The 72,089-nt window shown below is 37.0% G+C and overlaps 1 protein-coding gene across 1 annotated transcript; it reads right to left on the reverse strand.

Annotated features, from left to right (window-relative positions):
• Positions 1-27,569: 27,569 nt before the first annotated feature.
• Positions 27,570-28,137, reverse strand: LOC119823665 (solute carrier family 22 member 27-like). The gene is given in 2 exon segments (XM_038343746.1): positions 27,570-27,845; positions 27,847-28,137. Coding segments are annotated over 2 exon segments (567 nt in total).
• Between the last annotated feature and the right edge of the window lie 43,952 nt (positions 28,138-72,089).

Raw genomic sequence — 72,089 nt, forward strand, 5'->3', positions numbered from 1 at the left:
ACAAATAATACAGAAAACCTGAGTTCACCATCACTCTCTTCTTAGTAGAAATGCAAGTGCTTAGTACATTGATGATTAAAGCAGTGTTCTCAGTGTTCTTTGGTTTCAAGGAAATTCCAACTCTAGGTGGCTAAGGAGAAAGAAGGACGATCAAAGATCTTCTGAGGTAATGCAATAAGCAACGTTATGACAGACAGAAGAAATTGTCATTTTGAATAACTTGTAAGAGAATCCCCCTGTGTTGGTGATATTTCTGGAAGGCAATAAAGGAAAATACATTTTCCACAAGATTTTCTATATGAATTACCCTTATTTTCAGTGTGGTAGTTTGCAAAGAGCTTGGGAGATGGATTCAGGCAGCCCCGGCTAACCTTGCAAAATATTTACTTTCATTCATTCTAGAGATGTTTATTGAATCAACATGATGGTAGCCATAGGGGATACAAGGATGAATAAAATGTGATTCATGACCTACAGCCTAGGAGTGCATGATCTAGGGAAGGACATAGTTTTATATCTGCAAAATTGCTTAATTTATCAACCATGTTGTGTACTGTTGGCTATGAAACTCCACCTTAATCAATAGTTCCAGAAAGACAAAATCATATAGATGAATTCTTCCTCTGTAAACTGGAAACTGTTGTCAATCTACACAGGTGATTTGGGATCTAAGTACAGTAGACTCAGCCAAAGAAGACAGTACAGGTGGAGAGCAAAGACTATAAATTTTATAGTGCATATTAAGCTACAGGATAGAAAAAGAGGAAGTCAGAAATGAAATGACATAAAGAGTCGTACAAACAGTGTGTGTCAGAATCTGCACGTGACTTTATATGACCACAGCTTAGTGTAAATGAAAGAGGGTAACACATCATCATATAATATTTAGCAAAATCAATATAAGAAGTGGGTAGAGGGATCTCCTTTAGCTCTGCATTAAAATGAACTGGAAGGCTATATTTCCCAACATCAACTTTATGATTTTTTCAAGAAATATTGGATCTTATTGCTGTGTAATATTGAGGAAAATCTTAGTAGCCTTATCCTCCTGAAATCTGTAGGCCCCGAAAGAGCCAAACAACTTACACTGGATCTTTTTCCCAATAGGAACGCGATCACATAGACAACTGAGAGTTCTACCTTGCGCATATTTCCAGAGACTTAATGTGACAAGTACACTTAGCATGTGCTTCTTCACCATAACAAGAATATTGGTGTTCCATCTGGGAGACCTGGGGAAGAAAGGTCTTGTCAACAGCAATGGATAGAGTGGTAGTTAACAGACCTAAAAAGAAAAGTTTACTAAAGGGAAAAATAAAGAGACAAAAAATGAGAGAACAAAACAGCAACTTCTAAAGAAACTTCTACTTTTTCCTGCTCTGCAGGGCTTCTCCAACTGCTAGAAAACCCAAAAAACATATTGATTCTGCTTCTCAGTCTGTAGAATATCCATGTAGACACAATATGAAAAACAATCACAAGCTAACACATAGGGAGAAATGGTCATATTGAATTTGTTTAGGAACTTTGTGTTTTTCGATGTAAACCGGGGTCAAGTCAGTATATGCCACAGACTTAATTACATCTTCTAAATGGATTGTATTAAGCAGTTCATAAGTGCATGGTACATCTGTATTTTATTCTTTTATCCCCTGCAGTGTTTAAGTTGACAGTTTATGCCCGACTTTTCCATATCTAAGTAGGAAATGTCCTCTTAATCATATCTACTGTTTTAACCTTTAGAAGGCAAATGTAATGATTATATATATATATATATATATATATATATATATATATATCCTTGTGTGGCAGAAATTCTCAGTGATCCGTTTGCAGAAATTATGCTTTGAAGTATTGTTTATATATCTAGTGATTTGAGGCCATATTTATGGAAGTCGTCCTGACTTTATGATTTTGAAATTCTATCTGTTTGAATTAAGAAAGTGGAACAGAACTTGCCAATATGTGTCTCAAAGTGTGATTCTCAGTTTACTGTTTTCGATAATTTTTCTATTTGGAGAGAATATTCATTGGTGGTGTGGTAGTGGTAGTAGTGGTGGTGCGTGTCGGGAGGGTGTTGGCGGTAGTGTGTGTGTGTGTGTGTGTGTGTGTGTGTGTGTGTGTCTATGAAGTTTATCATCACAAAATAATGGTTTTTAATGTTTATTTTACATAGAAACTTACAGAAGCTATATAAAATTTGTTGTTGCAAAATATATAAGGAATCATGAAAGACACAACCTTCCTACAGCGTCAGATTCCAAAGTTTTTTTGTGCCACTCCCCACCCCCCTGTGTTGTACATTGGAAGTACCTTGGAATGCATGGATCAGTAAAAGACACAGGGAATTTCAAGACAAATGAGAAAGCATGGTTTTATGTATAACAATAAGCCCATTGATGCTGTATTTCTTTAAATTTTGTTTTGTTTATCATATAGAGTATTTCAGCCTCTATCAGTTCAACTTCTTCATGTGTTTAGCATCTTATTGTTGCATTATCATCCCCATTTTTGAGTTTTTCATTCTACGGAGATTGTGTGTGACTAAGACAAGCAGAATAGCAATTCTATTTGGTGGTTAGTGTTGGCAAAGAAGACCCAACATGGAGGCATAGATGGAGTGAACATGAAGCTATTGGGTGATTCTGCCATCCTTGATTTGGGAACATACCTGTATTTATTAGATTCCTGACCTTATTTTCTCTTGAAGCTTTTAGTGTTTTGTGTGAATTTAACATGTTATAACTAGTTCTGATAAGACAGATTGTGCTGTACTTAACAATCATCTCTTTATATCTCTTTATCTATGTGTTTCCAATTCTTATTATTTGTGAATTCTTCATTTTACTGGACACTTTTGACCCTGTACTTGTTTTGCTTATAGAACTAAGTAGGTCAGAGAAAAAAATGAAACAAATATGTGAGCAAAGGATTTGCGAGTAAACCCCATTCTAACCCAAGGGCAAACTCTACCACTTACAAAGAGGAAGACAGACCAACAGATAGATAGAAACATACAAAATAGAGTTTATATGCATTTATAGGTTGAATATCATAAAATAATTTAAAGTGAATGTTACAGTTGGACATATGTTTGCATTTAAAATATATTAATACTTGCGTTTAATGAATTCAAAGTTGCTTAAAATGTTAAAAATGCAATGTTTAATCACATAAAGTACACGAAGTACAGAATAAATTATTTTACTGATAATGTGTTTTCACAAGGAGCAGAAGGGGCCTAAGAGAAAAAAAAGGAGGGAAAGGGGTGGAAGAAAGTGGTGAGAAGAGGAAACAATAACTTTTTCAACATAATAAGTCAATGCATAAAACACAATTTTAAATATGCAGCCCATTTTACTACTCAATACAACAGGGAAAGTTTTCAAAAACCTACGGAGTTATTAAAACATTCAGGTCTTCTATGCTTTCCAATTATTCTATAGTTTCTTCAAAATCTTTAATTCAACTTTGCTTTTTATTTGCCTTTATTTCTCATATGTAAAGTCCACAGTGAGCATGCCTGTCCACTTGTATTTTCCTATATGTCGATCATGATGCACAGTTCAGAAGTTTGACTTGAGGTGAGGAGAGCAGGACACTTTCTTCAGAATGAGTTTCCCTGGGTTACAGCATGCTATGAATCATAAAACTGCCATATAGTTTCTCATCATCTTAAAGGATACTAGCAACAGCAGTTGGCAAGGCTATATGGATTTTCAGTTTGACCAAATCAAATGAATGAGGTGGTATAATTTCCTCCAGACTATGCCTGTAGCCATTTTAGAACGTACACATGAGACAAAATGTGGGTATAGATAAACTTACCTATAAAATAAACCCATGGGTTGTTTCCAGTGGTAAAGAGGACCTGGGCCTTAAGTTGTTTCCAACAATAGTATTTTAGTTTAGTCCAGATATAGAACATGGTGTCTTAACTTAGGTCCACGAGTTTTAAAAAAGAAAACAGTCTCAGGACTTTGTGGCACATAATAACCCACCTTTGAGAAGGGGAACACACCAGATGAAGGGAAATGCAAATACAGTAATCCCACACTATATCAGAATAGGGTATAATAAGGGGTTCTTTATTTTAAGGGTGGACTCACAGATCATAATGGGGAACAAGAACAGACTCTAACATCCAGGCGTGGGAGGAGAGAGAGAGAGAGAGAGAGAGAGAGAGAGAGAGAGAGAGAGAGAGAGAGAGAGAGAGAGAGACAGAGAGAGAGAGAGAGAGACAGACAGAGAGAGAGAGAGAGAGAGAGAGAGAGAGAGAGAGAGAGAGAGAGAGAGGTGGGCATACACATTTGGGTACCAAAAGCCACACACAACCTGGTCCAGCTTTTTAAAGGCCATTAGCTGAAGGATATTTCCTATTACCTTCTCCTTCTGTCTAAATAAGAGAGTTCCAAACCCAATATGAAACTATATACAATGAGAACAGATATCAAGCATAAAAATTAAAATTATAACCAGCATAAAAAATATTAAGCAAGAAACATATTCTAAATGTTTCAGCAATTATTTTATCCTAAGGAGTCTTGTATTAGAAATGGCTCTGCTAAATCATAAGAGAAAAGTAACTATGACTATCTAGTCATCGAAGACCTGAGTAGGGAGATAATAGTACTTGAGTAGGCAAAAGTGCAATCAAGCTGTTTCCAAAATGTACAATAGATGACAGAGACAACTGGCAACTTGGGCAATCACCCAAAGTCTCATTTGCAATGTTGGAGAAACCCCTTTGGTTAAAGCCTAGAGTAACTGACACACCATTTTCAGAGGCAGGAAAAATTTCAAAACTGACTTACCCTGTCTTGGCAAGGTTTGTCAGTCTTTTTTTTCTTGTTTCCTGCTTGTCCAGTCTGGACACTGTGCATTTTGTCAGTTGTCAAGGCCTGGACAGTTCCTTGCCCAAAGGCCAGTTTTGTCAAGAAGAAAACAAGTTCCAAGAATAGTGTCCTCAGTGCTCAGCATTCTCTCAGGAATAGATTGGTGCTACCAGGAGCAATTGTGTTTCATATCAACAGTACCCTAACTTATTTAAATGTCATATTTTACAGTTCTTTGAAGTGGTTGAAGATTACCCATCTATGTGGAATACAATGTCTATATACCTAAAGAACCTGATTAGCCTTAACTATAAGTATGACAACCCTGGATGACTAATGACTTATATATAATACTTAATACCTGTATAACTTAAAGACTAAGACTTCCTATTAGATTATCAAACAATCTTTAAACAACTGTGCAACAAATGAAGATAATGACCTCAAAATGTAAGCAATGTATAAGTATCTTGGTCAGGAATAGAAATGAATAATGCAATATGATAAATATATTCTAAAGTTGTATTAATATACAAAATGTCTTAAACAAAGGTATGTATACAATGTGATGAAATAACTTTGCATAGGTGTACAAATATTGTAAATAAAAATAGGAGCATATTCAATATAACAAATATAATTTGAATTTGTAACAATATATAAGAATGTATACCAATGTAAATTTTCTATAAATAATAGCTCACAAGTATATACTCTATTCCTATTATTAGGTTGCTTCCAATAGCAATATTTTAGTTTAGGCCAGACATAGAACATGGCATCTTAACAGTCCACGAGTTTTAAAAGAGAAAACAACGTCAGGTCTTTGTGGTATGTAATACCCACCTTTGCAATGCCCATCAGAGTTCTTGCCCCTGACAGAACTCTTTATAGGGCAATTCCATTGATTGAGAATAAACCTCTTTCTTCATCTTTTCTTTCGAGATTAGCTTCATGCTGTGCCACAGACGCTTGCATTTTCATTTAACATATTTTGCATGTGGGAAAATTTATATATTTATTTATATAGAGAGGAAAACAGTGTTTCTTGTTAGATTCATGTCCTGTACCTTCTATCCTTCCAAGACTTCAGCACAGAGTCACGGTCATATAGAATATTTCATATGGCCGGGCGGTGGTGGCACACGCCTTTAATCCCAGCACTTGGGAGGCAGAGGCAGGCAGATCTCTGTGAGTTCAAGACCAGCCTGGTCTACAAGAGCTAGCTCCAGGACCGGCTCTAAAGCTGCAGAGAAACCCTGTCTCAAAAAACCAAAAAAAAAAAAAAAGAATATTTCATATGTCCATCCTGCTGATGTCACAATGATTGGCAAATGATTCAGCAAGGAGAGGTTATCTATGGAAAAAAACACAACATCCAGGTGCGAACTTCTAGTATTCTAGTGCCACAGGAAAAAATAATTGCTAAAATGCTAAGAGATCCTCGCTTTTCATATACCTTCCTCTTTTCTTTGTTAGTTTCCTTTGGTAATGGATGCTAAAGAAATGTTTTCCTTGAAGGTTCTTAGTCTATGTGTTTATCAGTTTTATATTACCTCATACTATATGACAGAAGCCTATAGTTGAAAATTAAATGAGTGACTTGTAGCTTGACTTTCTAAGTTTACAAAATGTAACTTGTCAGAGACGAATCTGCCTTCAGTGACCCTCAAGCCTGCTAATATCTGACTAACAAGCTAAGACTGTATAATAGTAATCTATACCACTTGGGTTAAGACTGTCCTGGGTGCAATGAAGCAAGAAGTATTAACATCTTTAAAACAAGGATCCCCACATCACAAAATATGCATACTGGAATTAAGGTGTATATCCTTGGAACTGGTAGTATTATAACTGCAGAGTTAAAGACAATTTTTTGTTCATCAACCCAAAGCAGCATGAGAGGAGAGTCTTTTGCAAAGAAAGGTTTATTTCTGTTGACCATGTCCATTGCTTTTCAGAAGATTTTTAGTTTCAGAGGTCCCATTTATTAATTGTTTCTCTCAGTGTCTGTGCTCCTGGGGTTATATTTAGGAAGTGGTCTCCTGTGCCACTGTGTTTAAGTGTACTTCCCACTTTCTCTTCTATGAGGTTCATTGTGGCTGGCTTTATGTTGAGGTCATTTATCCATTTATGTTGGACTTGAATTTTGTGCATGGTGATAGATATGATCTATTTTCATTCTTCTACATGTTGATATCTAGTTATGCCAGCACCATTTGTTAAGTGTGCTTCTTTTTTCCATTTGATACTTTTTGCTTCTTTGTCAAAAATCAGGTGTTCAAAGGTATATAGATTAATATCCTGGTCCTCGTCTTGGTTCCATTGGTCCTCTTGTCTCTTTTTATGCCAATACTAGGCTGTTTTCAGTACTGCAGCTCTGTAGTAGAGCTTGAAGTCAGGGATTGTGATGCCTCCAGAAGTTCTTTTATTATACAGGATTGTTTTAGCTATACTGAGTTTTTTGGCTTAAAAGCATAACATGCAAGTACTTGAATGATTTTCTTTGACACGACTGGGAGCAACCTGACAGTGCTATCTCATACAAACTTAGATGTCGGGGTGTAGTTAAGTGTTTTATACACTACACACTGGTTTTGAGCTCATCATTGCATGTGTAGAGCAAAGCGAAGGGAGGAGGCAAAGTTACACTGAGTGACTTTAGTGAGCCAGATATTAGTCCAATCTCTCAAAACTTAATTTCTCACCTAGAGAGCCTTGTGATCATCTTATGAGAAAGTGAGCTCAGCTGGTGAACAGACAGTTTTATTCAGAAGCTCCCATTGAAATCCTCAACTACTGCAGGCTTCATTTCATAAGTACAATATCCTGATGGTCAAAAACACATGTCCAGGAGCAGACAGCCTGGCTCGGATGGTCTTTAATTTCTGGCTGTATTCTTGGACAGATTATCCTTTGTCTGCAATTTGATGTCCTCTGTTATGAAATAGGAATGTTATCATGAGTCTATCTGATGCTCGAAATGAGTAGGCTTCTATAAAGTGCTAAAAGCAGTAGCAAGTTCAAGGAAAATTTTTCTATACCAGTCTTCCATTTCTTTTAGCAGTTAAGAAAGAAGGTTCTCAAAAAGGAATAGTAACTAGCCTGTGGTCATAGACAATGGATAGACCAAGATTCAGCATTATATCATTGAGTATTGGCTGTTTACCACTTAAAAAAGAAAAATATGCACATAAACTAAAACAAAACCAGCTATTTTTTTTTGTTTTTCCCTAATAGCTAAATTGGCTTTGAAATGGTGCCAACACCAAAGCTCTGAGTTCACTAAGCACACATTCAATTTAAGTGTATTAACACAATTAGCTTTCTATTGCTACTAATATTAAGACCATAATAAATGACTAAAAACACCCTATATTTACAGTATTTACATTTAAGGTACTCCAAATTAGAGAAACATCCTGCTGCCTCCAAGGGATGTGTGTATCCCTTGATTCTCTGTAAATATGGAGACATCACAAGTTCTCACTGATGAACACTCATGTTCCAGACACACTAAAGTCTGGCCTCTGCCTAGAATCTAGATCTAGACCCTAGATCATTACTTTATTGTTATCAGGTAATGCCAGCATATGTTCAGTGTGAAAGGTTCTGAGAAGCAAGATTTTATAAATCAAAATGTAATAGCCTGATAGTTAAAACTTCATTGACCAACTACATACATTATCTACACTAATTTTTATTACATATATCGGTCGATTAGGTATGGTATTGCATAATCTGTTCAATTTTAGAAATATTAAAAGGAGAATTAGAAAGATGAAGTAATTGCCCTATAGCTACCCATAGTAAGTGACAGCTGGCAATATAACCCATGAATAACATGTTGTAAAGCTCATGCTATAACCACTGTTTCACACCGCTCTGAGAAAGAAGCATTTTGCCTTCTTGAATACACTAGAGGCACTTAAAGGTGCATAGAAACATAACAATAGGAAGACACTAATGTGTAAAATAGAGGACCTGCATTCTTCATTTATTAATAGTTAACTATTTCAGAAAAGCATATACATATAAATGTATATGTATATATACATATGAATATAATGATTTCATCACACACACACACACACACACACACACACACACACACACACACACACATGCTTTGGAACCCCTCATTGAAACTGCATTTTAATTTGACAGCCGCATACTGGCTGCTGAGGCTGGAAACTACTTCTTTAATGTCTTCTATATCCTTAGACATGACTGAAAATATCTCCTTTTGTGTTCAAGCAAATAGAATTTTCACATAGAAAATATGAGTGTGCATAAACCTGTATTCTCAATATCGTTTGATTCTGAACCTTTACTTTTGACCTGTAAGGCTTGAAAAAGGTTTATAAGATTTAGAATCAGTAAAATCACAATTGGATTTGATACTTGGATTTTGAGCAAGCACAGTAAAGGCCAACTCTTAAAGTGGGCTTTGTCTTTGTCTTAACAAAGGCTTCTTCTCTCCCAGGTTTTCTGTGCCCACACCTCCGCTTTGCTCCCTGACCCTTGAGGTTCAGGTGTGTGTTGTTTTGCCTGCTCAGCTGAGGCTTGGATACGAACAAGTTGTTTCCAACTTTGGTTGCCTGCTGACTAACTAACGTGGGCTTGTTTTAGGTTTTCTGTTGTTGTCTGTGATATTCCTGATAAACAGAGAGGCACTAAGAGTGTTGTGAGTGGGAGACACGGCTGTTTGGTACATTCCCTGGAATCTACCAACACCGACTCAATGCCTCACTGGCTTGCAGCTGCTGCTTTGACAACCTGGCCCAATTTATATTTATTATTACACCAGGAACCTTCGGGTCAGGTACCCTGAGAATAAGACTCTAAGTTCATTAAACAGAGAGGCAAGAAGAAAGCAGGAGAACTGAGAGACAATGGTGTTAAAGGAGGGATTGGAGAGGATATGGGGGTTGTCAGATCATGTGACCAACCTGACCTTCTGTCTGAATGGAAAACCCTATGAATTACTGAAAAATTAACGGGAGAAGACAGCAATCATATTGTGTGTCATGAACTTAAACTACCAACTTAGAAATTGAGAGATAGCCTGAAAACATAGAATTTTCATATTCATTGGCTTGAGTTCATATTACTAAGCTATAATAATCAAAACAGCAAGAATTTGTTTTAAAAATAAACATACAACTAACCAAACAGATTGAAAAACCCTGAAATAATCCCATGCATTTCAGATCCACACATCTTTCAAAAGATGAAAAAAAAATACAGAAGAAGGGCTGTTATAGGAAAACTGGGAGTACTCTTGAGAAAGGGTGATGATGGGTTCTTGCTTTTATGCTACATTAATTTTAAATCTGCCAAAGTCATAAAGGTCATAAAGGTAGAATCTGTAAATGTAACACACACACACACACACACACACACACACACACGCACACACACACACACACCACTGTGGAGTAATCCTCTTGTACAATGTAAAGTTTTGTCACTCCAAACTATTTTAATAAAATGAAGATATAGGCAGGGTGATCAAATTGAGAATTCTGGGAACAGGAAGGGCAGAGTCAGAGAGTAGCTGACAATATGAGAATGATGTATGGAGAAAAGCTACTAAGCCACATACTGTCGTTATCATTACATATTTTTGTGCAGAACATATGCATAAGTATTCCAAAAGATTGTCTATGCCACGTCAGCTTAATATTAAGTACAAGAGTGGATGAAGATTTTAAAACTCTCTTTTTTTTCAAACAATGCAAAACCCAGGAAATATTAGTGGAAATCTGTGGCAGCCTGAATGGAAAATAGCTCCCCAGTGGCAAAGGTCCAAATGTCTCACAATGCTGGAGCAGGTCTTTACTCGCCAGTGGCAAAGGCATCTCACAATGCTGAAGCATGTCTCCAGTCAGCTTCAGAGAAGAATGATGAGCTCCTCAAAGACCTGGTTGTCTTCTTCTAGCTAAGGAGTGTTTCAGTGACTATTAATCGTCAACTTGACATAACCTGGCAACATCTGAGAGGAAAGCTTGGACTGAGAAATTGCTAGATCAGGTTGGCTCGTTGACCTGTCTGCGGGTTTTTTTTATTTTAATTGCTAATTGATGTTGAGAGGGCCCTGCCCTTTGTGGGCTATCTCATCCCTAGGCAGACAGTCCTGGGTTGTATACCAGGTTCCTGAATGAATATGTAACCTATAAGTCCAAGCTTAGGTAAGCAACTAAGATCGTGTTGAACATGTCGTCACAGCAACAGAAGATACATTTGAATGGGAAGAATATAGATATCTAGTTCACTAGAATATTGTTTAAAAAGCTTGATAAAATCAGCTAAAATTGTTTTAATTTGTGGAATCTGCATAGAGGCCATGTCTAACATGTGCAATCAGCACAGAGACTATGTCTAACATTAGAAAAGCCTGGGGAAGAGGGTTTAGTGGGCTGTCCCATGATTTTCACATAAAAAATAAATAAAAAATTTGCCATGCATATGTCTAAAATTTGCATTATTTTCAACATATCAAAACACAAAACCTAAGAAGCAATAATTTCAGTATGTGTGGCAAATTGATGAGACCCTGAGAGTAGGTATATTCTCGGTAATAAGTGGAGTTATAAATACACGGCAAGAAGAAGCCCAGAGAAATCTGACATGTACTATGATTGCTTAGCTATTTACCACCTGCCTCATTCCGCTGTCACTTTATCTTTGTAAACCTCAGGCTTCTTCAAATGAGTGGTCAGAACTCATCCCACTCTGAAAGAAAACATGCATGCCTGTCACTGTAGCTCTTCTCTCGGTGGCTCATCCAGCTCTGATTTGCAGTAGGCACATATTGAATGAAGGACTGATTTAAAAAAAAAAAAAAAGTAAATGAATGACTGCATCTCCCAAAGAGCAGACCCTAAAAGAATATCAATTTAATACCCATATGCAAAACAGAAAATCCTCTTTGAAATTGCCACTGACTGGGAAGAGGCACCTGATGATTAAGGACAAGGAAAGATGAAACTGGAAAAGTAATTTAGAATATGATAATATACAATAAATATTACTGTGGCTAAAGCAATTTGGGGCAGGAGTAATCTTTTGGGGATTCAATTGAACAGCGCAAAGATGCCGCCAGCATTATGAAAGTGAGTGTGGGCATCTTTTCATTAAATAAACTCCATCTGTACCAACTTTATCAGTCCCCCCAAACCATATGTCATTTCCTAAAAAGGCTTGAGGGAGAAAACAGGGTAATCAGACAGAGTGTGTCTTGCAGAGGATCACAGGATGTTCTTGAGTGGTCCTTAAACCCTGCATCTACTTGCTCTGGCTACACTTTCTCACTCAAGAAGGGAGCCAAGTTCTTTCCTCTAACTTATGTCTGCCTGGGGTTGGCTATTTATTGTCTTTCTGTTACACTTTTCTTCTTAGTATTGGTCTATAACTGCCTGGTTTAAACTTAGAATTCATGAATAAAATCACAGAGAGCTGGATCCAGCAGTCAAACTTTGTAAGTCTACCTTTCTATTTGCTAGGGGTTTCCCTACAAGATTAATAATTTTGTTTCTACTGGATACCTGCTACACATTTTAACTGAAAACACTGTTGGCTGTACATAGACACACACATATGAAGGTGTGGGCCAGTGAATTTAGTGCAGGTCCTGACTGGATATATGCACTTGAAGCTGCCACAGTCGACCCTCTGGCCCTCTCCATTCCAGGTTCCATCAGACCCCAATCATAGCAGTCAGCAAGCTGTACCCAAAACACAGATAATTGGTAACATGCTATGGGAGCATGTACTTTGTTAATTTCCTCTTTATTTTTTTATCTGTATAATAAAGCTACAGAACTCTTGCTTTTTCCCACGTACCATTCCTAACTGTTTTTTTAATGTTCAGGAGAGTAGTATTATTTTTTCTCCTTAAGTTTCTGATTGTTAGTATGGTGCAATTCCCTGAAATTCCCTGAGGGGTGCATGCACACTCCCAAAGGGTTTGTCTCTTGAACAAGGACCATGTTGTTTTGTAACTGAAGTATATTGTCCAGATAATTTTTAATAAGATTCTTTACTAATATTAAAGACAATATAACACCTCAAATTGATGGCGCAGTGGCACTAATGAGCAGTAATGATGGTGTTAATGTTGGGGAGCTGATGACGCCAGTGGAACTAATAAGTCAGCAAACAGAGTCTGGTGATTCTCTTTCAACAGAATGAGAAAAGTGTTTGAATGGAACTGTCAATTAGGCCAGTTCTCAACAAAAGGGAAGGGTGAGCTATGATTCAGAAACAGACATTCTCCTCTACCCCGTGGTAACTATGGAAGAGTAGTCACATCAGTCAGTCTGTTATGAATACAGTTTCACGTAGGATACTCAGTTCTTGCATGGCACAGTTACATGAGGCAAGGAGCATCTGGAATATTAGAAACAGTTCATTTAAGTTGGTCCATGTAGCAGCGAGTGACTCTGAGACGATCGTGCTTCCTTGACCAGCTATTTCAAGTCACACAGCTATTTTCTGTTTGGTAGATATTGAGTAACTTCATGAAAGTTTACTTATATTCAGTCGCTCTAACAGGGTCTAACAGAAACCCGAGTCACAATGTGTACTATTATAAACCGTAAATTACTTTTCTATCTTATGTCTATCAATGCTAAGGTAGTATGTGGGGAAGACTGAGCATAATAATGAGATAAAAGGATTTTAGTTATTTCTCTGCTTTTCATTTTGGTATTTTCTATCTTAGAATAATTTTCATGAGATAAAACAAATGATAATGAACAAGACTTCATCAAGTGATATCTTTGCTTTGCACATAACTATTTAGAATTTCAAATTGAAAATGTGCCTTGCTCTTTCCAATGATTTTCTATTACTTTGCAGGCAAATGCCATAATTTACCAAAACCTATTTTAAAAGACCTTTCCAATACTTGACACTAGGAAACACCCTGGATACATTTTCTCTTATTTTTGAAGCTTGATTAAAGCCAAACTTGAGAATTTATGAAATTCTCACTATACCTTTGTATAATGGTAAGGTTCTCTGGAGTCTCCCCCACAAAAGTATGTGCTGTGCTCAAACATTCCGTAACCCTTTATTATCAAATATTAAGCATGTTAAACAACATATACAAAGAACTGAATAAGTTGAGAAATAACTGGAAAGAAGACAAAGACAAGAAGGGTAAGCATCCTGATTGAGAATGCCACGTTCCCCGCTGAAATTTCCTGTCAGCCCGGACAGGCTAATGTTTCACTCAGTGGGAGTACATTTTAGAAAGTCCCCATTTCTTCTTCTGACTGTTAATCTTGAGGATTTTATACATGTATACAAGAATACATGATTATATTCCCTCTCCATTCATCTGCTCAAATTCCCTCCAGATTTCCCTGCAAAATTAACCACTGAAAACTTCACATATAATGCTGAAATATATACGTATACTTACATTAATAATAAATATTAAGTATATATACTCATATAAAATGCATTTATATTTAATAGGATATATACATACACACCTGTAAAAGATATATATGTACATATGCATAGTCTATCAGTATAGTTAGTCCAATATGTGTATGGGAGTGGAAATACCTACTGGAATAATAGAAATCTACCCGTGGCTATAAACTCAAAAAACAATTATTGCCTCTCCAGCCCCCAGCTGCCCAGTTCCCACTTCCAGCAGCTAACAACTGCAAGCACCTCTTCTGAAAGGGATAGAATCTGGAGATCAGCTTTTCCATTTATGCAGGGATATTTGCTGGTGACATCTTCTTCAGGTAACCACAACTGCTGTGGGTTCATGAGTGTGATATTTATTTCAAGTCAGAAAGTTTGCATGTCACTAGTTTGTCTCTACCGTTTGCCTCTTATATTATTTCTGCTTCCACTTCCATGATGTCCCATGCATTTTGGAGGTAGGAAGATTGGGCGTTGAGCAAAATATGCTATTGCAGACTTAATCTTCAGTCTCTTATTCTTGGGAGAAATGTTTCTTCTTCTTCTTCTTCTTCTTCTTCTTCTTCTTCTTCTTCTTCTTCTCTTCTTTCTTCTTTCTTCTTCTTCGTTCTTCTTCTTCTTCTTCTTCTTCTTCTTCTTCTCTTCTCCTCCTCTCTTCCTCCTCCTCCTCCTCCTTCCTCCTCCTCCCTCCTCCTCCTCCCCCCTCCTCCTCCCCCCCCCCCCTCCTCCCTCCCCCCCCTCCTCCCCCCCCCCCTCCCCCCTCCCCCTCCCCCTCCCTCCCCTTCCCCCTCCCCCTCCCCCCCCCTCCTCCTCCTCCCTCTTCCTCCTCCTCCTCCTCCTTCTTCCTCCTCCTCCTCCTTCCTCCTCCTCCTCCCCCCTCCCCCCTCCCCCTCCCCCCCCTCCTCCCCCCTCCTCCTCCCTCCTCCTCCTCTTCCTTCTCCTCCTCCTCCTCCTCCTCCTCCTCCTCCTCCTCCTCCTCCTCCTCCTCCTCCTCTTCTTCTTCTTCTTCTTCTTCTTCTTCTTCTTCTTCTTCTTCTTCTTCCTCCTCCTCCTCCTCCTTTCTTCTTTTTTTTAAGTTTATAATACAATTACATAATTCCTCCCTTTAAAGTTTAGATGGAAACTTTTCCATATACTGTTCCTTGCCTTGTTTCAAATTCATGGCTGTTTAAAAAATTATTGCAGGCACATATTAATATATGTACATATATTTCTAAATTTAGCCTTCTTATCCTGTATATATGAAATTACTCGTATGTTTGTTTTCAGAGCTGACCATTGGTATAGGATAACTACTTAGTGTGTTCTCTGTGGAAGATGATTTCTCTCACTAGCAACATTTGTAGTTTGCCTACAATTCATTGTGTATGGTTGAGGCCTCCTGGGCTTTCCCCCATCATTTGCATGACTATTGTTGTCATACTTGTTCTGCTCACATTTAGACAGTTCTATTGATGAGATTTTATGAGTTTAGCTTCTGAGATGACTGGGAAACAAAATATCACAGCAAACTCTCTAATCCTCGGATTGCTACAATCGTTCCACCCCCTCTTCCACAATGTTACTTGTGCTTTAGATGTAAGTGTCTCATAGACACATTTTAATCATGTATATGTGTTTGGGGGATACAGGCACATGCAGTTTAACTGGACAGAGTCTAGAGGCTTTCAAACTCTACATAGATAAAATTATGGGTGGTTGTGAGACACCAGAGAAAGGTGCTAGGAAATGAACAGTATGACTCTTAACCATAGAGTCATCTCTCAGTCCAGAAGTGTCCTTTGTCATTTAACACAGAATGTTCATTTCTTATAATAGTTTTTCCTTTTAGAAAACTTGTAATGTTACATTCTGACCATTACCTCATTGAAATATTAGCAAAACTTTCTTTAAATTTAAATTTTTATTCTTTAACAGTTTGATTCATGCTTGTAATGAGTATACTCATTTCACCCTCTACCCTATCTTACCCTGTGTTATTTTCTGTTCTTCCTAATGAGCCCCTGATATGGTTATGTAGGGTGTGTGTGTGTGTGTATGTGTGCAGTAGTGTCTGTGTGTATATGATTGAGTGTGTCTCTGTGTGTGCCTGTGTGTCTGTCTGCATATATATGTATATATACGTGTGTGTGTGTTCATGTAAGTGCATGTGTGTGTATTTCTGTGTGTGTCCATGTGTGTCCGTGTGTGTCCGTGTGTGTGTGTGTGTGTGTCCGTGTGTGTGTGTGTATGTGTGTGTCTGTATTCAGTGTATATGTGACCTATTCAGTATGGCTTACATGATCATGAATGGGAGATTATTTCCTGGAGCACAGGCAACACATCAGTGGTCACATAACTAACGACACTCCTTCCCTAGCAACCATTACCTCTCAACAATCCCTCTGGGTGAGCTGTAGTAGCATGAAAGCTCCCCTTCAAAGGTAAAATATTAACAGGCTCAGTATTCTGAAGACCTTTTGTAGATATCCTCAGATAGAGTGAGTTCATGATTACAACTGGCATGTTATATCTATAGAATGTCTTTCTGTAATATATCCCCTCTCTTCCATTCTTCTATTTTTTTCTGTTTTACTATCTGTTTGTTCTATGAGCCTTGGAGGAAGAGTATAGATCATATATTTATGAATAAACCCTACATCATTTCATATTCTTTGCACTTGGATTAATTATGAGTCCTTATTAGTCCAGTACCCTTGATAAACTAAGACACTTCTATGATGAAGATGAGAGTAGCACTAATCTATGAATGTGAAAAATGAATGTTTAGATGACAATCTAAATACTAGTCCACTTAAACTGTTAATCAAGCAGAAAAGAAATCTATAATCATGAGACAAAATGTTTACCAGTTATATATCTTATAGAATATTAGTGTCTAGAATATATAAAGGATTAAAAAAGACAAAATCAAGAAAACTGTCAAAATTCAAAAACAGGCTCTGGAACTGAACATAGAGCTCTCAAAAGATGAAGCACATATGGCTATGAAAGTTTTGTCTCTACAAATTTATTTTTATTAACATGTCTGTCTTGGTGGGTGTTATATGTCTATTCTGTGGGTGTGGTTGCCTGCAGAAGTCTGAAGTGGGTTTTGGACCTTCTGCAGCAGGAGTCATAGGCAGTTATGAGACACCTGACATGGGGGCTGGAAACTGTACTTAGGTCATCTGGATAATTAGGATGCTCTCTTAACCTCTGAGCCATCACCCAAGGCCTCCAAAATAATATTTTCAAGTGTTCAATATCTTCAGCTCTCTATGAAATGCAAATCAGGCAACTTTGAGATTTCATCTTACTCCAGTTAAAATGACAGCAATTTCTAGTGAGTAGCAGGGAAAGAGAAGTCCTGTTGGTGGGAATATAAACTGATTAAGCTACTGTGGAAATCAGTGAGAAGGTTCCTTAAAAATCTATAAGAGAAACAGGAAGCATCTGACTGATATATCATACTGAGGCATACATCACGAAAGCTTTATATTCTGTTAATGCGATATCTGTAAGTTCAAGTTCACTAATGCTCTGTTCACTGTACCCAAGAAATGTAAATAGCCAGATGTCCATCGGCAGGTGAATTTCTTTATGTGATACTTACACGCAGTGGAATTTTATCCAGTTATAGGGTAACATAGAATCATATAATTTTTAAAATTGGACAGAACTGGAAAATACCATACGGAGTTAAGTTAACCCAGGCCTGGAAAGACAAATGTTGCATGTTCTTCCTCTTATGGAAAGCCTAGCTATGAATTTATAGTGTAGTTTGATATTGTGTTGAACCTCTAGTACATGTAGAATACAGAACAATATAAAAGGATCATTGGTGGAGAAAGCTCAAAAGAAAGGCCTTAGCCGGGCGGTGGTGGCGCAGGCCTTTAATCCCAGCACTCGGGAGGCAGAGGCAGGTGGATCTCTGGGAGTTCGAGACCAGCCTGGTCTACAAGAGCTAGTTCCAGGATAGGCTTCAAAGCTACAGAGAAACCCTGTCTCGAAAAACCAAAGAAAAAGAAAAAAAAGAAAAAAAGAAAAAAAGAAAGGCCTTCACGTAGGTGACATGAAAGCAGAAAGGGGAAGTCTGGTGAGGTTTAAGTAGGTAGGATGTAGTAAGGCAGCATAGAAGAGATGGTGGGAGGATGGACAGCCACCACTAAGCATTTATGAAAAAGTCTCATGGAAACCTATTATTCTATAAACTTATTGGTAATGTGTTTTTAAAAGAATTTGGATGGAGGTCCAAACACTGTAGGGGAGTTCTCCTTTCACAACCAATGGGTTACTAAGCACAAACTTCTCATGCCAGGTATGTGCTACATTTCTATGAATTCTTGGTCATAGAAGCTTCAGAGGCACATGCACAAAACTGACCAGACAAATAAAAAGCCATCCAAACAAAAACCATCTATTGACACTGATCTTGCTTGCCTATCATATCTTGACAGTGTGACCATTTTGTTGACGACGACACACATTTGGTCACAAAAGAGAAATCAAACTGGATTGCAGCTAGAAGCTCTACTTCCTCTTAGTTAGCTTTCATTAAGCCAGAATGTACTGGGCAGGCTCTGGGGGCAGGTGGTGAGAGGAGGGAGAACAGTTTCCCACAGCTGTGTGCACTGGGAGAGACAATAATCGTCAGTCTTGCAACAGGTATTAATTGGTGCACTAGTGACTGACTGGATTGAGGCCATTTCCACTGGAGGAAATTTATGGTGGTACTTACCTGGCATCACAAATCTGGTCAGAATCTTATGTATCTGGGTAGATCCTAAGCTTTTGAAGGTTATTTGCTATCACAAGTTTGAAAAGTTGTCCTGTAATCAAAGCACCTTGCAAATTAGTCGAATGTGTCATGCCTTTTTCCAGTTTTACGAGCAAGCAATCACTTTTTTCGAAGCCCTGGATCCCTTTTGTGAAAGGCAATCATCTGGGAAGACAGCATTCCTGCTTCTTGTCTCTGCTAAAGGATCTAAATGTAACTCTAGCATTGCCAATTATGAAGTGTAAATGTTTGATCCCACGTACTGGCTTTTTCAAACCTGGAAGTAATTGTGTTCACACCTCTCATTCGTTAACTTCACTCTAAAATTCTCCATCACATTTCGATAGGCTAGCTGTAAGCCTAAAATTCTCCATCACATTTCGATAGGCTAGCTGTAAGCCTAAAATTCTCCATCACATTTCGATAGGCTAGCTGTATTCTCAACAAGGAGTCACTCTGACTTAGGGTTGTGGTCCCTGGTAGTCTACTCATGAAACAGCATCATGCCAGACAACCATGTGCATATGGGCTGCACCAAATATGTGCAGAGAGTCAATGTCAAAACAAATGAATAAATAAGCAGAGTTTATGAAGTTGGGAAGGAGATGGGGTAGGGGATCTAGGAGAAGACAAAGAGAAGTAGTGGTGGGATCAGATTGATCAATGTATCTCATATAAACATGTGAAACTTTCAAATGATAAAAGATTCTGTAGATTCACATAATTATTAATTACAATTCATTAATATTATTTACTATATAGTCAGTGTCTCCTTTTTCTGACTAAATAATGTATATATGCATATATGGTATAGCTTTATTTTTAAAGCTCTTATTTAAATGGCCTTATGCATACAGATAAAAAATTATCACCATTTGTGTCAGCAGAATTGAGATTAAACTTTGGTACAGTTGCTTCTCTATTTCAGTAGCCTAGAATATACTCTTTAACTGTTTAAATTTTATTATGACATTGTTGATCTTTTTATGGTTTTATTCTTACAGGGATTTGGCATGCTAATAATTAATACTTAGGTATCAAACTTGAGTGAGAGTAGACAAGTAGTCAGAAAAATAGCAAAGATACAACATAGAAATTATTAAAGAAGGAAATATGAGCGAAGATGCAGTAATAAGATGCAAATAATTTCTCAATAAGACTAGTCATGTAAGAAGTGGAGAAACAGGCTAAGACAGACACTAGTCAGATGTGTCCATATGATTTATGTCTCAATGGACAAGTCATAGGTACATTTAAGAATCAGATCACCAAGGAAATTTAAAAATGAGGCTGGGGCCAGTATTCAATTGATAGAATTCCTCTAATACTTATTTCCCCTCATGTATTCAAACCCTGGTGGGTAATCACAGCAAACAGCATTGTGGAAATAATAAAGGACCCAGGCATGCTGGGATGTCATGAAAGCAGTGGGTCACAGCAGAAAGAAAGACTGCTATTTTGAAAATTCTTGAATCATGAGAATGAGACAGCAGAGTTGGCAGTTTGGTCTATGTGTTTGTGTGTGTGTGCACGCAAGCGTGCTGTATAACATGATCATTTGGCAATCATACCAACCACATTTTATTTTATCATCAAACAATTTCTTCAAGAAACGCTGGTCAATAGCTTTTATTAGCAATGAAAATATGGAATATAGTTTCTTTGTCACTATGTTTAATCCAGCCTAGGATTTATAAAATATATAGAGTCCTACTGATGGTCATTTTGCCTTTTTATAAGATGAAAGTTTGCAAAAGAACTTTATGTTTGGGAATTTGGGTTTCTCTAAAATATGATCACAGCATGTTGCTTAAAATGCATTTTAGATAAAGAGATGGCTTCTCAGAGGAAGCACAATTTTAGAAAATGATTGTTGAAAATAGAAACAGCTGGAAGCAATCCCTATGGTCAACTTCAAAAGCCAATGTTACATTGAAAGAAAGAACCTTGAATTTCCTATGATTGATAAAGTCCTATTGTAGAACAGAAGTGTGACCAGTGAATGATGCTGACAGGCCCTAGGGACGTCAGAGTTGAGAAAACCTGGATGAACTATTTTTTTTCTTCCTTTCCTTTTTATCCACCTTGCCAATGAATAGTCTGCATTGATTTACTTTATGCAAGTCATCTAAATAATGCCGATTCTTTCTTTCAACATGAGTGGGGTGATTTCTATAAACTCAAATCAAGTAAAGGTCAAACTATAAACTTTAGACTTCAAAGAAATCAAATGCATAAATTTATATGTAGATAGTAGTAGAATTTTAATACAATACTAAGCCATGAAGTAGATATCTTTACCTTCTGTTTACCTGAGGCCTGTAAAAGTTGGACAACTTGACCAAAGTATCAGGAGTCACAGAACTTTGATTTTTTAATTGAAAATAAATGTATTTTATTGGATAAATAAAAACACAGAAACCATACTTTATTAATGGAGTTCTATGTGCTATTTGATATATGTTTGTATCTTGTGATGTGGGCTAACTATATTTTCTCAAATGGTTAGAAGAAGTTCCTTATAGTACACTATTCAAAATTTCTTCTACAAAAATGTTAAACAGGTCATTTTATTCAAAATTTGAGATTTTGGACACAAAATTGTAGATGGCTGTTAAGTTTGCTTGAGGGTTGCCATATATTGCTTTTATGCTGTGTAATCATTACTGTAAAATATTTTGAGAAAATTTATGTTTGTAATGAAATTATGAATTTAAGTGTACTTGATTTGGTTGTGTTAATGATATTTAGATAGTAATGGCCATTGCTTAGGAATTTTACACAATAAATAAGTTGCTTAAAATAGTTCCTAAAAAGATAGAGGAATTATTTTTTGATACATATTAATAGCCTTGTTAATATTTAACATGGAATCATTTTGTACAAATACATAGCAATATAAGGTTTTAAAATCAAATGTCTTCCTAGTAAATAGACTAGTTGAAAATGAATGGATCAAGACCAGCAACAATTAATGAAGATTTAAACCTAACTGATAGATAGATAATACCAAGTCTGGTGAGGGTGACAAACATTCAGTCTTCTTCCTTAGTCTCTTTAAATTTCACCTAAATTTAAGAACTCCATCACCAAAACTCATCATGAAGACCTACCTTTATAGTGAAGTCAACACGAGATATAATTTTTTCTTTCTTTTTTTTTTTTTTCATTTAAACACTGCCTGGCCCATTTGTTTCAGCCTCTTATTATCTAATTTTCTTTCATGGAAAAATGCTTCATTTAACTCATAAAGTTAACCTTCATGTGTTCTTTGTCATAATTTGACTTATTCAATAAATATCATTTAGTATGTTCTCTCTATGACAAACATGATAAAAGTTTAGTAAAGTATATTACCAGTAAAAGAAAAACATGAACAATGTTATCAGAATTCTGAATTATGGTCTGGAATAACAGAGGAATAAGATGAGCCAGCTCTTCATTGGATACCTCAACATGTTTCAGACAGACACTTCATTGAGAGTGAAACATTTATCTCAAAGAATTGTAAATGGCTAGAAAAAAATTGGATAATTTAGAAGGTTTTGGGATGAGTTTATAGATTATGCATATTAGGTACTATAGTCTGAGTAAGACCGAATTGAATGGCATAAATATTTGTTTCTTCTTCTAATAATAACTTATCAGTCTAGATCTATCATAATAAACCCATAATTATTAGGGACACACAAACCATCCAATAATCCATATAACTCTCCTACAAATCTGAAACCATACCTCCTATATCTTGAATCAAGGAAGCTATTCCAGTGTATCCAGAAAATGTAGGTCATGGATCTCACCTAGAGTAGGAACAAAGATACAGAGTAGGGTTTGTAGACATATGTTTATTATCTCTCTCTCTTTCTCTTTCTCTTTCTGTCTGTCTTTGTCTCTCTTCCATAATAAAACAAATATAGTATAGTAAATGCATTATGAAAATTAAATGTACAGGGACTGATTTATTTTAAGAAATAGTCTGATTTTATTTCAGATATATCAAAGTTTTTCTTGTTTTGTGAGACCTGGTTTCTCAGCATAGACCTGGTTGTCCTGAAACTCACTTCATAGACCATGCTGGACTCAGTGACATGCCTGACTCTGTTGTTCTGTTGCTGAAATTGAAGATGTGTGCCACCAACACCTGGCTAAATGTTTTTTTTTTCTTTTTTACCTCCTCCCCTCCTCCCATTTCCCCTCCCCTCCCCCCCTCTTCCCTTCCCCCTCACTCTCCAGTCCAAGGAGCAGTCAGGGTTCCCTGCCCTGTGGAAAGTCCAAGTTCCTCCCTCATCCATCCAGTTCTAGGAAGGTGAGGATCCAAACAGAATAGGTTCCCACAAAGCCAGTATATACAGTAGAATCAAAGTAAAGGGTGAAAACAGAAAGCGATATTAACAATGAGTCACGATTTCCGGTCTGTGTATCTGGCTCTGTATAGAGTCTTTCCTTAGCCAGGCCTGATATAAACAGCTAGACATGTAACTTTCCCCATAACAAATAATGTTCCTTTCATTACATGTAAGGAAGATGATAAAGAACTCAAGAGATCAGTGAAGAGAAGAAACAGACATGGTAGCATGAACACAGTAATGTACCAATGCAAACTATCACATAGCATTTGGGGGAATGTGGAATTATGAAGCAAGAAGTAAATACAGTTGGCTACTCTCATCTCCATTCTATTACAGAGTACAGTCTCACAGCCATGTTCATCTCAGCTTCAATGAGGAGCAGTGTCTGTATAGAGCAAGCAAGAAAAATAAGTGCCTCCGTTGTCAAACTTCTCACTCATTGGCCTCCTGCTTAGCTTATTCATATTGGTTCGCTGAAGTGGTAATTGATGAGCATGCTGTAATAAATGCGGTATTATCTTGTATCCAACAATACCACATTATTGTTCCTGATCTAAAGGTTCTTAAACCAATGTAGCGATTTAACCAAGTAATGCCCCCAATAGGTTTAGACATTTGAACACTGATGTGGGATTCCTCTCTGTATGCTGTGAATATTATTGGTTAATAAAGGAACTGCTTTGGGCCTATAGCAGAGTTATAGGGGAACAGAGCTAGGTGGGGAAAGCTAAACAGAACGCTGGGAGAAAGGAGGGGGAGTCAGAGAGAAGCCATGGAGCCCCGCTGCCAGAGATAGATGCTGAAACTTTGCCAGTAAGCCACTGCCACGTGGTGATACACATATTAATAGAAATGGGTTAAATTAATATGTTAGAGCTATCCATAAGAAGTTAGAGCTAATGGGTCAAGCAGTAATTTAAAGAATAGTTTTGTGTGATTATTTCATTTCTGGGCAGTCAGGACGAACAAGCAGCCTCATTATGGTTCCAAGTTCATGGTGTTGCCTGGGAAGGTCTAAGAGGTAGGTCCTTTTGGAGTAAGAATGTGGCTGGGTCAGTCTCGAGAGTTAACATCCTTGTTCTACTTCCAGTTTGCTTTCTTTGATTTGCTAGCAGTTTGGGAACATGAGCTATCTATCAGTTTCTTCCTATTGCTACTATGTTTTTAACTTGTTGCAATGTTTTCTTCACATGGTGGATTTTTACCCTTCTTAGAATCAGAATCCCAAGATAAGAATATAAACAAATATAAAAGTATTCTATGATTTTTGGGGGGAGTCATGGGGTTTTAACACAGCAAAAGAAAAGCAGCTAATACAAATAGAATTAAGGATTCTACCCACCAATTAAAGGGAGAGAAGTAAATAATGATGGAAGGAAGGAAGAAAGGAAGGATAGAAATGTATTCGGTGATAGGCCAAAGGATATTCTAAAAACACAATTAAGTTATATGATTACACATTGATATTTAGTTTTTCTTTTTAAAGTTTATTTTTGAAAACATTATATATGAATATAATAGGTTTTGATCAAATTCATCCTCGGCTCCCTTCCCTCCAACTTTTCCACCTTCCCCCAAATTCATGTGGTGTTTTTTTAAACTCATGAAATCCACATAGCACTACCAATTAATGCAGGGACAAGTCCTTGGTCATAGGCAGGTTTATCAGGTATCAGTTCCTTGAAGAAAACTGACTCTCCTTTCAGTAGCCATCAATTACAGTAGCCATCTCTTGGATGGAGAGGGATGTCATGAGACACAAGACCCTCCCGAGTCCGTGCTGGAATTTTGGCTTTCTTAATCATTTGTATAGATCTTGTGTACCCATGACTGTCATAGGTTCATGTGCGATGATGCTGTCATGTCTGTACAACACTGCTTCTTACAAGTCTTACTTCTAAAGCTTACAAATTTTCTACCCTCTCTCTTTAGCTTTGTGTGGTACAGTGGTCTGAAAGAAAATGCCCATAAAGGGAGGGACACTATTAGGAGGTATGGCCTTGTTGAAATAGGTGTGGTCTATTTGGAGGAAGTTTGTCACTGTGGAGTTTGGACTTTGAGGTCTCCTATATTCAAGTTTGTTGGAATTTATCAGAGGAATTTAGCTTTTATAGAAGACATTGATTCGGAAACCACATAAGTAAATCCTATCAGCAACTTTACTTTTCTATCCAGACTAAAAGTAAACTAAAGGCCAAAACATCATATCTCTAAGCTTCCATTCTTTTAGGTGATCATATGAGTACAGGTACTTATAAAATGAGAAAAATTCTTCCCAAATGAAAATAAGCCAAGAATAAGGCTTAAGGAAAGCAATTCTCTGAAAATTAAGTAAGGATCAAATGGCCCTTTTATCATGCAAATGCATTCCTGCTGGAGCAGTGGGGCATCACTTCATAAATCATCCTGTGCCTTTGAGCAGACTTAATACAGTTCCGAGTGTGATGCTGGTGTATTTAATTGAGCACTAAGGAAGTGGAACTGCTTGCCGGGCTTAGTGTGCACTTAAACATTGAACTTCTTCCAGTAGAGCTATTACGTTCTGCTGCCACATAGATCTGCCTAATGTTTGACTAAAAGTCCCTCCCATTAGAGACTAAGTAAGCTGCTTGTGGGAGGGGAGGTGATTAGCAATCATTATATTAAAGTGACTCAATAGAAATAAAGATAGTTACCATTTATTGATTATCCAATATTCTCCAAGTTGTTTGAGTCCATTATCTATATAATTTCTTCACAGCAATAGCAGATTTGATATGCTTATCTTTTTCTTCAAATGTTGAAGTCTACGCTTTGGAAATTATCTTACCTTCAGTAAGATTAAGATGATAAGAATAAGATTCAAATATAGGTATTTTGACATCAAATCAAATATGTAAATAATTTCTCTGCTCAGAATCAAAAAGAATGCTTCATTATCAGAGATAAGAGGGCTATAATGACTTTTATTTGACAAATTAAAAAAAGTGCTAAATAAGGCTATATAGAATTCTTACTTGGTTATATGAGCTTCAAAATAAAATTGTTATTCATTATTTAAGTATACACCATGTTCAAGAGTACATATGATAATTATTAAAATGCAAAACATTAACATTTATGTTTTAGAGTTCAGAAATTTGCATTTCTTTTACCCAGAAGTTGGTGTTTTTATAACCAACATAGAGATAAATTGTTCTATATTTGCGAAGGGATTTTTTTCACAATAAAAATAATTACAAAGGCTCAGGTGAAAAGAACACTGACTGTTCTTGCAGAGGAGAGGATGTGGGTTCATGCCCCAGTACTCACATGCCAGTTCATAACTTTCTCTAACACCAATTGCAGGAAATCTGACACTATCATATAGACATACATGCAGAGAAAACCAATGCATTGAAAATAAAAATCTTTTACGGTGAATAAAATTTTAATGAGTTTTCATTGAGTAAAGAAAATACAACTTGTAATGCTGAACCTCAAATTTACATTTATGTAAATACTCCTAGTAATTAACAGAAAAGCAAGGAATGTACCACAAGACTTGAGACATATGAATGAATATTGCTTCCAATCAAAATTACTTGTTTGGCATTTACACAGCACTGTTCCATGAAGAGCAGAGTACAAACCTGCTCCAGAATTCTATGCCTCCAGCATTCCTACTTGGGAAATTACTATCTGGTCTGAGAGTATTAAGAGGGACCTTTCAGATTTTGTTCACTAAGAGCAGGGATGCCCTAGGCAGAATTCCTATCATCAGGAAACCTGAAAACCAATGTTGAAGATGATGTGGGGAGGGAGGAACATTTATCCACTGCTAGTAAGGGTACATATTAGTACCACCAATATGAAAGTTGGTGGCAAGTTTCTTCAAAAGATTAAAATTAAAAGTATCATATGACCCAATCATGTAACTCTTGGGCATATACCCAAAGGACTACATACTGTGCCAAAGAGACACTGCTCTTCATTTTATTGTTGCAATATTTGTGATAGCAAGGACAAAGAACCAGCCTAATTGTCCATCAAAAGATAAATCAATAATGAAATGTGATGCATGCACACAATGGATATTCTTCAGCTGTAAAGAAATCATGAGATTTGCCGGAAAAGAGTGGATCCAAAAAGTATATTAAGTGAGGTCACCCAATCCCAGAAAGAACAAACTGCACTTTCTCCCATATATAGGGATTATAGCCTATAATGCATATGTGTAAATAGCTGTAAATGTGGGTAAAGCCTGTCTGTTAAGCAGCCATATGGAATATTTCCTACTAACGTACCACTCAAGAATGAAAATTTAGCTATTGAATCCAGTGACTGAGATTCACAAACCAGGTGCCACTCAGTCACAATAGTGAGGGAGGTGCTTTGGTCATACACCCAGCCATCCACACAGGGCTCTATGTCTGTCTCTGTCACATTGGTGACAGTGCCATTCTGATGAGGGAGATGCCACTGTGGTTGCCCAAAAAAGATGACACTTGTCTGGCCTCAGATTGGGGTTCAAAGGAATGGAGACCCTTCGGAGGTCTTTTTTGCTCAGGATCCCACTTTCATTATCAGAGACAGTGTCATTGTCAAGGAAATGGACCCAGCATCGATGACTGGGTATAGCTGCTGTGAAGTTCTCCAGTATAGAATGGGGAGCCACGGTGATATTGCCGATCAAAATGAAAATCATCTGAAGGATCTGAAATTGCCCCAGGCTGCCAACTTGATCCAGGAGATCTCTTGCCACAAAGAAAGTAAACTCCATGTGTAATTACAACACTAAACCAACAAATAATTAAAGTGCCAAATCATTGTGACATGACGTTCAGAAGAAAAAATGGGTTTCAAAGATGGTATATGCTTTCTGCACAACCAGGAGAAGTCAAGTTCAAATCCCCAGGACTCATTTAATAACCAGGTATTTGGGGCGGGGGGGCCTGTCTGTAATCTTTGTATTTGGAAGGGGAAGACAAAAGGATCTTGATACACACACGTCAGCTAGTTAACAGACTCAGTGACACACCATGTCTAAACAACAACAACAACAAAAATGCCATTGTGGGAAGCAGTTGAGAAGCACAGGCACATCTGAGATCCACTTCTGGCCCTAGATAAATGTACCCACATGTGTACACACACATACATTACACACACATGAACATTTACACTTGTGTACAGACATAAAGAACAATAGAATTGAATTTATTCCTCATGTATTATGTGAATACAAGCTTCTAGATCTCAAGGATTCATTTATTCCTCAGGATACAATTAAAATTGAAGTTAACATTAATGTTATGAAATCATAGCCACAGAAATTGAGTGATGTCCACAAACCTGTCACAAGTAGAGGCCAAAGCAGGCAAGCTTCACTATCAGAGGTTGGACATATCACTTTCCACAGATTGATCAAATGCCTTACTTGTTCTCTTTTGAGATTAGAAGGGAAAAGATAAGAAATAATTTAGTGCTATAAATTATTTTAGAATTTAGGGTCATACTTCTAGGTTATATTTCAAGAACAAAGTCATCATAGAAATTGTTTTAAAATATGCATTACTACTTAGGGAATAAGGTGGTTCCTAATATTAATTGGAATTTCATATTAATAGCTATGAAGAGATGCCAGATATATTTTTAAAAAATGACAGAGGAAATGCAATAGAAACATCATCCTCATACTCATTGATAAATAGTGCTAGGACAACTAGCTCTCTACATGAAGAAAACTGAAACTTGAACCACATTTCTTACCTTGTACAAAATTCATTGCAAATAGAGCAATACTTAATGAAAACCATGAGAATACTAGATTAAAATTCAGATAAGATACTTCGCCCATATAGTTTATAAGTTTGGGAGAAAATATTAAAGTTCTGGCAACAAAAACTTAATTGACAAGATTACATCAAGCCAAGAAGTTTAAGAAGTGAAAAAGGAATGATTAGTATAGTAAAAAGATCAACATAAAAGCATCAAAGAAATTCTCGTTAGGCCATATATCTGACAAGGACTGATATAGAAAACATATAAGAAACTTAAAAAACTTAACAATAAGGAAAAAAGTTAAGTAGCTCATCCAAACTAACTAAAAATGAACCAACATGTGAATAGTCGTTTTTCAGAGGAAACAGCAGGAATGCAGAACAAACAGGAAAAAAAATATAGTCAGTGTCATTGTCCATTAGGGAAATGCACTGAGATATTTTCTCAGCCCATTTAGAGCGAGTCTTGCCAAGGAGAGAAATAACAAAGGCAGATGATTGGAGAGGAGAGCTCTTACATGTTGCTGACTGCAGTACAAACTCTACACTGGGTCCAGAAGCTACAGAGACGACATAGCTGAAAAACAGACCAAAGAAATGACCTCTACACTCTACTCCTGGGTACCAGTGGTGAAAAAAAAAAATATAGTCAGCATATCAAAGGGACAGGTGCAACCCTGTGTTTAATTGTAAACCTTTGGAAAATAGCCAAGTTCTAAATGACCTAAGCCTAGATTACATAGCATGAGATGAACAAAAAGAAAGCGATATGGAAACACAATTGGACACATTACTACAGTATAGATAAAGAATATGTGTGTACCCAAACAGACTAGGTTTCCACAAAGCCAGTACATGGAGTAGAATCAAAACCCAGTGCCATTGTCCTTGGCTTCTCAGTCAGCCCTCCATGTAAGCCCCGTTCAGAGAGTCCGGTTTGATCACATGCTCCATCAATCCCAGTCCAGATGGTCTTGGTGAGTTCCCATTAGATGGACCCCACCGTCACAGTGGGTGGGTGCCCCCCTCGCGGCCATGACTTCCTTGCTCATGTTCTCCCTCCTTCTGCTCCTCGTTTGGCCCTTGGGAGCTCAGTCCAGTGCTCCACTGTGGGTCTCTGTCTCTATTTTCATCCATTGCCAGATGAAGGTTCTATGGTGGCAGGGAACCCTGACTGCTCTTTGGACTGCAGAGGGAGGGGAAGAGGGAGTGGGAGGAGGGGAAGGGAAATGGGAGGAGGTGAGGAGGTGAAAATTTGTAATAATAATAATAATAATAATAATAATAAAATAAAAATAAAAATAGAATTTAATAAAAGGAATGTGTGTGTGTGATACTATGTTATAGATAAAGAAATCCCATAATTTTCAGCCAAATGGAAGGGTCCAGAGGACAGTATGCTAAGTGATGTAATGCAGGTAGACACACATTTTCTGAATCTATTTTTCTTACATGTGGAGGCTAAAATGGCCCACATAAATATGAAACAGTGATTTTTAGACTTTCAGCCTAGCAATATGGGAGTTTAATGATAAGTGCCAAGATAGACAGGCACAATGCAAAATATATATTCAATAAGAAAAGACTGATTCAAAATTTATGAAACCTTTTATTTAAGGTCCATATTAAAAATGTCTACAGACTAAAAACTAAATGAATACTTTTGTAATGCTTTGATATGTTCTAATAAAGCATCTGAAATCATAATAAAAAACAATCTCTGGGAACAAATAATTCATATGTATAACTAAACTTAAAAATAGAATACTGGGACTGACTTGAAATTTCAAGAGCAATAAACATCAGAAGACAGTAGAAAGAAAGAAAAACATGTCAATTTGGAACTCTAAACTTAGCAAAAATATAGTCTACTAACAAAGATGAATAGGAATGTTTTCTTTTAAATAAACACTATGGCATTGCTATTACAAGGGTGTTCTTATTAGACAATAGAAAGGTGTTTTAAGAAAGAAATGAATAAATGATGAGAAGCAAAATTATTGTCAGATACATAAATATAATCCTAAATTTTGTGCTTTATACAATAAAAATGTAAAAATTAAGGATTCATAGAATTTCATAATGAAGTATTTTGTAACTATTGAGAACCAATGAGTTAAGATGTGTACGTAAAGTTAATCACAACTAAACTTTAAAACAATATATATTTAAATATTTATATATATTTAAGAATATATATACATATACATTAACTCCAAACTAAATTATGCAGATTAGAGACTGAATATTTCCCCACAGAGCCTTATGTTTATTTGTATTCTAGGTTCCAAAGATGCTACTGATGCTGGGAAGTAGAAGGTTTACTTGGGGGAAGAAGACTTGCAGGAAGCCCTAAATCATTGAGTCCGTGTCCTCAAAGGGATTACAGGACTCTGGTCTCAAGTTATCATATTTGCTTTTTGGCCATGGGGCAGGTAACTTTCTCCATCATACGTAGCACACCATTCAACTTAGTACTCCCTCTAAGGCAGATAAATATTCAAATTTTTGAACTTTTTGATAAGCCTAGGTATGTGGATCAGTGGTAGAGCACTTTCTTAGCAAAAATAAGACCCTGGTACTGATAGTCATCATTGAATGTTTATCAGTGATTAAAGCCAATATTGGTATTAGGTACTCCTTACTTAAAGGCAGTTAACAAAGCCTCCAACTGTCATCTGTGTGAAAATATTGTTTGTAAACAAACATATATTAGGAAAAATATAGCTTTGGAGTAAGGGAGAGCAGATTTGCAACATGGCATTGTAACAGAGAATGCTGCATTAGAATTAAATAGTAGCAAAGGCCGGACATATACAACAGACTTGGAAAACTTATGAGCAAATTTTAAAAGCTCTTGTTGTTATGAATAAATTATAATGAAATTCTCTCACCTCTGCTCCCCTTGCACTTTCTTGCTACATTTAATATTAATAATTTTAAATTTTTAATATTATTAAAAACAATAATTTATAGAGTTATCAATGGGAGTGTGTTCCTTGTGTCCCAGGACTAGGGAGACAGAGTGAAAAAAAAAAAAAACAAATGAAAATTGAAAACGAGGGCTGGAGAGATGGCTCAGAGGTTAAGAGCATTGCCTGCTCTACCAAAGGTCCTGAGTTCAATTCCCAGCAACCACATGGTGGCTCACAACCATCTGATATGGGGTCTGGTGCCCTCTTCTGGACTGCAGGCATAGACACAGACAGAATATTGTATACATAATAAATAAATAAATAAATAAATAAATAAACAAATAAATAAATAAATATTTTTTTTTTAAGAAAAGAAAACTGAAAACGAAATCCATAGCTTTAAAGAGAATTGTGATAGATGGAAAGCTAAAATAGGGTTCAAGCTTCTAACTCAGAAATCCAATGGGGGGGGGAGATGAATATTGAGAGAATGGAATGACAATTATGGTAATGATTCCAGTACTGATGAGAACTGAGAGCAGAATACAGCTCAAGCTGTCAGCAGATAAAAATCAAAATGCCAAAACTGTTTCTGGAGTAAAACCTAAAAAGAAATAAAACTCTCCTCCAAATTAACAAAACATTGTCATCCCAACAGATACCAAAAGGAACAAGATTGTTCAATAATTCGCAGAGAGGAGATGTCGCAAGCAAATCTGCATGTGCGAAGACTTCCAGTGAGAAGCGTGTGGATCCCTACGTGTAACGTGCAGGGAACATTCAGAATACTCACTCATTCTACAGTAGCACAGAGAGCAAAGCTGATGTAAGAACGATTTTAACGGCACAAGGTTAACATCCCAGTAACCAAATTCGTTGATAGCAAAGACTCTTAAACCTTCCCAAAGAAGAAAACAAGAGTTTTTTTTTTTAATTCCCTTATCCACCAACAACACAAAACAAGGCAAATCATCCTAAAAAAAAGCAACAAAAATCCCACTGATATTTTCTGCAGACATTAAAATAAAACCTGTAACTTGGCATTAGCTATGCAGAATAAGAATATATTAAAATGTTAACAAATCTTGATTTATTAGGTTTATCCCAGGAGCAGAAGTCTCATTTGTGTTTTATTAATGATTTACCTTATTAACTGAATAAGGATAATAATCATGTCATTATAATGAGTATAAGAAAATGAGGAACTCAAATCAAGTCAAAAATCTTAATAAGCTAACAGAGTATCATTACATTATCACCTATCCCATAAGCTATCTGCAACTGATAACCACTTGCGAATGAAAAATTAGTTCTCTCCAATGGAGTCTCACTGGGGATACAAACCACTCTTAAGTCCTCCATGTCCAGCAACAGACAGGAAACACATAATGAACTCAAAGGCATTTTTGCAGGTTCTTTGACTCTTAATATTTTGTCAGTTGTTTTTAATTTTACAGATCCTTTGCATGTATTTTATGTCTCCCAGTTTGTATTATGATGGGAAACGCTTTGTGTGTGAACATGTCACTCTTCCTCTATATGTGTTTCTTGTGTTTTTTGTTTGTTTTTTGCTCTTTATTTTCTGTTTGTTTCATTCTATTCTAGTTTCTTTTATCTCTTCTTCTAATTATTTATTATTATTATTATTATTATTTATTATTATTATTATGTTTTCTAACAGGAGACAGAAAAGGTGTGGATTCAGATGAAGGATGTGAGGGAGGAACTGGGATGTTTGGGAACAACAAATCCATAGTTGGAATATACTGTATGGAAAATAAATCCCTATTTTTAATAAAAATAAAACAAATGAACAACAATAATTAAAAACAAAACAAACAAGCAAGCAAACAAAATACCAAAGTGCTTAGTATGCCCTACTTCTTCAGTGCCAATGCTAAACCCATAGCCTTCTACAGAGCCCAATGAAAAACAGCAGGAATGGAAATCTGATAGAAATCTCTTCTTGAGTGCAGAAGAAAGCAAAGTCATTCTTGAGCAAATGACTGTCTGTCTTGATCCTTGTTAAGTTTTTATAACTAAGCAGCCACAAATTACAGATGCATAATTCTTTATCCATAACTGTGAGTTTCAAGAAGATTTTTGTATAATACACTTACCAGTAATCTGAAATTGACTCACCTGAGGAGATTCCAGTGACTTTTAAGTCTTTGTCCCATTAAATGAGAATATTCATGTTGCACTTAAAAAATAAAAACAACAACAACAAAGCCCACTGAAGTGATAGTTACAGTGGTGATAGCCACAACCCACAGAGGGTAATATGTAATTAATATATCATGTATGTACTACATAAAATGTACATGTAGGCAAACATTACTATGCCATGACACCAGGCATGGAGCTCCCAACCACAATTCCTCCCATTCCCTGGTGGTCAGTTATATGAACTGTGAGCCAAAATGAATCCTTTCTCCTTTAGATTATTTATAATCTTGGTACTTGGTCACACTGCTGTGAAACTAATTAACACATACTTTTAATTGATGGAGAAAATTGCTCAAAATTACTGGTTTGCTGCAAAGCATGACAGTTATAAAGAAGAAAGCATATTAACTATCCTTGCACTGATAACCACTCACTCACTGTCCATGAAGAAAACAAAAGAAAAACTCAGAAACAAGAAGTAGGCCTTAAGAAAGGATACATGACCATGAATGTGTTATTCATATAGGAAGGTGCCTGTCAATAGATGAATAGATATGAAAATGTGGTACATATACAAATGAACTTTACTCAGCTGTGTAGAAAACTCGGAGATTTGCAGCAAAACAGACAGATCTAGAAAATATTCTAAATAATATTGCAAAAACTCAGAGAGATGAAAATTGCATGTGTCTTCTCAATATTTATTCCTATGTATATAGGTTGGGGTGAGAAGGGTATGTGTATGGAAGCAGAAAGGAAACCACACCAGATGACGGGGAAAATGTTGAGAAATGTGGTTTACAAATAAAGATGTATGTGACATGACAGCAGAAAAGACAATATGGAAATTGGGAGTATGCAAGGGGCCTCAAGAAAACAGAAGAAAGGGAAGAAGAAGAAAACAGAAGAGATCAAAATCAAAAATTTTGTTGGGAAATACCATCACAGAACGTAATACTGTGCATGTTAATTTTTAAGTTTTTAAATAAAAATAATATAAATAAATATATAGACCATGGAAAGAGGAAAAAGGTATGTAGAGACTATATACATAGATACATAGATACATAGATACATACATACATACATACATACGAGAATATAAAATCCATTTATTCACAGGACTGGGAAAGGGCAGTTTTGAGGAACTAAACAGAGCTGAGAGGCACAGGCTGTGTTCAACAAAGCAGCACTAGACCTGTGTTTAATGCCTCAGTGACTAGCCAGCTGAAAAGAAGCTGGAAATGACACGTAGAAAACTTTGCAAAGGGCCTGAGGGAACCCATAAGTAAGAGTGAGTACAGGTCAGCTGTCAATGGTGCAGCAAAGAGCTTGAACAAGCATCTCACAATATCCATTCTCGTTGCCAGGGATAATATTTAATATTTTTTAATGCTTAAAGAATCCTAATTAATTTTTTGTTGTTGGAAGCATCATCATAAACATACATTGATAGCTTTCTGCAAAATATACCTCTATAGAGCAAGTAAATAGTATAATGATATACATACTTAAAATGTCATAATGCAATTCATTTCTCAGACAAATAAATAAAAGATACTAGAAAATGTGTGTGTGTGTGTGTGTCTATGTGTGTACACATATATAGATTTCCCCAGGGTGCTATGTACTCTCTGTCCCTAGAAGTATAAGCCTTTTCCTGTTATTGTTTCTGTGTTTTATTCTCTGCCAAAAGAAAGTCTGTACTGCTTGCTGTTTTGGTTTCTTTTCCAATAAAAGTAAAATAGATCACTTGAAGCCAAATATAAAATGTAAGCTAGTAATAGCAAGAGAAACCCTCCAAAAACCCAGACTAAAGGTCATCTCACTAATCAGAATTGATTGCAGTATTGTTATCAGTGTCATAGTGATGCTTATAATGAAACGAAGAAAGTTGTCTCTCAGGAACGATGACCAACTCCCTAAATTACAGTAGACACCCATATGGATCTGTTCTGTAAATGAATGCAGCCATGCCCAAATGCCAGAGAGAGCTATTTAGTATATCTTCAGGTTTCTACTCTGCTAAGGGTACCTCACATATTTTGTAATGCTGTGCCACACCTGGCTGACTTTGTTACAGTGTTTTTGGCTTTGTGTTTCTCTCTAGTTCTGCATTTTTTAAACTTTAGTTTTGACAGTTCCATGGTTGTCTACATTTACCTTTTATTGTGGGAAATGCTTTTGCACACTGTAAAGATTTGTCACTTTGTTGGTTTAATAAAACACTGATTGGCCAGTAGCCAGAAAGGAAGAATGGGGGGGGGGGGCGACCAGACTAGGAGAATTCTGGGAAGAAGAAGGGCTCAGTCTCTAGTCGCCATCGAGAAGCAGAGGAAGCAAGATGAAGAAGCTGCACTGAGAAAAGAACGGCTGCCAGATCAGGCGGGACAGAAAACTTCCAGCTACAATCTTATTTACATAGCCTCTCTTGTTAGCTCCCAGTCCTACTGATGTCTTCTTTTTCCCCATTAGTCCTACTCCTACCACTATATCTTCTTTTGTTTTCCTTGCAGGTTACACAAATAGCCACAGCTTCTGCATGAAAATCAAATTGTAATGGTCATATAAAAATATTCGACATTGCAAAGCATCAGAAAATTGAAACTCTACAGCACAGTGAGACATCACTCACAGTCCTTAGAAGGACTGTTACCCAAAGACAAAAAAATTATCCTCATCCATTTTATGGAAAAGAGGACACTTGAATTCACTTGGTAAGGATGTAAGTTGCTACATTCATTACGGAAAGCTAGTATAGAAGTACCTCAAAAAGTTAAATCTATAACTGCTCCACAAGCCAGCTGCCTAATTTGGGGACTATATCACAAGGAAGAATTCCTAGGTCAATAATATACAGTAAGCATCATAAATAACAAAGCTTATTACTACCCAACTCTGGATCAGGGATTCACACCCGTGTATATCACCAGCAATGCAAATAATGGAGACTTCCTGTTTGCAGCAACAAGTTTACACCTGAAGGAGCACACTAAAGGAAGTAATCCAGACCCTGAAAGGCAAAGACTGAGAATCACATGTATATAATCTAAAATGGTTGAAGTGGTAGATGCAGCTAGCGATTACAAGGGTCTGGAAGTCAGAAATGGGAAACTGCCAGCCAAAGTTGTCAGCCTTCACTTGTAGCTTGTAGTGTGACCCTGCTGTGACAATGTAGAATAGGGAGGTCATAGACAGCTGAATATTCTCAGCAGTCATTGCACAAGACCGGGTCCGTCAAATCACCACACAGTGTGCCTTAACTATATGCAACATTTACAATCAATTAAATATTTTTAAATTTAAAATATTTTCAAAATAAATGAAGAATTTTTAAGGTAAAATTTTAAGTTGCTTCAGAATTTTTCTTTTTTTGTAATAGATAAAATAGGACATATTGCCGAGTATTTATATGCTCTAAACTCTACCTATAAAGCAGTGATTTTTCAATGGACAATTGAGTGTTTTATTTTGATTTCAACTCCTGTCCAACATAAAAGTCTATTAATGTTTTGCTGAACTCCAAATGCATTATTTTGCACAACAAATGATGAAAGTGCTAATGTGTTTCTTTTAGTGTTTGTGTGTTGTAGTTTACCATTTTAAAAGCAACACATTGGAGTTTCCGATTAAGAGTAAATAAATTAAGCGCTGTGCACACCTTTTCATTTTTACTGTTAATGAAGAAATAATATGTACGTCAGACAAAGGTTATTGGTACATGATTAAGTAATTAAATTGGCATTATATTTCTGTATGAAGCAAGAATAGAGATAAATCTTTACAAATCAAATGGGATTTCTACTATTTATGGAATAGATTGTGCAATTATCTCTAATAGCACTAGTTACCCACCCTCAGAAAAATCATTTCTGTTTGGAAGGTTCAATGACCGTTTAACCAACATTGTCTTCCTAACTGCTGCTGTGGCTCCACGAGGCTGTGATTTGAACTCGAGCAGATGCAGCCCTTCTCTGCTTCCCCGTGTTGATTGACAGAAGATAAAAGAATCCAGGTGTGATGAAAAATTAACAGGCCAATTGTACTTTCCACACAAATGCCATGCCTTTTATGTTAGGAGCTCATGAATAGATGAAATGGTGCTTTTATGTAAAACACATCAATTAGAAAAAGCTATTGGTAACTGCTCCTCTAGTGTAACAAAATCTGACTTTAAGAATTAACTGCATTTGTTCATTCAGTGGGTGCTTAAGGTGTAAAGTTTTCTTTTCTTCTTTATATTAGTTCTCTAAGATTTCTTTCCATGTATTTTGTCATACTCACAGCCTCTCTAAACTCCTCTTATATCCAATCCTCCCTACCTACCCACTCAAATTGGTGTCCTCGTGTTTTTCACACACACACACACACACACACACACACACACACACACACACACACACACACATATATATTCTATCAATTCTAATTTGTACTGGGCACATCATTTAGATATGGGACCTTTCTCTGGAGCATTGTTGACCAGCAGTGTCTACATGTATAAATAAAACAGACTTTCTCCCTTCTGCTCTTCTAGCTGCTGTTGATTGCCAGTATCTCCTTGGGTCAGGATGACATTTCACTCAACCTCCCGTCTCCATGCTTGGATTTGGTCTAGCTTGGAATTGTTCAGGGTTTGTGTAAACTGTCACAAATGCCATGAATTCGTATTCATACATGTAACTAACTGATCTGATATGTCCAGAATGCACTATTTCATTTTTGTTACCCACTATTAATAGAGTTTCTGTAACATGGTAATAGGTTTCTCTGCTGAAGTAAGCCAGCTCAAGCTGGATTGAGAAAGTGTAAAAAACAAAAATAAAGAAGATATATTTAAGCGAAGATATATTTGATCTTTTAGGATGTCCTGTCCAGTTTTATTAACTGCAATGCTGCCATCGCTGCAGAAGAACTATTGTTAGGCAAGTGAATCTTTGATACGAGTTGTGATGGTGGTACCCCAAGGGTCACTATCTGTCTTGGTATTTGTATGTGCCAAAGCTTAAACTTACTAAACCTCAACTCATGATTACAAAGCTTTGCATCCAAGGTTCCTGCTGAATGAAACACTTAGGAACTCATGGTTGTGACCAAAAAGTCCCAGTGTGGCTGCTTGCCTTGAAAGCACATCCACTGATTTTTTTTTTTTTTCTATTTCTATCTAGACGCTACATTGTCCTTAAAATGTTGACTTAAAATTATGGTTACAGACTTGCGCACTTCAAAGGCTATTTTCAATTATGGAGAGAATTTTAATCATGTTTCTATTTGAAATAGAATTACATCAATTTCCCTCCTCCCTCCTCACTCCTCCCTTCAGCTGCTCCAAGCAATCCTCTCCCTAAACTCTTCCAGGCTCCCCAGCTCTTACGTTGAAGATATTTTCTTTGAAAATACGATTAAAATTATCAAGTAATAGGAAATAACAGTGTCTGAGATCAAATATTTGAACACTGAGGGAAAATTAGAAATTTTGGAAACATTTTTTCGGATGCATAAAATTTTCAGATGTGCTGCCACCCTAAAATTCAATAACATCTGGAGTCATGCATACTTGAATAAATATGTGTTTTTCTGAGGTATCACTGAATAATATTTCACAGCCATGCTTAATAAAAATTCAATGAATTCTTAATAACGTTCTTAATTTTTACTGTTAGTATATTCTAGTTGTACAGAGTAATGAGTTTCAGGATGGCATTTCCATCTGTAGATTATGTTCCTTCGCCATATTCAGCCTCCCAAGCCCCCACTTATCCCCTATTCCCCATGCTCATAATGGAACAGGGTTCACTAAGTGCAGTGGCTGGTCCAGATTCCACATTTAATTAACCTTTAAGTAAATATTACTTGTCAAGTTTTGGTGTAGCATTAAAGAATACTCTCAATTATCTGAAAATGCTATTAAAACTTTCCTGATTTTTCTCCCTGCATATTTGTGATTAGGCAAATTATATTTCTAAATTTCAACAAAGAAAACATGTATGAACAATGTAAATGGAGAAGCAGGCAGTCCAAGTATCTCCTATTAAGAAAAACTACAGTGGGATGTGGAAAAAATATAATATTATTTTAATACATACAAATACAACACACATACACAGCAACCAACAACAAAACTCTCTCTCTCTCTCTCTCTCTCTCTCTCTCTCTCTCTCTCTCTGTCTGTCTCTGTGTGTGTGTGTGTGTGTGTGTGTGTATTTCTGGGAAAGTTAAATATGCTTCATAGAAAATATAGTTTTAATTTCTAAACATTTTTAAAATGTGTTATGTATGTGAATGTATGTTGGTCTGTGTAGGAGTATGTTCCATGGGTGCATGTGCTCCAGAAGTCCAGAAGTTCATGTCCTTAAGCCAAAGTCCCAAACAGTTGTGAAGGGCTTGGTGGAGGTGCTGTGAACTAAACCCTGGTCCTCTAATAGAGAAACAAGCGCTCCTAGCCAGGAAGCTATCTGTCCACCCTAAACAAATTATTTACATTAGTTTATAATGACTTCACTATTAACTTAAATAAATCATTAAATAACTAATTAAAATTTATAAGTTTTGATTTCTATTATGACATCTTGCAGGAATGGCTCAGAAAACATCCTTGAGGAGCTGCTTAATAATTTTTTAATCATTTAAAGAGGAACATGAGACAAGGCTTTTTGAGACTACCAATCTCTGTGTGTCTCACATATGTAAGAAGGTCTATCAGGGATACTTCAAGAGGTATCTACCTGTGTTAAATACTTTTGAATTCTAATTTAATTGGTCTAATATAGAACTGAAGCATCAAAATAGTGAGTAAATGCCTCATGCAATTCTTATCAAAGCCACATTAGCCTGTAGTGCAGCCTGAGCACCTTCCTTTCCAGTGCACCTGGTGGTGCCTATTGCCACTCACATTGTACCTACATTTATGCCTTACAACATATACCCTCCACATGTCACAGAAGAGAAGGAAAGAAGACGTTAATATTTTGACAGTAACCTTCACCAGAGTTTTTCTGCAAACATCATTCTGCTGAACTCTGTCTGCTAAATGAGCAGCTATAAGAAATCCAGTTGCTGATTTTTTTAACCTAATATACTCCTAGTGAGATTTAAATATGTGAAATCCAATATGGAGAAATTGTTTCTCCATAAAAGTCATCTTATTTTCATTGATAACATTGATGTCTAACTATCAAATGCTTCTGTAGATCTTTAAGACCCATGACCACCATAGGATTGCTGAGGTATGAATACATACATACATACATACTTCATACATACATATATACACACATGCACATGTGACTCCATGTGTTCCCCGTATGTGTTAAATAGCAGTTATATTCCCTTCAGTAACCAATATTTCAAACACCTATGAACACTATTAAGAAACAGATATGACCCTAGTAAGTAAACTGTAACTGTAGCTCATTTCCAGATATAAGATCTAGTTTACTCTTGAACTGTATTTTTTTCAATAACTTGTTTCTAAGGCTTTGGATAAGATTTGTAAAACAATGTTAATCATATAGCAATGCTGATTTTTGATTTTCTGTTTAATATTAGTATTTTCTAAGGTACATTTTCTACAATATTCTTCCACAGTCATAATAGTCAGTTCTGATACAATGAGTTATACTGAAATGAAAACACTACGTATAAACAGATAGAAAACCAATTTTGTTTAGAAAATGTGTGGTATGTATCCAATAATATTTTTCATTTTTAACTGAAGTTAATGAAAGATGATTTTCCCAAAATATTCAATACTTTTCCAAGAAAAGAATAAAAATGTTGGAGATAATCTGTAGCTAGAATGAAGTCAAATGTATATACTACAAAATAAAATACAATTTTTATTTATTATATAAAAACTTACTTATAAATGAATTTGGTAATATAAATATATAACATGTACATATGAATGCATAAATACAAATAGTTTTGTTATATGAAACTATAATATTAACAGAAAACAACTAATTTTACCCTTTTTTGAGGATTTCATTCATAGGTACAATTCATTTTAATTATATCCACTGTTCCATTTCCTATCCAGTTCTGCCTGTGTCCCCAGTCTCCACTCCACATATTCATTAAAATTGATGCCCTCTTTGTGTGTGTGTGTATGTGTGTGTGTATGTATGTGTGTGTGTGTGATCTAAATGCACACAGAGTTAGGACTGATCACTTATCCTTGGAGATGTTTGTCACAGAAGAAAACTCTCTCTCTCTCTCTCTCTCTCTCTCTCTTTCTCTCTCTTTCTCTGTGTGTGTGTGTGTGTGTGTGTGTGTGTGTGTGTCTGTGTCTGTGTGTGTCAGCATCCACTAACAGCTTGTACATCCTCAGCTGGGAGTGGGACACTGTTAACCCTTCCATCGCCTGTGTTAGAATTTAGCTGATGTATGATTCTGTGAAGGCAGTTATAGCTGTAGAGTGTGCATGAGTACCATCATACTTATGGTGTGCCAAAGACATGATTTCACAGAGGTTCTGGGGCTCTTAACCATCTTTCCACCAACTTTTTTTTAGTTCCCTGAGCCTTCAGTGTGGGAATTGTCAATTATACTAAGTAGTAATTAAATATATATGTATCTAGTGTCTTTTTTTAAACAGATCTTGATGTGAAATATAAAAGCTTTCTTTTATGTTTCTGAGGTCTTCATAAGTGTGAAGCCACAGATTCAAGCTCTGCTGTTGCTGATGATATTAAAGCTTTCTATTTTCCATCTTTACATCTTTTTTCTTTTTTATATTTAATTTTTTTTAAAAGAAAATCTTTTTTCATTGTATATACCAATCCAAGTTCCCACTCCCTCTCCTCCTCCCATTTCCTCCACATACCCTCCCAACCCTCACCTATTTAATCCTCAGAGAGGGTAAGGCACTTTGCTTTGCAGAAGGTCCAAAGCCCTCCCTACTATACCTAGGCTAAGCAAGGTATCCATCCAAAGAGAATAGGTTCCCCAAAAGCCAGTACATGCAGTAGAGATAAATCCTGGCATCACTCCCAGTGGCCCCTCAGTATGCCCCAGCCATGCAACTGTCAACCACTCTCAGAGGGACTCGTTTGGTCCTATGCTTCTTCCTTTCCAGTCCAGCTGAAGTTGGTGAGCTCCTTTTAGCTCAGGTAGACTGTTTAAGTGGGTGAACCCATCGCGGTCTTAATCTCTTTGCTCATTTTCTCATTTCTTCCACTCTTCAACTGGACTTTGGGATATCAGTTCAGTGCTCTGATGTGGTCTCAGCCACTGTGTCCATCAGCTGCTGGATCAAGGTTCTATGGTGACATTTAAGATATTCATCGGTCTGACTAGAGGGCAAGTCAAGATTGGGCCCCCTTCTCCTTTATTGCTTAGGGTCTTAGCTGGGATCATCCTTGTGGAATCCTGGGAATTTCTCTAGAGCCAGGTTTCTGCTAACCCTATTAGTACCAATCAGTGATAAAAAAAATCTTGAATTTTGCATGCAAATGGATGGAATTAGAAAGCACTATCCTGAGTGAGGTAACTCATTCCCCAAAAAAAAGATGAATATGGTATGTACTCACTCATAAATGGATACTAGCTATACACAAAGGATATTGAGCCTATAGTTCATGATCCCAGAGAAGCTAAGTATTAAGGTGAATCCAAAGAAAAACATATATAGATCCACCTGGAAATTGGAAAGAGACAAGATCACCTAATAAAATAGGTAGCATGTGGTGGGGAAAAAGGGAGGATGGAAGGGGAACTGGAGGGAATAAGGGTAGGGGTGAGAAGAACTTGAGGGAATGGGATAGTCAAAATGGAGGAAGGAAGGACAGAGGTGAGAGCAAGGAAAGTGGGTTTTTTTTTTCTTTTGTAAGACAGGGTTTCTCTGTAGCTTTGGAGCCTGTCCTGGAACTACCTCTTATAGACCAGTAGACCAGGCTGGCCTTGAACTCACAGAGATCAGCCTGCCTCTGCCTCCCGAGTACTGGGATTAAAGGCATACTCCACCACCGCTTGGCTAGGAAAGAGGTATCTTGATTGAGGGAGCTGTCTTTACATTTTCTATTTTTTTTATTAAAGTGAAAGTAAGAAGCACACAAAAGAATGAGATGAAAATTGTGCTCAAAAATCACAACTGTTTAATCTACTTAAAATACTTAAAATTCTTTTGATTTCTACTTTGAGTGGATCCTTATCATTCATATTTTAATCCAAATAAAAAGGTACAATAGAAAAAATATAAAGGAAGCAAAAATTATCCGATAACATGTTCTTCCACAGAAGACTAGGAGATGAGCACTTTGCCTTTCATATTGAGGATATTATTTTCTCTTGAGAGGTCTGTGACTGTCGGGACAACATTACTGAACAGTGGCCATGATTAGCTGATATTAAACATCCATAAAGCTGGGGGAGGGTAATGGCAAAAATAGGTATGAACTTCGTACTTAAACTGAGTCAGAGAAAAATACCAGTAATAGAAATAGAAAAAAAGATCACTGCTGTACTTTTATTTATTTTATTTTATTTGTCTTTCAAGACAGAACTTCTCTCAAAATTACAGAGATCCACCTTTCTCTGTCTTCCTAGTCCTGAGATTAAAGGTGTGTGTCACCGCTTCCTGACAACACTGTATTTGTATTAGTCTAGTTACAAACAAAACATCAATTTATACTATTTTGAAGGATAAAAGTAATTTAATACAAAGTGTCAAACAGACAGGAGATTTGGTACAATTTTTTTGTTTACAGTTAATACGCCAAAGCAAAAACACCAGTAAACCCTTCTTTGGTTTTAATATTCAGAACTAATTCTTCACACCAGAATTAGGAGATGACTCTCAAAGATAGCTCCATCTTCTCTTATAGGAATTTCTCATACCTCAGGAAGATCCTTGCATTATCCAGTTGCCCATTGTCCTCTTTCAGTCCCGTTGATCTTGCTGACACCTGATGAGAATTAGGCTGACCCTTTTGTGACTGACAATTTAAGATCTTAAAATCAGTAAGTAGCACAGACTGGTGCATATTTCCTTGGGTGAAGCTGCCCAAAGGCAGCTTACAACTATCTCTAATTCCAGGTAAGGAGATATGACACTCTCTTCAGGCCTTTGTGGACACCAGGCATACATGTGTAGTACACATGCATACACACAGCTAAAACTCTCATACATATCAAATAAAAATGTTAATGCTCACATGCAATCCATAAAATTCAGAAATTATCATGTCATGAAAGACCTATCTTCTAGTTATCAGAGAGATTGGAGTCTTTCACATTCATAGAGGGTTTGATGAATGCTGATAGGTCTTGTTGAAACCTAAGGAACATGGTGGAGTACCATGTATATCCATGATGTAAACTTGATACTGTGTGTGGGTGAGGAAGGAGCTTGACTGCTGGATTTGGAAGTTAGAGAAATGATGCTCATTGATGAAAGCAACTTCAAGTGAGGAAAAGAAACCCGTGGATTTTACAATATGTGCCAACGTCTAGGATAGAAAAATCCACCTTCCACTTGCCTTTTAGATTTTAACTTGAATAAAACTGTTTTCATTTTCTTAAAACTGACAGAAATTTCTGTCCTAAATCTTCTATTTTTTATTATTTTCCCCTAATAAAAAACAAACTAACAGGGATATGCTGAAAACCCTTTGCCTGTTTTTTTATGCGAGCAGAAACTGCCTGAGCAGCTAGTCATTTCTTTGGTCCACTCTGATGTCTAGAAGCCACATCACTTCTAGACTGCTTTCACCTGTCTGTTTTCAACACTGCCTCCACTCTCCTCTCAAATCTGCTTTGAAAGCTAGACTCCAAGTTTCCACCAGACTCTGAGATTCCACTGTTTATGATTCTTAATAAAACAATTCCAATTCCATTGGGCAAAGAGAGTCAAGAAGAACTTAGAGTAACAACCTTCAACCCAAAACTGGTAGATTTAGGAAGTAACCTAAAAGAATAGAAAAACAGAAGGCTGCAGTACAAAAAAGAATGCAAACAAATAGAGCAAATCACAGTTAGGTCACAATGGAATTGTAGGGTTTTCATTGGCACATAGAATTGATGAGTTTCAAATACATTAAAAATGTCTTTCCCTGTCCAGCCCTATTACCTCCAATCTTATTTTTGGCAGGTCTCTGTAGAACCATCTAGACAATATCATCTCTCAACAGTGTTACACTGGATGTGCCTGAGAAGTTAATCCTGTCTCCTTTTGCTGCTTCTTCTCTCCTCTCATCCTTTTCAGAAAGATTCCAAGATGAGTGGGCAAGGTACTTAATTTCCAATTTATCTTGTCTCATTATAAATAAAGAAGAATATGTATGACTATGCAAGACTGAGGTGAAAATGAGAAGGAAACTGAGTTGTTTTGTGCCTTTGACATTGAATGCATTTTCTCCTGATTAAAATTGGAGCTTACACTTTGCACTCAGTGAAAGAGGTTTTTAATAATATATTTGTTGTTTGTAACAATTGAATAATATTGTTTGTAACAAGCATTTTCTTCTGCTAAAAAAATATCTACTAAGTTCCTGAGAGAGTTATGTGCCCAAGGGAACACCCCTACCTATATATAAAAAAAAGATGAGAATCTTTAAGACACAAAACATTTTTTAATTTTAATCCTTTTGTAGCAGGAACCACATGGTAAACTTATCAGTGACCTAGGAGCTCATGCTTTGTGCACACATTCTAAATGTCGCTAAGGATTTGAAACAAGGGTAATTTTTAAAGCCTCACTGAGGACCAAAAGAATAGAGACATATTTGTTCTGGACAATGTGGAGATGCAATCTGGATAAAAGAGGTCACCCAGTCTCTACAAAGACAGAGAGTAGGGTCGTCAGCATTGTTGCAGGAAAATGTCATAGTTCCCCTTTCCACTTTGAGCATGGTACTTGTCATAGTCCTGTATTTGTCTTTATCTCATATTAGGTTTTTATAATGACGCTAACTTGCCCCCTTACTTCACAGATCTTCAGAATAGAAGTAATCAAAACTGTACCTCAAGTAGAGGCTGTTTCCTATTTCTCAATAAAGAAGTCTGATGTTATAGATGTAAAGAAGTATTCTTTGGGTGAAAGGAGGAATGCAGGTACAGCAGGTATATTTTTCTTTTTCTTTTTTTTTTTTTTTCTGAGACAGGGTTTCTCTGTAGCTTTGGTGACTGTCCTCCAACTCACAGAGATCTGCCTGACTCTGCCTTTTGAGTGCTGGGGTTAAAGGTGTGAGCCACCACTACCCAGCACAAGTATAGATTTTTTAGAGGCAGAGTTAGGAAAGTATTGACTAATAGCGATGGCAACTGGCTTTTTGTAACTTAAGCTGGATGATGTTCGAGTCCAAAGTACAATCATTCCTTAATAGAAGCCTGTGTTTTTTCTCTAGATTCTCCCAGTCTCTCTAGATCTCAACCCGATCCTTCTTGATTCTAATGGTTGGGAGAGTAAATACAGTTATATAAAGTATGCAAATAATTTCAATGGGGATGCATCCAAGGTATTTTTTTCTCCATTAGGACTGGTTTTTGGGTTGTGTCCTTGGCAGAGAATGATCTGTGCTCTGGACACCATTATTGACATGTCTCCATATAGAGATTGATGTGCAAAATGTAAATACCTAAAGTGTGAAGCCCACAATCAGCTGGAACTAACAAGCTAGAACTTGATTTGAGGTTTTACTTTCAGAACACAGTTTCCTCTTTAGACATTTTTTGTAAAGTATGGCCAAAAGCAGGGCTTATGAATGAGACTGTCAGTCAAGCACTAATCGGTTATGAAATTCATTGTGGTATTGTGACTGTTATCCATGAAATTATCCACTTAATACCCGAACCCAAAATTTTGCTAGCAGCACGTATTCTGTTGTGGCCTTGACATCTAGCTAAAGACCACAACGTGACAACAAACCTGATTTCTAAAACTTCTGTCACCCAAATGAGTGGTAGCCTCATCAAGGTCAAATATTCAGGAAGACTGCTGTTTAGAAGCAGATCGGGTGGCTTTTAAGAGACATATAAGCAAGTGCTAATCATCGTGTAATCACCTTGAATTTGTATTGTAAACACTTATAACTACCAATTTTAAAGAGTTTTGCTGCAAAGCTTTTAGATGATTTTCACATAATCTTCTCATTGCACTGCATGTTAATGATAGTGGAAAAACACTCTCAAGTCTGTGGACTACGACTACATGCTGATTCTGTTACTATTTTGGGGTATGTTTGAAATGGGCATATTTTTACAGCTAATCAAAGGAGGAGGGTTTCAATGACCCTGGTTCTAATTTTTCTATCAAGATATCTTTTTTAAGGATAGTTAGAGTCAGAAGTAAAATCCATGATCTACCAAAGATGTGCTTCAGTTGCTTTGAAGGTCAAATCGCACAGATTTTTACGATACATGCTAGAGTTTTAAAATCCAAGAATAAATAGGTCAATATTGTAGGGAGTGGATGCTGGAATAGATATAGATGACACCAGCGATACACTGGCAGTTTCTAGTCATCTTTCTAACTCTTCTTCCAGTAATTTATTTCAGTTAATAATGTATGTCACCTGTGAATTTGCAAAACTAGATCGATTAGATCTCATTCTCCATTTTCTCCCTGTGTCTCAACTCTTTTATTAAGGAGGATATTTTGTTTTCCTCTGTTTCATGAGTCAATCTAGGTATTCATTTTGATCTTGATGACCAGAGCTTAAGGAGATTGGTACCTGCTTTCACTTTTGGTCCTAGGATCTGTACAAAATGTGTCAGTGTTCACAATTCTGAAACAGGACTCTGGATCTGCAAATATGGAGTGTGCTGAAGAAGAGATTAGCTTTGAAGACAGGAATACAGGTACTGGAATCTTAGAATAAACTCACATTAGTTGTCAAAGAAGCTAGTACTGAAGGACTAGCAATATTAAGTTGAAAAAGTGAAGACACTGGTGTGTGAAACCCTACATTTCTTCCTTCTCTGATTCTTCTACTATCATCCGAAAGGAATAATTTGCAAAACCAACATCGGAGTGAAGTTGTGGGAAAGTAAGCAAATAATGTGAAACATGACACCTTAGTTTGTTCCAGTAAATGTATTTAAAACATAATTTATATTATATATCATGAAGTATGCCATTTGATCATATAGTTGTATGAAAATGGACAATCCTAGTGTCAGAAAATCACTATTACCATGTTCGAGATAAAAACTGTTTTGTAGTTCCCAAAATGCCCTTTGCAGTAAACTCTTCTGGTTACTGACACCTTTATCCCTACCTCTCTCCCTATCTCTATCTATCTCTACCCCCGTCTTCCCTCTCCAACTGTCTTTCTACTTGTGTTTGTAGTGTAGGGTTACTCTTTCTTCATATGTGTCGTTTTGTTTTCATTGAAAATTTAGATCTCTAGGAAGTTGTCACAGAAACTCTTCTTTATCATAAATAATGTAATATTTAGAGTGTGCCGATATTAACAGGTATGTCATAAATGCCTTTTCAAAGTTGTACTGGGCGATTCTTACCCTGAGTTGAATGGTAGGTAATTTTGGCTGAGGAAGCAAAGGAAAAGTACACCATTCTAAACGAGGAATTATATTTGGAAACACCATAACTATGGCCAAAACAGCATGCTTGAATGATAAGAACTGAGCAAAGCTGAGGCAGGCTTTGTGGGATAAGACAGAGAGCATGGGCAAGAGGCCTGTGGATGAATAAATCAATCAACCCATCAGTCATTCAATAAACAAGTGTCAGGGCTAAGGGTATAGCTGAGTTGAGAGATAACCTGCCCAGCATGCATGAAACCCAGGGTTCCATCTCCAGCAGTTAATAAACCAGACATCTGCAATCCTAGTACTTGGAAGGGAAGCTGGGAGACCAGGAGTTCCATTTCCTCCTAGGTTGCACAGAAAACTCGAAGAAAGCCTGCGTTGCCTGAGAGTCCAAGGGAAAGCGAAAACAAAATACACAAATAAACCACCACCACCAACAACAACAAAACACAGTAGCAGAGTCACAGAGGGTCCCTGTTTATTTGGTGCGGTGTTTGAAATTAATGGAGAATCTACTCAATATTTAAACAGTAGCATGACAATAATCAGAATCGTCCCTTCATTTTTTTTGTTATTTAATTGACACATTTCTTTGTTCACAGAAACCCAGGAATAATAAGATGTCATTGGGGAGCTTTGATTAAGGCAGTAATTTTCTACAGTAATTGTTAGTGTGACTTGAAAAGAAGCTCTTAGGTGAAATCATTCATAAGAGAAGTGGAGTCAAGAAGGACCAAATGTAAATAAAAAAAAGAAGGTTTCCCCAAAACATCATGATGTTGCAACATTCACTATGGAATGCAATGTGGTATATAAACAGAGAAACAAAAATATCCTGATGAAACCTATTAATTGCATGTAAATCTAAAATAATTAAAAATAGTATTCCACTTTCTCTTTTTTTTCACCTGCACCACAATATTCTTCCAATTCCTAAATCAATAACAAATCCCACTTCTCCATACATTCCAGTGTGTCAAATATAAACAGCTCCACCAGGTCTATGCTCGGACACAAATACATTATGCCAACAGACCTACTCTATGGCCCTCCACATTTGACCCTATTTTCTATTCCCCTTCACAGTGAACTCTACCCAGTAAGCCTTCTTTATATCTATGACAATTTCTCGCCTCCAATTACATTTTCAACAGATCCCCATCTACTTAAAATACAAGGACAAAACATTCAATAATAAACGTTCAACAAACTGCAATGATTTAAAGTTCAATCTACTTCTCTCTTTTTGGTTTCTGAGTGACTTCTTCCTTGGATTGCTCTCCCTCGAGGGTGCCATTAGTCTGTATGTCAGCTACCCATTAACTTTGTCCTAGTCACTTTCCTTGAGCCTCCTCATCTTACCAAATGACAGCAAATGTTTGAATTGTGTCCTAGGATAGCTCCCTTACTACATTCTCGATTCAGGTGATTTCATCAAGCTTCATCTTTTAGGCAGCATCTCAGTGAAGGCTTAGATATCATGCTCTGTGATTATTATTTACGGTTAAGAAGAAATCTCTGAATACAGTGTATAGTCACAAGGACAAGCCACGTGTGGCAAAACTATGTTTTCCCATAGAGACATATGAACAAATACCAATAGCCAGTTGTAATGGGTAATCTGAAGTAAACTCACTCCATCCACTACACCTGGGAGTAGAATGAAACCACATCCCATGTTTTGAAGAAACTGAGGTTACAAGCTCCTTGTAGTTTTCTCACAAAAAGAGTTCTCCTCACATAACTTCATTCTTGGACCATGTTCTGACACGTGAGCTAAAGTGACATCCCTTAAGAACTGGCTTTTTTATTTGTTTTATTTTTTTTTCTGAACAGATACTGGAAGGATGAAGGAAGGAAGCTTAGGAGAGGGAAGGTGTATTTCTTGAAAATATATATTTTATGAATTCATAGTGTTTTGAGGTCTTTAAACGGAGTTAACCTGTCCAAGTGGTTTTTTCTTTTGGTATGTTTTCACTCCTCCATTAATGGAAATAGTTGCTCTAGTAACGTGCCTCAACTGGTTAGAGACAGAAACCATATTTAATACCTAGTGATTTATCTCACCTTGTTTTCTTCAATATGGGCTTACATCTAAGAAATAATAGGATATAACAAAATACACACACACACACACACACAATGGAAATGATTTCAGAAAGAAACATTATGGCTCAGATTGATCATTCTATTGATTGGTTACCTCACTGTCCTCTGCAATCTTGTGTCTCGTAATCTGTGATGCATGAGTATTTACAAGCATGCACATACTGATTGAATGCAAGCTGCTCAGTTGTTCAATCAAGGCTAAGTTACATTGCAATACTGATAATTAGAACCTGGGTTGCACAGAAAACATAAAAGTTTAGAAATAACTTCTGCCTGTTAGTCATCAAAAACTGTCATCTCTTATTTGACAAAAAACAAACACACTATTAAGGCAGTTAAATACATCATCTGTCCTTATTTATCCTTACCTGTGTTATACTGAATGCAGAATTTGGCACAGAGTTGGGTATCAGAAAATTTTGAGGAAAGAGTACAAACTTTGAGTAGAATATTTTGAATGTGTTTTCAAAAATTTAAAACCTTGGAGTTCGTTATTGAACATTTTTGGTGTCAAGGCACATGAATAGCCATTGTAGAGGAAGCAGAGATTAATGGCAGGGTTGCTTTTCTCCAGCAGCTAGCAGTGGGCAGACAAAAGTGCTAAGTTAAAAAGCTTCTACTGTAAAATGCCCTCTGATTGCTGCTAGGATAAAGTACACGGGAGCTCTCTAAAAGGAAATATTGATGCATTTGGAAGAAATCTGAAAGCATATTGAGGAGAAACACAAGTTGAATTAACCCCCTTTACATACATCTATATAGGTTTTGATAACAGGAACACATCAGTGAAGAAAAAAAAAACAAAAAGATTTTTGATGTTTCAGAAAACAGTTGTGAACGTAAAAGTTCTAAACATAAGGGTCTATAAAATGAGAAGGGTAGTTAGCAGAAAAGGTTGGAGAGGCAGAGAGGTCCAACTGTCATATCTATGAAGGATCTGCTTTCTAAACAGTGCACATCCAACGTGATCCAAGCTATGGAAGAAATATACTAGTCTGAAGGGGTATAACTTTATACATGTGGGTCTTGCCACCTTGTATATCCATCATTCCATTTACTTAGAAGCTGATAACAAGCTGGGGATAACATTGGAGAAATTGTTACCTGAGAAGATGGTAATTTAATACTACTATGGATGATATACTTGAAGATACCATAATTAGATAATTCATAACAATGTTGCCTAAATGAAGGTCAGCCTGTCCTGTTACTAGGCTACTTATCGTCAGAGCTTTCTACACTGGTATGAGGTTTCTTCTTGTGCACTTTTCTTGAATCATAAAAGTCATTGAATGAATTTGCATAAATTTTAATAAAATGTCTTTACATACAATGTTAAAATCTCCATGAACTTCTGGTATAAATGAATCACGAGTAATTCTCTTTAATTTACCATTTATGTATTTCATAATTACTTTAATATGAAGTTAATAGAACATCTATTAAGTACTTATTTTACTGGTGCTGTGTATATTTAACTTCCTTTGTTCACATATTGAATTTTTTACCTAGACTATTGCATGTATCAATAGTGTGTTATTTTTTTATTGATTATTAGGGTTCTACTCTCTTTTTCTTTTTTTCTGTCTCTCTCTCTCTCTCACACACACACACAACTACTCTCTTTTTCTTACTGATTGCTATTTATATTACTTCAGTCTTTGATATTATTAACAAAGTTATTGTGAATCATGCCTTTCTTTTTAAATTATTATTTTCTTAATGCCTTCAGAACTCCATACAATATATTTTGCTTGTATTCAACCCCACCTTTTCTCCCTTTAGCTCTATCCTGATCTACCCCACCTTCCTTTCACCACAACTTCATGTCTTTATGTTCTCTTCTTATTGAAACTAGATGGTTTCATATAATATATTCTGATTAGGATCCCCTTTCCCAACTCCTCTCTGCATTCCCACCCCCACAAATCTATATTTCCTTTTTTGCTTTCTCATGAAAAAACAACCAGATGTCTGAAAAACAATAAAAGAAAGTAAAAATAAGACAAAGCAGGAAAAAAGCATACAACAAATAGAAAAAAAATAAAACAAAGCAAAATATGGACCAAAGACAAAGCACAAGAAATACCTCTATATCCAGAGATGCTTTCATACAGATAAAATTCCCATAAAAACGTAACCTGGAAAGACATCATAATGTATAAACAAACAATATATAAGGTAAGAATTGACCAATCAATAAATAAATCAATATCCAGACAAAGTATGAGACAGAAGAAACAAAATACCAAGCAAAAGCAAAACCCTATAAAAGTACCATTGAGATAATTTTGTGTTGGCCATCTACCACTGGGCAGAGGGCTCACCTAAAGAGTGGTTTATTGTGTATTGTGTCTTTATTATCAATGATCTGAGGAATGTGTCTTTGAAGAATTTCATCACTGGGAAAATGTCCCAGGGTACTAACACAAACAAATGGTAGAAGCCCTAGCATGTGTAGTGTGTTACCAAACTGAATCCTGTCAGTGTTGAAATATGATGTCAGTGTTGTGATGTGATGTTGAGTGTTGTGTATTAAAGTATATTTAAACCTGAAAAGGTTGTGATAAAAACAAAGTAAGGAAAAATCCTTGAATAGTTTTATAGGGAATTTATGGCTGGGCGTTATTCTGGTGAGTCAATGTGAGAAACATGTAAATTCCTGTGAAACATGTAAAGAACTGAGGTGTTTCTCATAGTGTGTACCCATTTTAAATTACGGCTTCTCTAAGCTTTCTGTTCTGAACACAAAGCATAGTTACTTTACATGGAGGTATGCCTTCATGCTACATGAAGCCAGCAAATACTCTTGGAAACACCTAGGTCTACATTTGAGGCTATCATTTGGAGTAAACTGTTGTGTTTTTACTCTACATTCAAGTTTTCTACTCTTAAAGGATGCAATGATTTAATTACAGAAATAAAAATTCAAGATTTTTAATATTTTCTATCATTTCTTAATATGTAAACATCATTCTTTAACATGTAAATGTCAGTTTAAAGATGTGTTTTATATTGTTTTACATTTTTTTATTTGCTCTGTGAGTTGCTTAGTGGAATTTCCATACACACATGCACAAACACACTTAAACAAATGAGCTGAATTTTATCTGGTATTGGAATAAATTTCTAACCATTTCTAAAATGACTCTAAACTTAACTCTGCTATTTTTTTTAAAAAAACAGTGTTTTTAATTTTTAAAATGTTTATTTGTTGTAGTTCTGTATGTCCACATACACACATATAAGCCATTGCGTCCATGTGAAAGTCAGAGAACAATTGGCAGGAGCTGCTCCACTCCTTTCACCTCGTGGATTCCAGGGACTGAATTTAGGGACCTAGTTTTAGCAACACGTGCTTTTATAGCCTGAGCCATCTAACCCTCCACTTTTGTCATTTCCCACTGTGTTACTTATGCAAAGTTGTCAGGGACCAGGGTAGGAGCACGGGGATTCGAACTAGTAAAGAGAATGAAGACGTGAGTGAACAGAAGAAAATAATAAAACATAGGCTATTTTTTGGTCCGGCAATCTTGTCTACTTCCAGTATCCAGGAGGATAACTATATGTTTTTCTTTGGGTTCACCTTCTTATATAGCTTCTCTAGGATTTTTTTTACGAATTATAGGCTCGATGTCCTTTATTTATGGCTAGAAACCAATTATGAATGAGTACATCCCATGTTCATCTTTTTGGGCCTGAGTTACCTCACTCAGGATGGTGTTTTCTATTTGCATCCATTTGCATGCAAAATTCAAGATGTCATTGTTTTTTACAGCCGAGTAGTGGCTGACGGCAGAGGAGGACTGAGAAACCAAGGACAACGGCAATGAACATGACCTCTACAGCATGGACGGGCTCACTGTGAGCCTTGTCAGTTTGGTTGCTCACCTTCCTGGACTTAGGGGGAGCTGTGAGGACCTTGGACTTAACATAGTGAAGGGAACCCTGATGGCTCTTTGTCTTTGGAGAGGGGTGGAATGGGGGTATGGGTGGAAGCGAGGGGAGGGAAGGGGGAAGAGATGGAAATCTTTAATAAAAAAATAAATAAATATTGGAAAAATTAAAAAAAAAACAAAAAAACATAGGCTAGCACCAAGAGAGAGTTCCAGTGAACACTGAAAATAGCCAGTGTTTACTTTCCATACACTTTTATACCCCAATACAAAAGGGAGAAGAAGGCAAAAGACTGCTTTAACATGATACAAAGGAAAACTAAAACAGGATGTGCCCCAATACTTTGAGATATCAAGCCATTAATTCTTGAGTAAAAGCAGACACTGAACCCACTCTTGACCAAGTATCCTGAAGGCAGTCACTTCCTAATTTAAAAGAAGGAGCAAAAATAGGCTTGAATTCTCGTACCTTTGGTCAGGGTGGAGAGGGTACACTTCTACGGGTCATCTTAATGTCTAAAACACCAAGTAACCACACCCTAGGTCAGGGTGTTAACCAAAATTGTTGTCAACAACTTTGAACAACCCCAGACTCTCTGACTTTCAGACAAGGTAGAACTAGGCTCACATTTTGGGGCCTCCACACAAAGTGTATTTTCTTCACTGACCATTATAACATCAACATATTGATCATCCGGAAAAAAAAATTGAAAGTACCCTGCATCCTAGAGCATCAAATATTCAGTTAAGACTTATTTCTGTATGTGAAAATAAATAAGGATATCCATTTTATTAGTATTCAAATATTCTTTTGTCTTTAAGTGAGAAGATTATATGTGTGTCAAGGAGTTGCTTTAAAATAGATTTGTGTTTAGTTTTCAGCAAATATCAGATTTATATACCTGTTTTATTCACTGTATCAGGCTGTTCTTTTTGGTCACAAAGCAGCTTCCAAATCATGACACAGAGACTTGTTAGAAGTTATGAATGTTCAGCCTTAGCTTTGGCTCATTTCTTGCTAGTTCTTATAATTTAACATGCTTCTCTTCATCTACGTTTTTACTCTGGGCTTTTCACGTTTTTTTTTTCTTTCTATAATCTTACTTTCCTGCTGTCTCTGGCTGGTTGAAAGTTACCTGGTTTCTGGGCCCAGGTGTGTCCCTCTGTTTTCTCATTCTCTTCTTCTTTCTTGCTCCCTCTTCTCTGGAGCCTAGATCTCTCCTTCCGCTGATTCTCTCTTCCTCCTAGCCCCACCTATCCCTCTCCTGACTAGCTATTGGCCATTCAGCTTTTTATTAGATAAATTGGGTGCCTTAGGCAGGCAAGGTGAAAGAAATACAACACACCTTTAACTAATTAAACACCCATCCTTACATAGTTAAACAAGCACAGCATAAACCAACGTAACATACCTTTACACAGTTAAAGTATTATTCTGCAGCATAAACAAATGTAACATACATTTACATAGTTAAAATACTATTCCACAACAATACACATTTGTACCAGGGGTCTTAATTTTAAGAATCTCCAGTGAACTATTTGGAATCAAGCTGTGCTGCATAATGACTCTTTGGTCCCCTCTATAAGTAACTAGCAAACGGTTTTGCCAAAGTCACATGCCCTTGTCTACAACACCAGTACTTCTGTGGAGCTGCAGCTTCAGTGGGACCCAAATTAGGTATTTTAGCCACTTGTGATGTGAAGTGGTTTTCTCACTGATACATGCGAATTTGTTTCCTGATGATGGAGGTTACCATGGACAGTTCTAAGATGGCAGGAATCATGATCATTAGAAACCATTCATGTCTTTGTTGTAAGGATTTCTTTTGAGTGTAGGTTCTAGGATGTGCATTCAATCGATAAAATACAGCACTAAATATTGGGTGTCATTTCTGAGATTAGTGTACAAAAGTTATGATTTGGAGTCTTCTGGCTGTCAAGTTATAAGTTGTTTTAGGCAAGGAAGTAAGGATGATCTCCAACTAGTATCTCCAAGAATCCCAGGGTCTTAGTAAAAGAAATTCATGTGTAAATTAATGCTACAATGAGTTTTAGCTTAGAGATCAAGCTTTTGCCAGTTTAGGCTTAAGGATCTCAGTCCTCATCATTAGTTTGTAACTTTGTTTGGTATACTCATGAAGAAAATAACAAGGTAAGCTGTGGGAAATGACTAACCCATGGAAATTCAGAAATCAGAACAAATTGATATGTTTCCATTGCTAAGTTTTAAAGTGGTTTATTCCTCAGCAGGGAATAACACAAGCATAGACCTTTTTAATTTTTCAGTCTAACTCGCCAACATGAATAGAATCATTCTCTAAATAGCTCAGGCTTTCCTTCTTCTGTCCTTAATTGGTACGTAATTTCCCCTTGGTCTTTTCCTAGAGTACCTAGTAAAACCGGTTATATGTAGGACTTTTGGTGGATAGAGTTACAATTTGGTGTTCTGTTATATCCTGCCTCATGAGGTTGATACTTGCCTTACGGGGCAGTTAGCTAATGGAACTGGAACCTTGACCTAGTAAGAGCCTCACTTCAGCATCTGTTGGGGTAGATCATTGGAAGCCAAGGATGTCTTCTCCTTGAATCATTCTGTGAGTCTTCTCAGAGCTTAGCTTTTGTCTTTGAAGAACCTATCCACAGGAACTCTGACTTGGAGGATTTTTTTTTTTATTTTAAAACATGGCATCTTTGATGACTCGGGAGGCTGCCATTGAATGCATAGTGTGCATTCCCCCTCACTCAGAACCTCATCATCCTCCAATCCTGTTCAAGCCCTTCTGTCTGTGTTCTCTTCTCAGCCTTGCAGCTTTTCTTTGCACATGTTCTTACCTAACACATCCTTCAAAAACCTCAGACCAAAATTTCACAGGGGTCAAACATAGACTTTATTTCCTGGTCAATACTTCCCTCTTTAAAACTTTGATTTGCAAATTGCAAATACCTGTGCTCTGTCAGACTCTGACCTCCTCTTGCTGAGTTCAAAGGAACGCTCCTGCTATTTGTGGACTCTAACCTGAGGAGTAATGTATGAGAAATCTTCTGCTTGCTGTCACCTCCTTAGACTTCTGACTCTCCAAAATTACAGCCAGAGTTCTATGAATTTTGGTATCGTGTATCCTCCTCCCCATTTTTAATGGTTATGTAATACAGGAAGGATACTCTGTACCAGTTACTTTGTCAAAATCTTGAGGTTTTCTTGTATGGGATATTAGTAACCTCTCTTCCGTCTGTATTAGGATCTTTTCTAGGTCAGACTCTCTCTCTCCCCCCACCTCAGCAAGCTCATATTCTTTCTGAAAGCATGTTTGGTCCTTTGGTGTTGATTATACTTATGCTTAAATTGAAATTTTGACTTTTTGTTTTGGCGATGTTTCTGAAGAAGTTATCATGCAATATTTTTTTTGCACTGCCTTAAAATTAGTAGTTGTTCATCTGGATTTGAAGCTCATACAATCCTCCCTGATTTTGAGTAGTTTTCTTTTAATAACTACATTCCTCGCTTTCATAGAAACAATGAACTCCTCGTTTCCACTAAGAATTCCACTCAATTTTAAAGTAAAAATTTTGCTCATGTGCATTTGTCTTTTTGAAATTAAACATTTCCCTGAAGTCTAATAAGTGTCTTTGGAAAAACAACAACCTTTTCTAAGAACTTCATTTTCTTAGATTCAGTGATTAGTCTATCTTTTTTAAAATTTGCACTTTACCTAAATGTCTTCAAATAGTTAGGCCAGCAATTAATATGCAGTAGGTGTTATGTTTTATCATTGTTCAGACTTACTATTGATACAAGCCATAAAATTTTAACTATATATATATATATATATATATATATATATGTACACATATATAAACACATGTATATTTGTATGCTTATGTGTATACATGTATACCTATTAGTCATATTTATATAGAAAATCTCTGCCATGCAATCTTCCTTTTAATAATTTTTGCTTTGTTTAAATCTAGTCATTGTATTCCAAGATAATCCACCATGTGTTTGCTTTGTAGCTTTCCCTTGCTTTCTGTGTGGTTTGTTGTCTTTACATCCCACAGCATATTTCTTCACCATCCCCCACCCCATAACATAAGTATCTGGTGTCCAACAGCTTCAGCTCCTTCTTTACTTTCTGAGTGACCACCATAAAATGTTTGTCCTCAGTCAGGTCAAACTGCTGCTTATCTCTTTGGCATATTTTTTGTTTCAGAAAATAAGAATTAGTTAAGTCAGCTTTTCTCCATGGAATATAAACATCGACATGACTTAGAAATCATCATGGGTATATGTTGCTTTGTTAATGACAGGAAATTTTGACTAGGCTCAAAAATGGAAGCAGCTTCACTCTTATTTTGGCCAGGAATTCAAGAGAACCTGGCTGAACCCAAGCTGGTATGCCCCGCTGCAAGGAGAGGGAGCTTGTTATCCAGTTCAGGGAAGTAGCAGAAAGGTGAAGCACTTACATGTCTGTCTCCTTTAGAGAAAAAGTCTTTGTAGGTCTAGGGCTTATTCTTAATTGCACTACTTGTGTGTGCACCTGTGTGTGTGTGTTTGTGTGTGTGTAAGTACATGCAGTCACACTTGCATGCATCCATGTGTGTTTGTCTGCTAGATATATTTTTAAAATCTATACTATTATTGTGTGTCCTTGTGTTTCATTATTGTAACTTCTGAACTGCTTACCAATTCTGCATATAAATACCCCTTTGTACATAGTGCTTGAGGATGCTCCCTGCTCTTTTCTAGACTTTCTTCTTACTAGATTGCCTCATTTACTGAACAGAAGTATTGTAGTTAGATGAACGTCCATTAGCCTACTTTGTTTTTGTTTCTTGTGCTTTGGGATTCTTGTCCAAAACTGACTGTAATTGAAGGAAGCCAGGCACAGGAAAATGAGTGTTACATGATCTGAGTCATATGTGTGCTATGAAAATATATATCTCCCAGAATCTGAGAGTAGAAAAGTGGTTACCAGTGGCTGACGAGAGAGAGAGAGAAAGAGAGAGAAAGAGAGAGAGAGAGAGAGAGAGAGAGAGAGAGAGAGAGAGAGATGCAAGAAGAGAATAATGACACAAAGTCATGATGTGAGAAAGAGCATCTCAGGTGCGTGCACAGTAGCCCCATATTCTATCCAGCTCAGAAAAGCCAGAAGAAAGATTTCGGGATGTTTCCACAATGAAGAAATGATAGGTGATTGAGAAATCAGGTATACATGTAACCAGTCTTAAATGTTCCATTATGTGAAAGGGTCACATACATCCCTTTAATATAATCTTATTTTTAAACATGTCAAATAAATAGGTAAATAAAAATTTATTTTCTGGAGAGACAGAGAAAATGAATTAAACTGTAGGAATGAGATAATTCTATAGGATTATATAAGAGCTTCCAAGAGTTGATGAGCCCTGTGTCTGATTACACATACATACAGAAGAAAAGAGAATGCAGACAGATGCCTTAGAGTGGGTTCTGTGTGAAGTCAAGTTGTGGTTGTGGCAGCCCAATTACCACAACTGACATATTTACAAGGTGCCAATCTGTCAAATAAATGGAGGCTAAAGTGGCCGTGGAATAATAGCCTGTAATACCGTCTGCCATTTTACTTGACTGATGTACTCTATTTTAAGCTTTTTTTTCTCACATGCTTTAGCTGATTTGTGGACCTCAAAACTAGCAAGTGCTTCTTCAGTTCAAGGCAAAGTGAGCAGATGACCGATATCTTACTGCCCAGCTGTGGCCATCTGTCACGACAGTTTAATTGCACGATGGTCTCTGTTAATCATCCTAACACCTAGCTGGGCAGGTGTCATTGCCAGTGAGAGAAACCAGAGCCCAAAGTTACACAACTGGCAGGCAATCAACATGTGGCTTTAATGACTTCTCTGATGCTGCATCCTCCCTCACTGGGGAAGTCAGAACTGCCTTTATTTTACAACACTGTAATTATTAGTCTCACACTGCTGTGTGCTGGCCTATCTGGGGGCTGAGACAGGATTTTATCTTTCCCTTGCTTACTTAGACAGAATATTAGCATAGAATTAGTGAGCAGTGACTTAGGAACAAATCCCAATGGAATAAAATGACAAATTAGGTTGGAGAGTCAGCCTTAAGTTATAGAAAATTTCTGTCTCTATAGTCTTATACATTCCTGAATCAATGAAACTATTGCAGTCCTATCTGACCCATAGGATGACTGTGTGGATTACAGAGGTGAAAACAGTAGAAGAATGGAGACATCCCAATATAAACACAACGAAACTGGGTGTGGTGGCCCACAACTTTCATCCCAGCGCTGGGGAGACGGAGGCAGAGAGATCTCTGTGAGTTCGAGGCCAGCCTGGTCTACAAAGCAAGTTCCAGAATAGCCTGAGCTGATACACAACAAAAGCAAAGCAAAACAAAACCAAAATAAAAAAAAAATGGAATGAAATAAGCATAAGTGAGAGTTACCTCCAGAAAATTAACTAATTTGATAACTGGCAAGATTACATTTTTGAATATGGGTTACTCTTTTGTATATTATACTGAATAAATTCTTTTTCGTGTACTCTCATGTGGTGTTCATAGTGAACCTCTGTGTACCTTGACAAGTGAGCAAAAGTAAGCATTCTTACTAAAAATGAAAAGTTTAAATTTCTGTGTATGGCTCTTTCACCAGCATGCCTGTGCAACGCGTGCATTTACATTTACTAATGGAGGCCCGAAGAGCGATGGCATACTCAGTGACTGGAGTTAAGGCTGCTGTGAGCTGCTGTGTGGGTGCTGGCACTGAATCCAAGTCTCCTGGGAAAAGCAGCCAGTGTTCTTAGCTGCTGCTCTTAGCTAATGAGTCATCTCTCCAGCCCCTGAAATTAAACACTGACAATGCCTAATTTTACCTTTAGAAGCACGATGGTGTTTTGAATGGACAGTATCTGTGGGCCTTGACTATACTGTGGAACAATTTCCATGTGGTTTCTAACTTACAAGTTTATATAAGTTTTAGAAAAAAACTAAGACATATCAGCCGGTAAAGGTGCTTGTTGTTCAAGCTGAACAACCTAAATTCAGCCCTTCCCCAGAACCCAAGTAAGGATGGAAGGGGAGAACTGACTCCACAAAGTTGAACTTGGACCTTCATATATACGCTGTGGCATGCATGAGGCGACTCATCCACTATGTGTGTGTGTGTGTGTGTGTGTGTGTATGTAAATATATATGTATAGATATACATATATATATATGCATACACATATGCACATTATATAATATTTATGATATATATCATATAGTTTATAAAGACTGTTGTACCATTGAGAGACTTAGAAGTTAAGTATTTAACATTGGCAATGTCCATGACAATGCTTTGCATACAGCAATCTTTTATCCAGAATGTTGAGCAGAACAATTACAGACAAAGGGAAAAACTAAGGGACATTGAGTGAGGGGACAGAATTTTCTGAATCAAACATGTAGCCCATGGCAAAAACAGAAAGTCTGGCTGCCAAGTGGAAGTGTTCCTAAACTCTTGTTAAGGGGATTCAGTTTTTCTGAAGAACAGAAAAGGTTACATGTCAGCCATTGTTACAAGCCATGGCTCAGACAGTGATGGATACTGATGACTGATGTCATCCACTTGAGGTTAGGATTGTACACGGAATATGCTGTAGAATTGTACAGCTCTGTGCTGGAGGGAGTATCTGTGACATCAAGGAAGATGCAGAAACCTGCTTTGGTAGGTCACGATGAACGAGGGGATTGCACCTTGTGACTCCTGTTTCACAGAGCTGAATAATATGGAGACCTCCTCTTTGTGACATTTAAAATCCCCTCACACAAGCTGGAGGGTGAGACCGAAGCCTTAACAGGATAGGGACCAGCAGGTTAGGTAGTCAAATTTTGCACAAACTAGAGGACTCTGAACACTGGTATTGAAGAGAAGTGTGCAAAGGGAAGCCTGAGCCCTGCATCCAGACAGGAAAGTTGGATAGAAGACCTCATGGAAAGAGAAATCTCTGACTCTTACAGTTGCAAAACATATCCATGGTAAATTTCCATTTGGTGAATTGAAAGACTCATGGCAGGAAAAGGACTGGGCACCAATTACAAGGGCCAGTATTTGTGTCTTTCTATGCTCCCTGATCCTGTTTACTGTGTGCTTTGGAGAAAATTTACCATTAACTATGCGCTAAAGATTAAGTTAAGTCATTGTTTCCAGTTCAGCAGAACTGCTTCATACCTCAGAGAAGTTACAGCTAATGCCCAGTTTCCACGATGCTCTGGAATGAGAGCATTGGGTCCTTTGCATAAATTTCCCATGAAAGGATGTAAAGTCAAGGAGCCATTTCCAGTATCACCCTAGAAGTACTCACAGAAGACAAAAGACTCCAAACCCTGTGTTACTTTCCTTACTCCGCTTGACACTCAGCAACCCAAGGGTGGAAAAGGGAAAACGAGGTAGCGTTTCTGACACCTCCATCTGCTATGCTGTGCAAGGCAAGGCTGAGAACGGAGAATACCAACATCCAAATGTGCTTTAGCTATGTTCAGTTTGTATATACTGTTGGAGACTCAAATCATTAGAATAATGGTGTTTTATGATTTCAAGTAAATTTAAGGTAGTGAATTAACTAGTTGTTATATGTCGTAGAGAAACACTTTAAATGCCGGAAGCCTTTCCAACTCTCCTTTTTTGATAATTAAACCAAGAAAAAAAAAAGGCTTTTGTCCCTGCATGGATTTTAAAGAGACGGTGCAAGAAGAATAAAATGCTTTAATTCCATCTCAATAATATCTGAGGGCGAGATTCCTTGCTCATGCAGCCAGCTCATGAAGGAGGAGAACTCACTGGGGAATGCAGAGGAGCGGCACCTATAATAGGAAGGGAGAGGCAGGCAGAGCTTGATCACGAATCTCCCACTGTGGAGTAGCTGTGTGCTCATGCAGGAGGATTGGGTACAGATAGGACACACCTGGCACAAAGGTCTGGAACTGGACAAAAAAGACACAGCATGGTCTTTCTGATTTAATAGGATCAGTGTGCTGTGTTGAATGGAGTTTGATGTTTGTTTATTTTGTGGTTATTATTGAAGAGAGCACAGACAAGGCTAAATGCTGAGTCTCCACAATTGGTTTAGTCTTTTACTGGTGAACAATAATAATAATACGTCTTTTTTAGGGGTTGAATCTTAGCACTTTAAAAAAGAATTTAGTTTTATTTATATCGTTAATATTAATTTTTAGCAATATATTCAGGACTGGTATTAATTTGGCATGCTAGAACACACAGACAGCCAAATGACTGGCATGGAGAACAGGTTTTCTAGCAATAGACTACTAGAAACAGGAGAATTGACACATAGCATACCACACAGGGCCATGCAAGCCATCAACAGGGTCCAGAAGGCTGCTGAAGTGAATATAAAGTCCAAGCAAGGTTGTTCTTACCTCTGAGAAATTAGAAAGATACAGGAAGTTAGCTTAGAATCTGCTAATGGGAACTTCATATTGCAGCATCCATGAGTCTGTTCCCTGAGAAAGAACGGCAGCATGTAATAAGATTCAGGAAAGAAGTAGGTGGGTTTGCCAGCAAAAGGTGACCTCACAGGCCCAGAGTTTTCAGTTTCTTGGAATTAGCAAGCCCTGAAGTGGCAACCTCAACCCATCCATAGGGGCCTGGTTACAACAGCATCAGGAATATATAGATTAAACTGGATGTGATTCCTTCATAAATATCCCCAGGCAGGATACAGCTGAATCATATGTAAATTTTATTTTTAATATCTGAAGACTCTCCATGATCAGCTTACTGTAGAAATAATGCTAAGACCCCACTCTAAGAGCACTGCCAACTCCTCAGGAAATCTGTATGTTCCAGTGACTTTAGAGGCTAAAGCAACAGCCTCCAATGCAAATCTGCCCAAGGTCCACATTCACCCTTCAAAAACATATCTTCCTCTGCTCTGCATAAATCTGTGTCTCATACACTACATTCTGCAGGGCCAGTCTGAGGTTTGTGATGTGAACTGGAGGGGACAGGAGGACAGAAAGAGACGAGGAAGTCTTACTTGGTTGTCCACTATAGGATTTCCTGTGCCTGGTCACTATTTGCTGTTACATTAAAGCTAACTACTTTATATTGGAAGATACTCATCTATTTCTAGTCATGGGCCAGAGGCTGCATGAATGGATTTTTGCTTTAATTCTCTTCCAGTTTTCATTTAAGATAAAATTGTAAATGAAATAAATTAATGATCATTTTTCTTTTCACAACACAATAAAACTCACATCTTTCCCCGAGTAACCCATGGAACAGCCTCACTTTCTGCTTAATATCTATATTTCTACAACATGCCGCCCATCACACATCTCTAATTAACACCTAATTTCGTATTAATTTCCTTGTTGTTTTCCTTTGGGCTTCTGTAATGAGACAATAACTTACATTTGCAAATAACCCTATTAGCAATACTTGTTGGATTGTAACACCTTGTGGGTAGTTATCATGTAATCATCTTTTCAAAATGATTACTCTATGTGTTAGATATTGGTTGCTGCTAGTTTTAAATGTGTTGCTAAATGTGTCACAGGCTCACAAAAGGAAGCAAATTCTGCCTATATTATGTGTCAGATTTTCCTGTGGAGCTTCAGTTTAATAAATAAGTTAACATTTGCAGAAGCCACTGGATCTAAGAACCAAGCAATCTAATAATTGGGAATCAAAGGTCAAGGTTCAAGAATCAATGGTATACCTTCAAACCCTGAACCACGGGGTGACTGGTTAAATTTCTTTGTCCTCAGTTTCTGTTAATATTTCAGAGGGAGACTCCAAACCAAGAGGTATGTAAAGATCAGAAGAGAAACTAAATAGACTGTGTTTTGTAAATTGTGAAGGAATAGACATATAACGGATCCTGATGATTTTCTTCCCTCAGTGTGAATGGTGTCATGGGAATAAAAGCATTGATGACATCCTCATCTCATTTCAATTCTGTGTTTGTTAAGTCCCTGCAATATATAAGTCCCTGCTGTGCAAAGTGTAAGTGATTCAGAACTTGAGCAAGTCAGCCAGACATTTTTCCCCCCTCAAATTCACAAAGCTGTAAAAGCCATACTATAGTTCAACAAGTATGGATCATGGACTTCTAATGGGGCCAGGTACAGTGTAGGTTTGAAGAATAGAAACATAATGTCAGGTGCTTTCTGTGCCCCTTTTGTCACCGAGGATAAACAGAGACAAAGGAGAAGGTAAGGAGTGTAACATGATCCCCATCAGTTCTCTGCTTGGGCAAACTCAGGATAAAATGGGAGGGTTTTATGTATAAAAAGAAAAAAAAATAAAAGTAAAAATGCTAGTTATCCATCTAGGCTCTCTAAAGGGAATGTAAATTTTGACACTTAGAGACACTCTATGGAGTCTCTTAGTCTTAAGAACTCATAAACAACATTTTATGAATTCCTCTGCTCTTTAAAAAAAACAACAAAAAACCATGTAATAGATGGAAATTATTATCTTTCCTCTGTCCCTACTAAATTGTATCTTGTTTGTCTCCATTTTGATCCTGCTGGCTCTGCATCGTGCTCTCTACACATTCTTGCTGTCGAAACGGCTCTGGGAAAAGGTGGTTGGGTTTTTTTCATTAACCCCAGCCTGCCCCTTCTGCTCGCTCTCATCTCGCTCATCTTCTATTTCCACAAAAGCATTCTTCAAGAACAGAACAGTGAGGTTGAGAAGGGGATGGTTAAATCAAGCAGTCAAAACAAGGGAAAGGAAGGGCAAAGTGATCCCAAGTTGGGGACCTAATTTGAATTACCTATGCTGTAGCCGTCATCCTGGAAATATGGGCAGGGGTGCAGTACTATGCAAAGGAATAATGAATTCCCCAGAATATTACTGAAACTGGTTGCTAGGAATAAAATAAAATAGTTCTACCATGGAATCCTGCCAAGTTATAACTCTTCAAAACCTGGTTATACAGAAGGGAACAAGACACCATGTCTACCCTGGGCAAGGTCAGGGTATAGCTAGGAAAGAGTTATGAATAATGTAAACACTGCTTAAAAAGAACCTGTCTAGAAATCTCTTCAATCTAATGAAATGTAAAAGTAATGGAGCAAATATTTGAGGGTAAAGGTCAAGGAAGATTTCCATAAGAAAGAATGTCTTATAACAAAATGAGAAGGAGTGAAATGAAGAGCCAGTGTTATCTGGAAAAGGGCAGAAGGAGCTTTTAGCAGAGATAGAACATTTATCCAGATAAACTAAGTCAAACAATGGGTGGTACATAAACAGCATGTTGTCTAAATGCCTTAAGGACATCAAACTGTCCAAGAATTCTCAAGGTTCTGTGCTGGAAAAAAAAAAAAACTCATGTTTTTGACCTCACAACCCATCATTATTTAATGAAAACTTCCCAGTCAGTGTTTGAGGTTGTTCTCAATAACACTCCTTATAGATGAGACTGTAAAGGGCTGTGATCAAGCCATGTTTAGAGTTTTATTTTGTGTGTATTTCTACATCCTTGAAAACTGTAGTTTAAACTGCCCCAACTGTGGAAGAAATTTTGCATTGAAGAAGCTACTAAGATAAAAATGATTGAATAATTGTTAGACAAAATAACAATGACTAAATGGTCAAAGAAATGTTCTTTTGAGATAGAGCCTCTAACCTGCTATGTAATCAAAGCTTGATCTCCTGATCCTCCTCCCTCAGCGTCCCTACTTCTGGGATTACAGCACTCATATGAATGTTTACATTGCTGTAAATGTGTGGGAATGAGAATTTATCGAAAGAAATCTGCACCTGAAAAAGCTGATTGACAGATTAAAATTTAATTATGTGGAGAGATCTGAATGTTTTAGGTCCAGGGCCAATTATAATTCAATTTATCTTGGGCTGTCTGTGGTCTCCATATTGCTTGCCCATTTCTGTGTGTGCTGTAACATCCCTGACAATGCTAGACCTAGCACTCTGACAAATAGGTTAAAAACCTTTTGGACTGTATTATCTCAACAAAACTCACTTTTCTGCCAATCAAAGGGCTAAGAGAGTTGTCAGACAGCATCTAAGGTTTACAGAAGAGTTGCATCTTTCTATAACCAAACATGTCCACAAATTGTATTTGAAAAGTCTCTGATTTATGTTTTTTTTTATTCTGTAAAAAAAAAGTTCATGAAATTTCTGTCTTATTGGAACATAGCATTTGTGGTGACCTAAATCATTGTTATTGAACCAGAGTCACTGAAATTTTGCTGTAGAAGAAATCACTGTATTTAAATTCCTATCAGGTGAGAGCTGGTTATTGTTCTATATGTGTTTGTCTGTGTCTGTGTCTGTGTATGTGTATGCATATATCTTGTCAACATACCTCTGACTTTTAATTTTGAAGCAAGGGATAACTGTGTCTCTATTAACTGTGGTAGGTAGATTGTATTTGTTTTCACTAGATTTATTTGTGCCTTTAATTAGACGTTCTTACTTGTGTTCTTTCTGTTTCTTTTTCTTTTGAAGCTTGCATTCTTTTCCATTGCCCATGGATATGTTTATAACTTAACAGAGCCAAACCCAGAACAATGGACTTGTATTCTCCTTGCCCCTTATGTTTCTGGATTTTCTCTTTTACTTTCTGACAGATTCAATGGGTATTTGGATGATCTGACCCTGCAAGAAGAACATAGATGTACAAAAGTACTCTGAGGTGTGCTTAGAATGTTTACTTCGGAAATGAATAAGAAAGACAATGGATATAGGAAAATCTTCCAGGAGCCAAAGTCTCAGGTTCTATTAAGCAAACAGGAAAGTCACTTCGGAAACTTAACCAAGGCCCAAGTAAATAATTTTCCCTTCTAGAAATACAGACATTGACAACTAAAACTATCTATTGACCAGAGTCAGCTGTGTCCCTGCCGTCACCTTCACTGAAGTGAATGGCTATTGCAACCCTCTGTTACTATGTTTTAGTAGCACTTTGTGAGTGGGGAAAGGCAAGTCATATCTGTTTTGCTGGTTTCTAGAGCAAGAAAACCAAGGTCAAGTTTCTTACTTCTCTCCCTGTTTCAACTTGTGATATTTCAAAAGAATCATATTCAACCTCCAATACTATCTTCCATTTGTCTAGGCTTTTAATTTCAATCAATTATGAGATGATTCCATCTCTCTGATTCAGGATTTAGATTAGGCTTTTTTCCCAATATCTCTTCCTCACTAGTAAATTTCTCATTCAAATTCTATATTACCTTCCTCATTTTATTCAGATGTTTATTTATATTCCCTTGGTTCCATTCCTATTCCTAAAAACCTTTTTTGAATATTTTGCAAGGTATTTTGTCCTCTGCGATATCTTTATAACTGGCTAGTAGACAGCTATGAACTTGGGAAGGTGTCCTATTATCTTGTGCTTGCACATACAGTGTGTTTCTAGGTGAGATTTGCTTATCTGTTGTGGTTGGAACACTCCTTCATAATTATATTATTATCATCATGGTAAATGGCTTTCTCCCAGTCACATGAGTTTTTATGTTATATTGGACATATTTCCAACTAGGCTTAGTAGCGTAACCCACCTGCAAACATGTTTGCCTGAGACTAATGTTGTGAGTCCAATGCATGGAAAATGGGAGTCTGAAAAGCCCACTGTTTCTTTAGATCTCTCAAGCGTGTATAAATTTGTAATTCAGGTTGGTATGACATAGGTAGAATTGAATATGTACTGCTCCCCTTCTTGTTATTTTTATTTGTGGTTGTGGTAATCTTGTCTACTGATGGAGAGTTTCAAAATCACTGCTGATGTTGCTCTTGGATTTGTTATATTATGTGATTCTGATGCTAGAGGCCCCGGGCGAGGTGAAGGTCTTGACATTCCTATCCTCTGATTGGACCCTGGTGCCAATTCTGATACTTAGTGGTAGAAAGTAATGGTTAGATACTATCAAATGTGTATGTGAATTGTGTCAGAGGGTCTCTCACTCAAGACCAACTTATTCTCCAAGGTCTCAGGAAGTGGTAATATTCCGGAGTTATTCATTCCTAGCACAGTATAATTTCATAACACAAAGTCTTCTTCAAGGTCATCACCAACTAGGAATACCTAAGAATGCGTGGGGAGATGTAGCCAACATCTCTAAAGCCAGGACAATATGCAGACTTTGTATCCTTTCTTATCATCTGTAAAGTGCAGGTTACTAGACTAATGCAGATTAGTGGGGTTCTCCCTCTTTCACTTATACTCCTTCTGAGGGTGGGACACTTTTTCTCCATTGGGGGAACATATACAATGCAGTGTTTCTCTTGTTTTACATATCCAGTGGAGGTTTAAGGAGGGGATCCTTTCACTGCTGTTAAATATAGAGCTCTCCACAGCCACCACATATGCAGATATGTGCTGACTAATAGTCCTAACTAATAATCAGTTGCAGCAAAGGATGTTGATAAATCACCATGAATTATTTTGTCTCCGTGGAAAGTCCTGCATGAAGCCATGAAACTGACAAACAGAAGACTTACAATGAGGAATGCCCAGAAAGGAAACTATCTATGGAATGTCCTCAGAGGTAGGGGCAGACATTTGTAGAGCACAACAACATAGTAATCACAGGGCGAGAAATAAAAGTCAAAATGTGTTGCTTCTAAGATCAAGTGTTTGAGAGTGTTAGATGAGGCTAAAGTTTTTGAAGGGTGCCTTGGACTCGGCCAGCGCAACGGTTTTGGTGTGTGACAACATCTTCTTATTACGTGACTTCTCATGCAAGTCAATGTTTGATGTGATCAAAATCAGATCTCAAACAAGTCAGCAAAGAAAGAAAAGTGAGATCTTGGAATCTATGTGAAGCCCATTGTCGGCACTTTACTCAGTGTATGAACAACTCACCACAAAGAGAGAGGGGATGCTTCAGAAAAACCGAGGAAATTTGTATATGACGGAAGTTTTCATTGTTGTTCCTAAGAGTTAATGTTTAACTGGAAAAATTTAAATCACGGAGAAAATTTTGTTTTCCTCTGTGAATATTATGTGGGTGGAACACTGAGTGTCTAAAGGAGGAAGGTACCTGCTTTCTGACCTGGAATGGAGAAAAGAGGTCAAGATGTCCATCTTGGTGAACTATGAACACAAATGGAAATGGATAAGGTGAACTTGTTTCTTCCTTCAATATCAGCTCTACAAAAAAGAAAGAATATCTTCATCTAAACAGGGCACTGATGATTGCATTTAAAGACAGGGGACTGGGAAAGAGCCCATGAGGAAGGATAGACCGTGAGAGTTTAACCTAAATGATAGACTCCATCTAGAATTCAGATATCACCAAGAAACCTATCTTGCATATTGAAATGTTGAATTTTATTTTTTCTTCAGGAAGGGGGGGGAGTGTAACAAGGGCAACTGTCTGCAGAG

Source organism: Arvicola amphibius, chromosome 9, assembly GCF_903992535.2.
Source record: "Arvicola amphibius chromosome 9, mArvAmp1.2, whole genome shotgun sequence".
In the NCBI taxonomy this organism is placed as follows: Eukaryota; Metazoa; Chordata; class Mammalia; order Rodentia; family Cricetidae; genus Arvicola; species Arvicola amphibius.